The sequence below is a fragment of the Phaethon aethereus genome (genome assembly GCF_964289735.1).
Source record: "Phaethon aethereus genome assembly, chromosome: 1".
Classification (NCBI taxonomy): Eukaryota; Metazoa; Chordata; class Aves; order Phaethontiformes; family Phaethontidae; genus Phaethon; species Phaethon aethereus.
This window is the reverse complement of record NC_138575.1, coordinates 87,819,099-87,888,346: the sequence shown is the minus strand read 5'-3', so window position 1 is coordinate 87,888,346 and position 69,248 is coordinate 87,819,099. Positions and strand designations below refer to the sequence as shown.

Below are 69,248 nucleotides of genomic sequence, written 5' to 3'. Positions count from 1 at the left end.
TGAATGACTTCTCTGATAAGCTGAATATATTGAGCTTCTTAAGGATTGGGGGGGACAGTTATCAGACTTCCTTCTTGTTCTTTTTTTGAAATTTTGAAATTGTCAGCATCCTTTTTGGACTAATGTGGGTAAAAACTGCAAACACCCCTCCCATAATGGTCCCACCAATCCTGTATACAGTCAGGTAAAAGTAATCTCTCTATTTCTGCTCCTGAAGTATATTCCTCTCTTTATGCACTGGTGGATTTCATTCATTCAGGAATAGTCCCCTTAGAAGTCTCATGCTGGGAACTCATGTTCAGTTTACTATCAGCCATTAATTACAAGGCGTTTTCAGAGCTTCTGTGTATCCTTGGATCTTCATCCTTGAAAGCTTTCTATGTTTTTCTGTTACTCATGTAAAAATCTTCCATAATTGAAACGCTTGTCTTTCTGTGTGACCTATTGCAGCATTAATGCCGGCTGGTCTGTGCCACAGTTTCCATGCCATCATTTACCATCTCAACTGCCTCGGCAACCACTTGCAAACTTTACCTGTGTTTCTGCAAACTTTGTTTAGCTGCTGCCTTCACCAGCTACCAACAAATTCTGTGATGGGCCACCATAGCCTCTCAGGGGTGAGCTTCAGGGGACTTGCTTTTTGACAGCGGATCCATGCATGAAGTCTGTTTGCTGGGACAGGTCATGCTTGTGCCATAACTGTGCACCAAGCTTCAGCCCACAGGTTGTCAAGTGCTGCTTTACAGAAATTACCCATGGCATTAAAAATAATTCAGGCAGTGGTTTCACTTGCCATCATGCCTTTTCTCCTGACAGTCCAGTCTGAGCCCAATTTCAGCTCAGTCTCTGGGCTCAGGTGCCCATTGGAGAGGTGTCTGTGGTCGGTAAGGCAAGTTATGTATCTGTAGGTGGTAGCACCTTGGCATGTATTGCTTGCTTTGAAGTCTCTTGGGATCGGTGAGAATTTTAGATACTTGTGACTTTTAATCCTTCATTGTATTGTGATGGGGAAGACCTTGATTTAGCCATAAATATAATGCTTTCTGATTTCATAAAATTGTAAGAACTAGAATCATACTTCACCATGAACTTGAAGTATGTAAGACAAAACCTCTCTTTCCTCCCAAGCAGAGGTTCCCAGGGAGGCTGGGGACAGTCTTTTCTCTGAGGTGTTCATGACAACCCCATCTAGCTTTGCAGTTTACTATGAACAGGGCTTTTTGAGTGGAGACCTCCGGTGATCTCTTCCCGTGTAAATCCTCCTGTGACACACCAATGAGTTTCCCTTCCCTCAGCCCCACAGGTGAGGGCAGGATCATCCCACTTGGCCAGTTTTGTAGACCAAAGAAAAGCTGTGGGATCCCAAGCAAGGGAGTGACTCAAAGCTTATCAGTGTCTCAGGTCTGCTGTACAATTCTTCCTGTGCCCACCTCTGTGGCCTCAGTTCACTCCTTTCCTTCTGGATATGTCTGTCCGTCTTCATCCTGTTCAGATACTTGCCCTTTGCACAAATGGCACTCATGTTGGCTTTGCTGTCAGTCATGAATCCATAGAAAGAGAGAATCAAAAGGGCATCCTTGGGTCACTGGCTGCAATGTCCCTTTGGGCACCATGCCACTCTTTTGGAAACTTAGTGAATTCTGTCTTAATAATAATGATTTTCTTTTGCCCCTGTTATGCTCCAGGGACAGAGCTTCACCAAATGCCCAGGAGTCTTCTCATTTCCATCCTAACATTTTTGATGGCTGCCTTATACCAACCTTCTCTGTTAGCTTAAATACCTCTTCTGACTCCTTTGTGTTTAGTTTCTGGTGTTTTACAGAGAGTAATCACATCACCTCAGCTTTTTTTCTGTGAGGTTAAAAAAGTAAAGCCTTTATAGGTCTTGTACATAACAGAGAGACTCTTTGTGTCCCTCAGCATTCTGGAAACTGCTTTCTGCACCTTTTCCAATCCACTTTCATCTTTCCTGATGTTGGGTAACTGAAGCATTAAATGATCTACCAGAGGATGTCTGACAAGTGCAATGTCCTGTGGCATTAATACTTTTTCTCATTGCTTGATAATACCTTGTCTGATGCCTTCAAAATGGCAATGGTGCCCATAGCTCTCCTGTGATTAATAAACTTCTCTCTTCCTCAACACTTCCTGCTGAGGAGCAGTTCTTAACAGCAGATGTGTTTGTCACTTCTCTTCAGTGTATCTTGCAGCACTTTGTACTATTTAATTTTTTAAAAACATGCCAGTGACCTGACTAGGTTCATCTAGTCCAGAGTCCGCTGCTAGCAGTGGTCACTACCAAATCCCTAGGAAAGAGGGTAAGTTAAGGCAAGCTTACATGTGGTTTTCCCCTGATACTTTTACAGCTTCCAGCTGTTTTCAGCAGAGGGACTGCCATAGCTGGATGTGGTTTCTTGCTATTCAGAAAGCGCCAGTTATTCTCTCTTGCATGAAATTCTCCAGTCATTCTCCAGTCTCCTGTCAAATCCATGCAGACTTCTAGCACCCATAATGTCCTTTGGTTGGAAATACTGCAGCCACTTCATTTCAAGAACAACTGTCTCTTTTTGTTGGTTTTGAACTTGTTTCTTTGTAGTGTTATTTGATGGTCCTCAGTTCTTGTATTGGAAAAGACAGTGAAAAATTATTTACTACCCAACCTCTACTTTTCATACATGGTTTCACAGTCCTCTATCACATCCTCGTTTAATAACCTTTTCTCTGGACAGAGATGTCTAACCCACTCAGTCATGCCTCTTCATTGTCCTTTCTACAACCTGTGGAAGAAGTAGAACTGCACACACGTATCAAGATGTGGGAAAACCATGAGTTTATGCAAGGGCATAATGACTTTTTCTGTTTTGCTTTCAGTTCCTTTCTCAGGAATTTCTAGCATGTGGTTCAGTTTCTTGATGGCTGCCGAATACCAAGGTGACATTTTCATGGATCTGCCTCTTGTACACCAAGGGTATCACTCTTGATCACTGGTCAGCTCAGAGTCCCTCATTTTCTATGTGGAGATGGAGTTGTTTTTCCTCTGTGTGCGTTACTTCATATTTATCTAGATGGAAGTTCACGTGCCATTTAATAGCCCAGTCACGCCTCTTGGAAAGTCTTTCTACAGTTTTCCTCAGTTAGTTCTCATCCTCATTATTACCATTATTAATTTACTCTCATCAGCCACGTTGGTTTCCCTTTGCCCTTTTTCTAAATCCATGCTGGTTTTGCTTTCCTTCCAGTGTTTTATTCTCTTAAGTTCTCTCTTAAATTGTGTTTATCTGCGATACGGACAGCGTCTCCTAGCTTAATGCCATCTGGAGGTAGGACATTGATCCTTGTAAGGATCCACCAGGCTTTCTTCCACCTAGCCTGATACTTTCAGCACTTCATTCATTCAAATCCATTTGCAGAGTTTGATCCTTCTAGCTACTGAGCTGCTCTCTGGTTCTTCTCTGCATTCTGACTAGTTTGCCTAGGACTGAGGGCTTTGAGCAGAGTCGTATCCTTGCCAAGGCCTCCCTCTGCCAGCTTCAGAACGATATGGGTCTTGGCAGAAAGGGGTGACCATGCTTGCTGTTCACTGGTCTGTTACTGAAGGGAGGGATGGATGGTGTGGCCACCCTGGCTTTGGATTCAGCTTCTGGTTTCCTGTATTCTTATATATGTCCTGCAGCTGCAAAGTTACCAGCAATGTTCCCCAGTAAAGACTTGCAGCAGAAGTCTGGAACCATGATGGGTTGACAGGTGGATAACTTCCATGTAGCAGCAATGAGGAGTTATGGTACATGGAGTCACGGTCACAAGCTGCAACAACAAAATTACGACTGGTAGTGGGTGTTTCTGCACTGGAGTGGGTGTCCCAGGTCAGCTGGGGAAGCTTTGCTCTTTGAGGTGTTCAGGACTTGCCTGGACGAGGCCCTGAGCAACCCCATCTAGATTTGGGGTCAGCCCAGCTGTGAGCACAGTTTGGAGCAGAGGCCTGGGGGTGCCCCTTCCAGCCGGCATCTTCCTTTGAATCCCTGGCAACTAGCTTGTGCTGTCTTTGGGTAATTAACTTTGCATTCTTTGGTAAAGGGACATCTATGTATAAAAAAGGGGAGCTACATATTGCAGAGGGAAGAGCCCAGTGTGTTGCATTTTGTGATCCTCCACTGGGCTCTGTCAGCCTGTGTCTCCAGGAGACCCAGGGGCCCCCCTCTGGGAAGGCTGAATGATTCTTCTGAGATTTTTAAGTAAATCTGTTACATACTTACAGTCATTTTAGTGTGCCCTCAGGAATCGTTTTACGATTAACGTAACCTTCTTTAGTACATCTAACCTTCATTTAGTGAACCAAACTTTATTTCAGTTGCTTCTGCAAAAATTAATATCTTCTTCTATGCTGTAAATTAAGCTATTGTTAAATGCATGAATGTTTTTATTATTTATTACTTCGCTTTAGCTATAATTATTTTTATTTCACTCTGCTCTTCAGAAAATATTATTTTTTTTCTCCAATACATTTTTCATTGAATGGAGGTTCCAGAATTGCAGCTTTCATACTCAGAATAACATTCTTACTCCTCATGGTTGTGCAGAATTAAGGAAACAAAACATTAACATAGGCTTAATAAAATGTAAACTGGCTTTATCTCCTAAGACTGCCAGCGCTCTGCAAGTTTATTTTTAGTACTCTTATTTGGCACCCTTTCCTGAAATGTGAGCATTTTAATTGTTATTTATTATTTTACTGGGGAGAAGGAGCACGTAGGTAGCATGACAAATGAATTTGTCAACAAGTACTGTTGACAAATAAATCAACAAGTATATATAAGAAAAGGATTAAAGCTGTTGGCTCAGGCGGACTCCCTGTTTTGCATGGGAGGTGTTATTTCAGGAATAGAATCATAGAATGGTTTGGGCTGGAAGGGACCTTTAAAGATCATCTAGTCCACCCCCCTGCCATGGGGCACACACCATGTCTTTCGCTGAATCAGGTTGCTCAAAGCCTCGTCCAACCTGACCTTGAAGCCTCCAATGATGAGGCATCCACAACTTCTCTGAGAAACCTGTTCCTGTGTCTCTCGACCCTCATTGTAAAAAAAAAAAAAAAAAAAAAAAAAAAAATCTTCCTTAAATCCAATCTAAACCTACTCTGTTTCAGTTTAAAACCATTGTCCCTTCTGTTACTACAGGCCCTGGTGAAAAAATCTCTTTCCACCTTTCTTGTAAGACCCCTTTGATTACTGAAAGGCGGCAAGCTCTCAGCCTTTCTTCATAGGAGAAGTGTTCCAGCCCTCTAATTTGTGTCTCTCTTCTGGACCTGCTCTAACAGGTCCATGCCTCTCTTGTACTGAGGACCCCAGAGCTGGACTCAGTATTCCAGGTGAGGTCTCACCAGAGTGGAGTAGAGGAGCAGAATCACCTCCCCTGAGCCTGGCCACACTTCTTTTGATGCAGCACACGCTTCTTTTGATGCAGCCCAGGATATGGTTGGCTTTCTGGGCTGCAAGTGCACGTTGCTGGCTCATGTCCAATTTGTCACCCACTGGTATCCCCAAGTCCTTGGCAGGACTGCTCTCAATCCATTTATCACCCAGTCTATACTGATCCTGGGGATTGCCCTGACCCAGATGCAGGGCCTTGCACTCTGCCTTGTTGAACTTCATGAGGTTCACACGGGCTCACTCCTGAAGCCTGTCAAGGTCCCTCTGGATGACATCCCTTCCCTCAAGCATATGACCTGCACCACTCAGCTTGGTGTCATCTGCAAACTCGATCCCACTGTCTATGTCATTGTTGGAGATACTAAAAAGTATTGATCTCAGTATGGACCCTGAGGGACACCACTTATTGCTGGTTTCCCCTGGGACATTGAGCCACTGACTGCAACTCTTTGGATGCGGCCATCCATCCAATTCCTTATCCATCAAACCCATATGTCTCCAATTCAGTGGCAAGAATGTTGTGGGGGACCCTTATCAAAGGCCTCACAGAAGTCCAGGTAGAGGACCATCTGTAGCTCTCGTCCACTGATGTGGTCACTCCATTGTAGGAGGCCACGAGATGAGTAAGGCACGATTTGCCCTTGGTGAAGCCATGTTGGCTGTCTCTAATCACCCCCCTGTCTTCTGTATGTTTTGACATGTCTCCCAGGAGGATCTGCTGCATGATCTTACCAGGCACGGAGGTGAGGGTGACTGGCTGGGTCCTCCTTGTTACCCTTTTTAGAAATGGGTACAATATTCCTTTTTCTCCAATCACTGGGGACTTGACCTGACTGCCATGACTTTTCAAAGATCATGGAGAGTGGTTTGGCAACTACATCAGCCAATTCCCACAAGACCCAGGGATGCATCTTATCAGGTCCCATAGACTTCTGTATGTTCAGATTCCTCAGGGGGTCTCAAACTTCATCTTCTCTTACGATGGGATCTTGAACCTGATCTTCCCTTGCATATGTAGGGAACTCTAAGTGAAGAGGATTCATTTAGCTTGTGCATCAAAGTGTGTGTAATTCACCCCTCAGTAAAGAATGAAGTTTCTGAAAGGGTACATTTACATTTATTGATTAAATTAATTTTAAAACATTTCATAGTGACCCATTTTATGTGATATTTTGAAGATCAAAGAATCCAATTAAATTCCAGTACATTGCCAATAAAAATATTTATTTATAGAAACTGACAAAAATTGACAACTGTCACTGCTTTTATACTGAACTATTTTTATACTGAATTTATATTTTGATTTCTGAGCAATAATAGCAGTTTTCACTTGCATTGCAGACATTTTTGTCTAAGTTTGCTGTGTAATGCAGTGCTGCCAAGCCTCCCTAGCAGGGTGGGTCTCAGCCTTTCCCGGCCACGTCCGACGGCTGCTGGTGGTCGGATGCCCCTGTCACACGTGCAGTGTTGGGGGGCCACAGAGGCCAGGGAGGTGTGTGCTCTGATCACGGGATGCGTGTGTGCAGTGGCGGAGGAGTGGCCCACAGGAGCAGAGGGGTGATCAGGTGGAGGACGCTGTAGCTAACACGCACTACCTTCAGCCTGGGCTCATGAGTATTTAAGTCCCGTGGGATCCTCCAGCTTCACGTTAGTATTGGTGGAGGGATGTAGTTAAACTTCGTCCACTGGGTAGGCAAGAGTTTTAGCTGGAGTATGATTTTTTGACCAGGTCTGCAGTCTTATTCCTTGATTACTCCACCTTCCAACATGAGTTCACAGCCTCTGAATCTACCCAGTGTTGCAGTTATTTCATAGGAGACAGAAAAATACCTGTAGGAGACAGAAAAACTACCTTTCATTTGGTGTCGCATAAATATGTTTCTTCTTAACAAAATTTACTGAGTAAAAAAATTTGCAAGTCATGGGAATAGTCGTGCTCAAGGTAGTATTAGCCACAGGTGTTTTCCTGCTGCCATCTTGGTACTCAGCCATTTTGGCATCTTAATCCCTTTGCTCACAAAATCACTTTCCCTTTTACAATAATGTCATGCTCCATGTACCTATCGAAAGACTGACAATAAGACTCTGACATGCACCCTGAACCCTGACCTATGGGTTCATTGCTATCTTCACACTGAATGCAGTGCCCTTCCCCTTCCTTCCCTCCCTTTCTCCACCTTGCCCTATAGTAGACGCCAGAAGCCTGAAGTCAGGTAATTAGCCATTGGGAAATGTTGTACTTCAAGGTTGTCTGATTGCAGTATTTTGGATGAAACTTTGTGTTTTCAATATACTACACAGTTGTTAAACCTAGTTGCATTTCTGGGAATTTTCCCTTCATTTTATAAATGAGGGAAATGGAGACAGGAATTAAAAATGTATTGCCTGGGACAGTCATTCATTGGGAAGTGTGTGTATATATATATGCCAACTTGTGACTTCCCACCCACCTTCCTGGTGCATGTCCCCTGGCTATATATACTGCTCCAGTGGGCAGTCCCTTCTGGGTGATCTTTACCTGTCAAGAGGGATCCATTGGTTATCATCCCATCTTGCTTCCAGGACACTTTCCAGCATCTGCAATGTGTTAGAAAGCAGCTGTGTTTGTTTTGCCACCCTGGTTCCTCCCTCCAGTGCTAACCCGTCCCTTTGCAGAAGGGGGAAGAGAAAGACCAGGGTGGGAGCACAGAGCTAATGAATTGCAGAGAAGCAAGCTCAGTTTCTCACATCTTCTGACTTCTAAATCCCTGCCTTTGCAAGCCAAATGCCTTTGATTTCACTCAGGATTTTGGATGTAGTTCCTACATTTCAAAAAAATTACTTAAGGAATAGTCACTGTGTACTTTTAACTGAAGAAAACAAGAGGTTTGAACTTCAGAACATCTGTACTTAGACTGAAGGAGAAACCTCACTGAATCCTCACTCCAGACACTTTCCATGGGGTAGCGTCTAGTGGAAGATAATGATGGCTATGTCTATAGTAACAAGCTAAACTGGCCCCAGCACTGGTGCACAGCACTGGTGGTCCATTACCATGGCGTTCCTTTGTACGGTCTTTGGTCTGTGCCAAAGACCACTCTTACAGATGATGCCCGAGCATGGTTTAGGAGTTAGTGTAGGAAGTGTGATTGCCAGTGGCCAGGTTAGATGTGTCTGTCCCCTTTTGGAGGGCAGGAGAATTTTGCCATCTAGGTGCAAGCTATGTAATGCCAATCACCCCCAGGACCAGAGAAGAGGAGCTGTCCCATTTTGTTTAGAAGTACAGATGGTGTCAAATTGCCCCTTCTTGCAACATTTGTGTTCCTGATGGGTGACAGAGTTTTTAATTAATTTCTTCTTTGAGACCAAATGATCCAGCCATGGCACCTTGACATCTTCGCACTCAGTGCCTCCAACTGGTATATGGTCTACCTGGCAGTGCCTAGGCAGAGCCTCGGTGGAGGGGGGAGTCTATTCCCCTCCAACCCCAAATCATAACTGGCTAGCTCAGGGTGGGCTCCTGTGTCACATACTATAGTTGTGTTCTTCCTGCTGTACCTCCCCTCCTGCTTGGACTGGGTCTGACTCTGCCCGAGATTACTGGGACGTTACAAGTCAGAGACGATCAGGAGTAGCAGATAATAAAACCAAGCAGACAATGTTTTTTTTTCTCCCCCAAGAGAGGAGTAATGCAAAAGAAGGGGAAGAGAGCAAGGTAAATATTGACAACTGAGTACCAGCAGCTAACCTCATTTGGGGGCTGGATCAGGTCTTAAATGTCTGCTAGCTAAAGAAACGCTGCTGAAGTAATGGTAGTGTTAGCTCTTAAGTGACATGGATACTGGGAGCTTTCAGCTCTTCCTTCTTTTGTCGCTGGCCCCAGGGAGGGCTAGCTGGACCTTAGCTGGCTTTTAAGCTTCTTGAGCAGACTGGACTCGGGCTGCCCAACCTGGGACTTGGTCTGCCATTGGGCACCAGCTGAAGTGACAAAACCCTTCAGCCTTCCATGGATTTGAAGGCACCTCCCAAACTTCCCTGTCTCACTGGAAACTGCCTCCCTGCTGTTGGGACACGTACTGAGTGTACCTGTGTGTGCAGCCCCAGCATGAGCAAGCCTGTGGGGCACATGACTCATTTGTCATTTACAGTCCCAGCCAAGCCCCCAAACACCGTCCCAGACAGCTCGGTCCTGTTTCCGCTTCCTCTGTTTCTGTTGCCATCTAGAAAAGTTTATTTTCTGAGACCCTCAATCTAATGTGTAAATGCTATCCTGAGCCAAGGACAAACGTTCACCCAACTTTCTAAGAGAGACCAAGGGTGTATACTTAAGTATGTAAAACTTGAGTGCATCTCATTTGAGATGGACTCGATTCCAGTTTTGTTACCTGTGAGGAGTCGCTCCACGCTACAGCCTAGGAAGGAGAGAGCCTATCTGTGTCCTTCAATAGAAGAGGAACTGGAGCCCGTGGTCTCCTGGCTGCCTGTGCAGGACAGTCCACCTTTGGCAAAGAGAATTACTTCAGCTGGAGAGGAGGAGGAGCAGGATCCATTTTGGATCCCACGTGGGGATGCCTATTGAGTGTGTGTTGCTCACAGGAGACTGCACCAGGGCTTACAAAGAGAATATGGAGGGGTTTGGGCAGTAAGCCAAACCAAGCTGGACTATATGAAATGCAAACAGAAAATAGCAATTCGCAATGCCTCATAACTCAAATGAAACCTGTAAAGGGCTTCAACAGGGCCAGGAAAAGGTTATCGCTTTGACAGCAGCCCTGCCAAATGTCCCATTTCCTTTCCAAAACCACAGAGCCCAAAGAACACTTCAGAGACATTTACAGGGATCTTCAGTGACGGAAAGGGTTAGGTATAACTTTGTTAATTGTGAAGGCTTACATTGCAAGCTTTTATTTCACAGATATTAAAATTAGAAGGCGGTGTTGTCATCCTCTCATCTGGCCTCTGACATAACAATTGCTGTACTGAGCCTAATAATGCGTGCATCAATTCTGCTATATATTTTAGAAAAGTCTTTGGTCTCTTAAGTGATAGAAACTTCTGCACCAGTGGTTAATTATGTCTACTGAAACATACGTATTTGTTTCTGACTTTGTTTGGTACTGCATATTCAGTGGTTGATGTAAGTACTGAGTTAATATCTCTTTAAAAAAGGGAAGTTGCAGTATGTGGTTGGCTGCATATTATTTCTCTGGCTTACTTCTCTAGAAAGAAGACGGTAATTGTCATCACAGGGTTACTGGAAAGCTGAAGTGAGACCTGTGCGCTGTGTTATGATGCTCGGTTCTTTGGTGTGGGAGGTGTGGGTGGCATCCCTGTTGAACATAAAGAGCAGTGACATATTGGTTGCTGCTGTTGCTGCTTCTGTGTGTTCAGAGCTGAGCTAATACTTGAAGGTTGGCAGCATGGCGTATGTTGAAGTTGAGTTAAATGAGGATTGCCTTACTTAAAATGTTTGTTTCATGTAAGAAATATTAATTCTAGATGCTTATCTAGAATAGCATCAGTGTAACTGGCTGGATTAGCAATTGAAGGCCAAAGTATGACAGAAATTTAAGGCTGTAAAACATGTCAGCTGGTGGGGATTAGGGGAGTGCTCTGCCTCCATTAGGTCAGTTATAAACCATCATGAGCTGGTTTTCTATTAAAGAAGAGGTCTCAGTTAATGAATTGTTGTGTGTGGGAATTAATGCTGGATGAGTCCCCTGTAGCTTTCGTGATGAGGGTCAGATAAAATATTAATGAAATTAAAATAAACAGTCCCCTGCTCTTCCCAAGTACCTTCCAGATGAGTTTCCCTAAGCATTGGTCAGGGAAGATGTGGAGCCCCAGAAGAGACAGGCCAGTGTCATTACTCCCTTTTCACAGGTAGGGAGCTGGAGGTGGTGGAAAGCAGCAACCCTGGGGCCACACAGTCCAAGAGTTCTGCTATATAGTGCCTTTGCTCTGATCCCTGGTTTGAGCTCCCTTCTCAGAGAAATGAAAGTGAATCCAGACTGCTCTGTACTGTCTGTCCGGAAGCTGATTTTTCCAGTTCTGGGGCAGCCTTTAGGAGTCCCAAATCTGAAGTCTTCTTACTCACAAAACTTCTCTGTGCTTCCAGATCAGAGTATAACCCAGGAGATGTGGTGCTCTTCTCCTGATGCCTCATCCACAGGACAGACCTCCCTGTCTTGCAGATTGTCCATTCCAGAGGCCAAGTATAGGAGCTCGAATGACAGGCCGGGGAAGGACAGTCTCTTTTTGGTTACATCTGTGCAGTACAGTGCAAAAGATCTTAAGCTGGTTGGAGCCCAGCAAACTGGCTTCAGGAGCAGCATGCCTGAATCACTTCAGTCCAGTTCCCAGGCTAACACGATCATGGTGCTTTCATACCCTAAACTAGAAACTGTGTGGCACAACAGGGTGTTAAATATCTACAGTGCTTTTGGACATGGCACAAAACTGTAAATTTATTCAGAGGGATCTCTCAAATCTTCCCGCTGCTGCAAAGTGTAAAAATGTAGACTCTCTCTCTGGGCATGACTCTCGCTGGTACAATGAGAAACAGCCCGGTGTTTGGAGAAGAAGGAGACCTAGGCAGGCACTCCAAGCTAAACAGTTGATTCTGTTTGCGTCATGCAAAATCAAAGCTAAATGCATTTTCTCACACCTATTTGTGTACCTTAAGTAAGACTTACCACATTTTCTGCATAACATGCTGGTGCACGTACGCATGTGCATGTGCTCTGGAGAGGGCAGGGCTGTATAATATCACTTCAGCAAAGGCCACTGGGGGCTCATTACACAGAGCTAGCTAACGACAGCACATGGCCACTTAAGGGTAGTGTAACTCACTGCACTGACAAGTGCAAAGAGGAACTTATGAAGTCAGAAAAATTGTCATTAGGAACATTTTAAAGCAGTCTCCCATTATTTTTTCCTATCTCTGAAGATCAAATAAACAAGGAAATGAAAATACTAAAATGATTTCAGAGGACAATCAACAGACTGATAACCATTCCTCCCTGCTTCTTCCAAAAAATTATTGTTGGGCCCTGATTGCCTCGCACTGTGTGAATATCACTCCTAGAAATTGGAAATCAAATGTGACAGTAGCCAAATCTTTTCCCCCACTGATGGGAAAGTTTATTGCATTCTTGGTAAAGATCCTTGCATCTGTAAATAGTAATTAAGAAAACAGTAATAATTTTGTCATATTTCTGTAGCAAACCACAAAAGGGTGTCCTACAGTCCACTCACTTTTTCTCCGCTCTCATCTGCCTCTCTGCCTTTCAGGATTCACTGGGATCTTGCTGCGTTGCTGGTGTAAGCCCTGCTTCTAGAAGTGCTCTTGCCCATCTCCACCTCCCCAGGAATAGCTGAAGGGGGGTGTGGAGTGATAAAAATTTATGTTTTCATCAAACCGGGCCAAGGAGAATGGGGGTCCCACACCCAAAAGAATGAAGACACGACAGAACAAAGACTCAGTACGTGAGATGGGAGACGGGGGTGGGACACCAGAGCCAAGCTGGATTTGTGGGTTGGGACTGAGGCTCACAGCAAAGCTAGTAGACATGAGTTTGGTGTAGTGAAGTGCCAGGGCTTCAAGGGGCTTTGGGAGGCTGTGGACAGGGCAGGAGTGGAGAGAGGTGCAAAACAGGACTGATCCAGTGATCCCTCTCTTAGATGTCAATGCGGAGTGGACGGAAGAAAGAGACTCCAGGGCCCCGAGAGGAGCTCAGGTCACGGGGTCGAGCTTCCCCTGGGGGCGTCAGCACCTCCAGTAGTGATGGCAAGGCTGAGAAATCCCGACAAGCAACAAAGGTACTATAAGCTAGTAGACGAGTGTGGGGTGCCCAAGGACTGCCCAGACTGGGTAGGATCCATTTGGGGATCCAGGGTCGCAGACCAGAAGGGATCCACCAAGGAACCCATGCTGGTTAGCTCTCTGGAATGGGAGGGATCTGTCTTTCCTCTCATCTTCAGCATCTTGTCCTTCCCATCATCTCCCAAGAACTGGTCTTCTGTCTCACCAGCCCCTTTTAGTGCAAATTTGTGCCATATTCTGGCTCAGTCTTGCCCCCCTGTCCACTGCCCGCTGTCTGACAAGATCTTCAAGACATGTGCCGTGGTGGCTGTGTCTCACCTGTCTGTGAAGGTCTGGCAGGGTGGGAAGATGCCCTGTGACCCTTCCACCTCCCTGTTCTCCTTGTCTCCCTTGCAGAAAGGCCGGGTGGAGGAATCCTGCACCCCCAAGGGCAACAAACAGGGCCGAACAGAAGAGATCTCAGAGAGTGAAGGGGAGGACACCAACGCTCCCAAAAAAACCAAAACCGAGGTGAGTTCTCCCAGCAGTAGTTGCTGGCAAGTCCTGGGTCCAGGGTAAAGGGAGTCTCCTGTTCCCCACCTGCTCATGCCTGCCTGGCTCCAGGTTCCTGCCACTGAGGAGCCCGGGCACCTTGGGTTTCACACCGCAGCTCTTCCACAGCCAGAACCTAAATGGCACCTGCCTGGCTACAAAAAAGCCACAGGGAGTGACTGAGCAGACGGAGGGTCTCCATCTCGTCCACCTTGCCTGGGGGACTGCTGTGCTGTTGGGGTATGCATCTGCACTGCCCTTCCTTGGCTCAGTGGCAGGAGCCTGGCTGTGCTGTTGAGCCGCAGTCACCTCCTTGCTCCGCATGCAGCTGCTGGTCAAGTTAGACTCAGCCTCTTTTGCTTGCAGTGCGAAACCGAGGTGCTTGTCCTGGTGGGCTCTGGGTGATGGTTGACCCGGTCCTGCAGCACGTGCAAAACTTGCTCACACACGCACTCTCCATAGTTGTGGCTTTTCCAAAATGCCAACAGCACTGGGCTGGATCTGTGGTTGGACAGTTGGGGGAAGGCTCAACTCTTGTGCTTCTCAGTTCCATGTTAGCCTGTACAGGGAGTTGGCCTTAAAGGCCTGAGGGCGTGGGGATATTTGTGTGCATTATGACGTGACTTTAATTAAACCACTGTGGTTACACTGATGTAATTTGTCCACGTGGACATTCCATTCAAATCAACAGTGGTCTTTTTTCAGTTTACCCTCTCTTGTAAGCCCCGAAGCTTAAGAGTGGCACTTGTTAATTGTCCGTGATAACTGTTGAATCACTGATGCTTCATTGACTGAGATGGGGAGGAGCAGGGACTGTGAAGCGCAGGATGGAGTCTGGGAGGTAAGGAGGGGGCCGGAGGGAAGCTGGTCTCCTCACCCAGGAAGAACTCTGCAAGGGACAAGGAGAGCGATTCTGTGTCTGAGGGGTGTGCTGGGAGCACTGTGGTGTGTGCTGCTTCGTGCCACCTGGTGGTATCATACCCTGGCCAACAGCCCATCACCGGTGGTGGTGCTAGGACGTTTCGTATCTATTCACTCTCAACCTCATCTGTAACAGTTCCCTGCCCTCCCTTGCTGCCTCTTGCAAGGTACCCATCGTTACCTCCCTCCTGAGCAGAGGCTCATGGAGGACCTGAGAGCACTGGAGGGGAGGCAGGAGGACTGGTGTTATTTATACCTTGCCAGATGATGTCTCCTTCCCTCTGTGGGGTTTTCTAGTGCTGGGCTGGCAGAGAAAGGTCAGCAAGCAACTTCTCTGCAAACTTGAAATGTGTCGTGCGTGGTCTGGGAGGCCACATAATGCTTCTGTCCTCCTTCTTCCTACTTCAGGAATTGCCCTGTCCTCCATCCCCATCTGATGTTGACAGCCTTGATGGCCACAGCTTCAACGATGAGATGAGCAGTGACCCACGGGACATTGACCAGGATAACAGGAGCACCTCACCCAGCGTCTACAGCCCTGGCAGTGTGGAGAATGACTCCGACTCCTCCTCTGTGCTGTCCCAGGGGCCGTCTCACTCCTACCACCACCCTCCGCTCTTTCCCCAGAGCCCGCCGGTAGCTCCCCCTCCCGACAGCCTGGCCCGTCCACCCGAGCCCAGCTTTGGGCTCCCGGGTGAGGTGCACGCGCAGGGACCCCCCGCAGGGAGCTACCACTCCCAGCTGGAGGGCCAGGCCTCCCGCATTTTCCAGGCTCAAGGCCAGCAGACACCTGCCTCCTCTTCCTCTGCTGTTGCTGCCCCTCCTGCTCCCCCTTCCTCCTCCTCCTCTTCCTCCTCCTCCTCTGCCCACGCTCCTCTTTACCCTACGGCCAATGTGGTCCAGGTTGGGGCCAAAATTGCTGGTGGAGTGGGAGGGCTCCCAGCACCAGGGGGTCGTGAGCAGACCCTCAGCGCCAAGCACAATCCACCACCCACCACCCCCATCTCGCTGGCGTCGGTAGTAGGGGGGCTTCCCCCTCAAAAGACACCCCCAGCCAATCCTCCAGCCGCCCCCCCGGCCTCGGCCCCTTCCTTCCCCCACGTCTCTGCCAATCTGCCTCCCCCGCCAGCCCTGCGCCCACTCAACAACGCGGTGGCTGCCTCCAGCTCCCCGGGGATGGTGGGGCAGGCCCTGAGTGGCCACCTTCCCTCACCCCACGCGATGGGGCAGGACAAGGCATCGGCCCTGCCCCCATCCCGCTACCCCTACGCCCCGCCGCCGCTGCCACCCTCCAGCTCCTCGGCCCAGTACCCCCAGCCCTCCCCGGCCCAGCCCTTGCCCAGCTACAGTGCCTCCTACGGCCACTCCTTCCCCCCGCCCAGCGGCCTCTCTGTGTCCAGCCAGCCCCCCAAGTACACCCAGCCCTCCCTGCCCTCCCAGCCCGTCTGGAGCCAGGGACCACCCCCCTACAGCCGCCCCCTGGGCAACACTGGCTCCCACCCCGCCACCCCCTTCCCCAACCAGCCAGCCCCCCATCACCAGCAGCCACCCCAGCAACACCACCACGGCCACGGGAGTGGCGGGGGGGTCTCGCCGGCAGCGGCAGCTCCCCCCCAGCCCCCCGGGGGTTACCCCCACAGCCTGGAGTCAAACAGCCATCACCCTTCCCATGCAACCTATGGGCTGCGCCTCTACCCTCCCCACAGCCAGGCCACTTACAGCCAGGCTCCCTCCGCCACCGCTGCCGCCGCCCCGTCTTCCTCCTCCTCCTCTTCCTCTTCCTCCTCCTCCTCCTCCTCTGCCTCCTCCCAGGGAAGCTACCCTGGCATGTGTGCTCACCCCCCGGGACAGAGTCCTGCCACCTACACCTTCCCTCCGCCACCACCCCCTTCCCCTGCCCATGGGGCTGGCCCTCCGGTCACCTCTGCTGCCACCACCCTCTCCACCGTCATCGCCACCATGGCCTCGCCCTCTGTGGCCCCCTACAAGACAGTCTCACCCCCAGTACCCCCCTCGGCCGTGGTCCCCTACGGGAAGCGGGCAGCCTCCCCCGTCCCCACCTTCCAGCCCCCGGCCCCCTACAAGCCAGGCTCACCCCCTGCTTCTTCGGCTGCCCCTTTCCGGGCAGCCACCCCTCCCACCTACCGGGTGGCCTCCTCCCCTGTGGCGGGGGGCTATAAAGCCCCTTCGCCCGCTCCCTCTGCCCCACCACCCCTGCCAGGGAGTATGGCTGCCCCAGCTCCCCTGCAACCTCCGCTCCCCCTCAGCGCCGCGCAAATCAAGCAAGAGCCATCGGAAGAGTACGAGCCCCCTGAGAGCCCCGTGCCACCTGCTCGCAGCCCCTCGCCGCCCCCCAAGGTGGTGGATGTACCAAGCCACGCCAGCCAGTCAGCCAGGTGAGGGGCGGCTTTGGGGTGGGTGGGCAGTGTCCCAGGCTGGAGAGGAATGCATGGGGCAGGGAAAGGGAGGCCATCCCAAGCATGGGGTGCAGCTGCACCCTTTCGCCTTTACTGTAATGCTCTTCCCTTTCCCACAGCGCTGGGCTCTGCTTTGCCTGCCCCTGTCCCCATCCCTGTCCCCATCCCTGTCCCCATCCCTGTCCCCATCCCTGTCCCCATCCCTGTCCCCATCCGTGCTCTCCAGCCCCCTCCTGTGCTGACAGGCTTCGCCTCTTGCTCCCAGATTCAACAAACACCTGGACCGTGGCTTCAACTCCTGCTCCCGCACAGACCTGTACTTTGTGCCCCTTGACGGCTCCAAGCTGGCTAAGAAAAGGGCAGATTTGGTGGAGAAAGTGCGGCGAGAGGCTGAGCAGAAGGCACGGGAAGAGAAGGAGCGGGAACGGGAACGAGAGCGGGAGAAGGAGCGGGAGCGGGAGAAGGAGCGGGAGCTGGAGAGGAGTGTGGTAGGTCTGGGGGTCCCACTGCTGTAGCACAGCCAGGGGGGATGCTCAAGGAGCCCCTCAGCCACTCCCTGCTGGGACCCTGACGCTGGTCTCTCTGGTCTCTTGCAGAAGATGGCCCAGGAGGGCCGGCCGGTTGAGTGCTCGTCCCTCGGGCCAGTTCCCCACCGCCCCTCCTTCGAGCAGGGCAGTGCTGTAGCGACTGTTCCCCCATACCTGGGCCCTGACACCCCGGCTCTGCGCACCCTCAGTGAATATGCACGGCCCCACGTCATGTCCCCCAGCAACCGCAACCACCCTTTCTACGTGCCGCTGGGTGCAGTTGACCCAGGCTTGCTGGGGTACAATGTACCGGCCATCTATAGCAGTGATCCAGCGACGCGGGAGCGAGAGCTGAGGGAGCGGGAAGCCCGCGAACGAGACCTGAGGGACCGGGACCTGCGTGAACGTCTCAAGCCCGGCTTTGAAGTCAAGCCAGCCGAGTTGGAGCAGCTCCACGCTGTGCCAGCTGCTGCCATGGATCCGTTCCCACGCCATGGCGGGCTGAGTCTGCAGACAGCCCCCGGCCTTCATCCCGCTTTTCCCTTCCACCCAGGGCTGGGCCACTTGGAGCGGGAGAGGCTGGCGCTGGCAGCCGGCCCGACCCTTCGTCCTGACATGTCCTACGCCGAGCGCTTGGCGGCTGAGCGCCAGCATGCCGAGCGGGTGGCTGCTCTCAGCAATGACCCTCTGGCCCGGCTGCAGATGCTCAATGTGACACCTCATCATCATCAGCATTCCCACATCCACTCCCACCTCCACCTCCACCAGCAGGATGCCATACATGCAGGTAAGGACCCCATGGTGGTGGTGCCCTGCACAAAGTCCTGCTCTCCTTCCTACTGCACCCTCCTTGTGCTCCTTTCCTCTGGCCCTGTGGAAGCCCAGAAGCTGCACAGACTAGACTTTTAGGCCCCAGATCCACCTCTTCAGCCAGAAGAGGTCAACATCATGGTCATTCAACCTTGCCCTTGCTCCCATCCCACCAAAGACACTGACATGAGTTCCGAGCAGAGTTGTTTGCACCATGTTCTTCAGTTCTGGATCTCCGGGGACGCACTATGAGTGCAGGCATCCCACTGGCTACCAGATTGGCGGTGCTGTGGACTGCATCTCCCATACTGTGGTCTGCAGAGGGAGTGGGAGCCCTGCTAACAAGAGTTTCGACAGTATACTTGAGACTAATGAAATGTTGGCTCTCTAGTTTGCTCCTATGGCTCTCACTGCAGGTGGTGGGATGGGGGAGAAGATGGGCTAATTGTAAGGAACTCAAGGCTGCTGTCCTTCAGAATTGAGTGGTGGTCCCTTCCATTTCCACATCCTACAGGAAAGCAAAGTAAAAAGTTCAGGGATAAAAATCTTGGGGAAGCAAAGCCCAAATTACAATACAATAGGAAAAAGTGCTGTGCCTGCTGAGGTACTGTGAGCGGTCAGTGGGATCTGGTGGCAGAGTCAGAGACAGACACCCAGTCAAAGCAACCACAACTACTCAGAGGTGGCATCAGGTACAAATGAATGCCCATTCCCCCGTATTCCATAGCTGGACACCTGCAGTCAGCACTCTGGCAGTGAGTCCAAAACACGGGAAGGAGCAGTCTTCATATAAATGGTACCTTGCATTTCAGCCTAAGATAGTATTTGCAGACTTGAGTGCCTGATACTGAGCATCGTGGCTGAATGAGACCTGAAAATGGAAGCACCCAATGGGAGTATGCATGTGAATGACAGCCAGGGTGGCAGATAGGCACAATACTGGGCACCAGACGTGATGGCAGAGCAGCTCCTCGCGGAATTGACTTTAAGGAGCTGTATTTCTCCCTGAGGAGTGTAGGGACAGAACTATGCCAGGCTGGTTCACATGAAATTCAGTGCAGGCAAAAAGAGTAATGCTCAGAAGGAAATGGTACTCTGTGATCTAGCCTTGAAATCATTCAATCCCTGACACACACCGACCCTCTCCGTGTCCGTTTTGTTGTGCTTTGTGCCTTTCCCTGTGTTGCCTCTTAAAAAGCATGGGACGATTACCTTGTGATATGTTTTCTTCCCAGCCTCAGCCTCTGTTCACCCTCTTATCGACCCACTCGCGTCGGGATCACACCTCACCCGGATACCATACCCAGCTGGAACCATCCCCAACCCTCTCCTGCCTCATCCTCTACATGAGAATGAAGTACTGCGCCATCAGCTTTTTGGTAAGGATGCTCACAGGGACTGGTGGACTCCTCTGAAGAGAGAGCATCAGCAGAGCTCCAGGGGGCAGGGTGGTCACAAGGGGGTCACAGAACCAAACTGAAGTCTCTTTAAGAGAGCTCTGGCGTGGCATAGGACAGGCCTACACTAGCAGGGGATGAGCAAGTCTTGCACATGGGCAGGGCTGCAAAAGTAAGCACAGTAGAATCTTGACAGAGCTGTAGGGCCATGGGAGAGGATGGAGCTGTAACATTAACTTGTGAATTCTCTGTTTCATCTTTGGCTGCAGCTGCACCCTACAGGGACCTGCCGGGCTCTCTCTCCGCGCCCATGTCAGCAGCACATCAGCTCCAGGCCATGCATGCGCAGTCAGCTGAGCTGCAGCGCCTGGCTCTGGAACAGCAGCAGTGGCTTCACGCCCATCACCCTCTGCACGGAGTACCGCTCCCGACGCAGGAGGATTACTACAGGTGCACGGACCTGCTCTCTCCGTGGTGCGGGGCGAGCAGACCACCCTGTCCTCGCAAGTACAGCTCTGTGCTGAGCCCTGGCCTGGGGGCGGCAGAGGCAGTGGGAACAGGGAAGCATTTACACTGAAGTGGGTAGCTCTGGCCTGAGCCCACACCTGGAAGCAGGGATGCCTTGCCACTGGGGCACAGCTGTGGGTGGGCCACCAGGAAGATCATTCTTGGCAAGTGGCTGTTTGGTGGCTCGTGGGATCTCAGCTCCTCTCCTCTGGGTGTGGGGGTGAACTTGCATGTTTCACACATGCTAATACAGTTATGACTGACTGATACCCTTGCCAAAAGACCAAACATTTGCGAGGGTTGGATGCTTTTGCCAAGACAAGGCTTTCACAAGTGCATGGGGAAGCACATTGGGAAAGAGAGAGGTGCAATGTTGTGCCTTTTTGATAGTGTCTCCTACTTCAAGGATTTGCAAAACCTTCCAAGCCAGCAGTGTCATGTGGGTTTAGACTAACAAAAGGCAGTGGGAAATCTGAATTGCCTTTTTCTCTCCCACAATCACCTTGTTCCTCTTCTTTATCCTAGCCACCTGAAAAAAGAAAGTGACAAACCCCTTTAAACGGACTTCTGCTGTCAACGTGACATCATCATGTCTTTCTCACAAGAGGAGCAACCAATCAACCAAATCCTGGGGGAGGGGAAGCTGCAAAGTGACACATCCTGATCCCACCATGCAGTAGAGTGCAAGAGAAGACGGGACAAAAAAGTACAGGATAGCATCCTGGGAGCAGAAGGTGGAGGAGAGAAAATGGGGAGGGACTGAAACACCACTAACAGACATGAAACAATCGGTACGTGATTTCAGCAGAGCTCTGAAGAAAATAGTATCAGCATTGCACAGAGCTCAGAAAGACAAAGACTGATATGAATTCAGGATGACAGCAAGCTCCATCCTTTGTTTTGGGGGAACAGCTGCATTAAATTAAAAGTGCAGAGCATTGCAGGACTTCATATACATGATGCTGCTGCCTTTTCTGCTTCTGCGAGGAGGAGGTGTGGACAAGAAGTAACTCAAAACCCAAGAGAGCCTTTTTTCAAGATGCCTCCTTATACCCCACCTCCCTTTAGGTGTAAGATACTGCTTAGTGATACAGAAAAGCAACGTGAAACTTTTTCAGATTAGCCAGAGCAGCTTCCCATTCTCCAATATCCCTTCAGATGCAAACAAGGCATTATGGGACCCCCTCGAACGTGGCTGCTTCGGCCTGCAGAGGGACCAGTCCCAGCCATCCGGGTGCAAAGCACCACTAGACTGTTCGCAAGATGGTGGCTGTGCTTTCCCACGGCTGATGGGAACGGGCACGCCCACGAGGTGCAAAGCACCAGGAGACTGTTTTCAAGACTGCAATCACCACCATGACCCCTTTGAGCCCTGTGGGGAGAGCTGATGTGGCCGAGCATACTGCGTCCTGGGCCTGTCTTTAAGATGGCGACTGTTGCTTTCCCCTCACCCATTCTAATTGATGTACTTTAACTCATGCACATCCTATTAGACGTGGCAGTTTTATGTAGCAACTTGTGACTCCCTTGCCCCCACGTGCGTGTCTGATATCACAGTTGTATCTCTCGATTGGTCCCCATATATATATTTACTTAACCATTAAAAAGAAAAGAAAACCAACCAACAACCCAGCTATGGAAAAACACCCAAACAAAGTTCCCCACGCACTCCCAAGCCCCAACACACATTCTAATAATTTATATATATAAATATATATATGAAGCTCTTAAAAAAGGAGAAAAAAAAAAAAACAACAAACAACCCCTTGGAGAAACAGGCTCCGTTGTATTCATTTCTTCTTACGGGGGCCAGGAGTCGAGGGGCTTGCCTTGGGAGCAGGCAGAAACACGCACTCTCCAAGCAGGGGGCTTGAAAAACAGGGCTGCTAAGAAGGGCTGGGAAGCCGTTGGCGCCGCCTCAGGAAACGCCGCGGAGGCGCCGGTGAGCTGACCTGGGCGGCGGGCGGGCGTGAGAAGAGCTCGCCCCGGCCGGGGTCCGCCCCCGGGTCCCGACGCCGCTCGTTCTGCCGGCCGCTCCCGGCAGCCCCAGCGCCGGCGGCCCGCGCCCTGGCGCCGGTAGCCACAGAGAGCCCTGCCCCCGCCGCGGGGCGTGGCGTGAGTGCAGCGGCACCAATGGGAAGCGTCTCATCTGCATGCCGCCCGAACGGTGCGGCAGGGCCACACTTTGCGGCAGTTGCCGCCGCTGCCAGCGGGGGGCGGGGTCGGACGAGGGGCGCAGGGCCGGGGGCCCACGCGGGAGGGAGCCCGAGGCGGGAGCGGCCTTCGCGGCCCTCGCGGCCCTCGCCCTCAGTGCTGGGCGGGTCGGCCCGGGTGGGGTCCAGCGCAGGGAAACGTGACAGCAGTGATTTCAGCTCTTTTAGTATTTGTCCAGCAGGTTTCCCGCTGTGCGGGAAGCCCCACCTATCCGTTCAATGACAGGGAAGGGAAGGGGGCGCGGAGCGCATGCGTGCCGCGGCCGGTGCTGCAGGGCGTGAGAGGACAGAGAGGCCGCTGGGCGCTATGGCGGCGTCCGCGCAGGTTGCGGCGGCACCTCTGACCGCCGAGCAGGCAAAGGGTGAGTGCGGGCGGGCGGCGGGCAGCCCTGGCGCCCGGGCTGGCTGGCAGCCATGTCCCCGTCTCCCGCAGCGGTGCTGGCGGAGGTGATCAAGGCCTTCGGGGTGCCCGAGAACGCGCAGCGCATGGAGGAGGCTCGAGATAACGCCTGCAACGACATGGGCAAGATGCTGCAGTTCCTCCTGCCCGTGGCCACCCAGATCCAGCAGGACGTGATCAAAGCCTACGGCTTCAGCAACGACGGCGAAGGTGGGTTGTCCCCCGCCAGACGGGGAGCTCCGGGCCCGCCGAGGCGGCGGCGGCGGCGGGCGAGTGCCTCCTTCCCACCCGCTGTCTTGCAGGGGTCCTGAAGTTCGCCCGGCTGATCAAGTCCTACGAGTCGCAGGACCCGGAGATCGCCAGCATGTCGGGCAAGCTGAAGGCCATGTTCCTGCCGCCCATGACGCTGCCGCCGCACGGGGCCGGTACCGGCGGGGTGGCAACCTCCTGAGACCGTGGACCTCTCCGGCTCCGCCGGGTCGTGGTGCTCTGGCTGGTGCCTTCCTTCCAAGGTGCGGGTCCCGTCAGCCCTGGGAATGGAGCACTTGAACAAGGGAGACGCTGACCTGAAAGAAACGGGATGTTTTGTGCCTGCTTGTGTGTCTGCTTGTGAATAAAAAAATGTCTTGAAAATGCTCTTGTTTTGTGCATGATGCACATGTGCTCAGCAGTACTCCTCAGGCACAGATGCTTCTTCCTCGCGTAGAGGCAGTTACAGCAGTGCCCACCTCATGCCTGATGAAACCTGTGCTAGTGTTTTGAGGGGCCAGTATGTACCAAGTTCTGCATAAAGGTAATTGTTTATGCAAGGCTTAGTGTGAAGCCCTAGAGAGACCTTTTTTTTTAACATTTCAGTAGGCACTAAGACCTGTTTAAGACCAAGCATTTGCAAATGTGCTACTTGAAGCAGGTAATGTGTCCCTAAACACAATCTAGTGCTGTTCAGCAAGCGCCATAAATGGCCTGAGACCCCTGTCCCCAGCAGGGTCAGTGCAGCTAAGTCCTGCCACCAGTGCCGGTGGCTGCATTGTTTTCTGGTTGAATGGGCCATCAAACGTGTTAGCCCTAATGAAAAAGGCAGCAGAGAGATGCAGCAGGGACCAGCCTGGTGTGGGAGGTTGGGCCTGCCCCATTTGGCTGCAGCCTGGATTAGAACAACATAAACAACATATGAGTCTATCTCATGTCTTCTGGGACCAAAGAGAGAGAGACCTAGCAGAGCCCCCTGGCTCCAGTGGACATTTTGTGTTTCTGACTTGATTCAAATGAAGGGACATCAGAGGTTTCTGCTTGTAGCCTCCTGCCTTGTGTGCCTGTTGTCCTTGGAAGTGCTGAGGCCTTTTGGGGAGGGTAATGTGCGCCAGGGTGGCAGGGCTGGGGGTGATGAAGCCAAGCCTGGGAGAGCAGGGAGCTGTGAGCCAGGTGTGAGAGCGCTGCGTCCGGTTTTGCCTCCTGAGCCTTTCAGTTACAAACCAGGCAGGAATGTAGCCAGTGAGGGCGTGCGCTTCATGGATAGGAGGCAGGAAGAGCAGTCAGTCCCTTCCGTCTCCATCTACCTCTCCCAGCTTGGCCTTGGCCTTCCCCCACCCCTCTAATTACTCATTAACTACAGCCCAGGAAGTGCTTCGCAAATGGTGAAAATTAAGCCCTCTGCTTGAGGCCTGCGGTTTGCCTGACCTGGAGATACCTTCTTAGTCCGCCTAGGGCAGGCAGAGTTCGGGACTGTGCCTGTGTGGACCAGACACAGGTGAGTCACGGGAGGTGTTGCAGCACCCACATGCTGCCAGCTGTTCCTCCAGAGCTGTGGCACTCACTGCGGCCGTGAACATCCAGCCCGCCTCTGTGAAGGTCGTTGGTCTCTTTCCCGAGTCCGTCTCAAGATACTGTCTTGGTAATTCCAGTATTGCTTTATTTTCTTTAATAGGAGCCTCTGGTTAAGGGCTGTGGTACTTCGTCCACCAGCTGCTGTCAGTCCCCAATCAGTGAGGATCTGAGAGTCGAGATCCTGATGCCATCCTGTGGGTGAGTGCTGTGAGTGCTAGTCAGGGGAAGAAAACAAGATTTATTGGTGAGAAAAATAAAAATACTGGCAGTAGGTTTTGGGCACAGAAGGCAAAAAACCCTACCTTCTAATGGGAGCTACAGGACAGCTAGAGTTCGTGGTGTTTTAGGTTGTTTATTTCTGTTACCATTGCTCCTTCTCACTTTGACAAAGAGCAAGCAGGGTTTGCAATGCCCAGTCAGCTACTCTTCCTCTGCCAGCCCCACAGCTGCAGCATCTCTGAGTGTTTTTGTAGAGAGAGAGGTCAGGTGGCTGACCTTTTAGATTCTCGTTACTTCTTGATTCGCTACAGTCTTTCTATCCCTTTATGGAACAGTAGGACATAAAACCTTCACCATCAGTCCAAACGGGTGCTCTGCGCTGGGAACTGCAGTGGCATGGTGTAAGGAAATGGTTCGCACTAGCATTACTCCATGGTAACGATCTGGGCAACCATGATGGTCCAGCACTGTCTTGGGGTCCTGCACCCTGACAGAGAGCATCTGGCTTGGGCAAGACACAGGAAGATGGTCCATCTACCCATTCCCCAAGCCCAAGTGGCCTTCACTCTGCGCTAACAACTGAACTATGATGCAGTTCTGTGCAAAACACTAAAACCTCCTGTCTAAAGTCATCTCAGTGCTGAGAATTAGACGTAACAAATGCAATGCTGATCCTCAAAAGGGGCTTCAGATGAGATCCCCCAAATATGGGGGAAGCACAGAACAATGAAGTTGCTATCTGGGCAAGAGGGTAGACAGTATGACAGAGAGCAATGAGTGTGATATTAAAGAGTGAGTCAGTGTCTACTTTTGTAAAGGCAAATCCTGTCTTGTAAAACTGGAGCTTTTGAGGAACTTAGCAAGCTTGTGGGTAAGGCAAGTCTGGCTGATAAAGGTTCCTTGGATTTCTAAAAAAATTATTTTACAAGGTTGTCTCATCAAAGTCTAAATAAGGCTTAAGTCATGGCATAAGAACGAAGATAATGGGTTTTTCTTGGGTAAAGAATTAGTAGAATATAGGAAATGGAAGGTGGGAATAAACATCCAGTTTTTACAGCAAAGGGAAGTCACCAGTGACAAGATCACAGGGATCTAACCTGAAATACACACTGTTCAGTATATTCTCAAATGACTGGAAATAGAGCTTGTACGGTGAGGTGAGAAAATTGGCTGATGGTAGAAAGTTATTCAGGATAATAAGGTGGGCGATGACTGAATAATTGCAGAAGGACCTTATGATAGTGAATGAGTGGGCAACAGAACAGCAGATGAAATATAAATATAGGCATATGTAAAACAATGTTCATAGAGAAAAATAATTCAAAATTTACATATAAAACAATGAACTGTGAACTAATCGTAACCACTCTGGAGTAAGACTGTGATCATATATAAGTCCATGCAATTGTTAGCTTAATGCTTAGTTGTGGTGCATAAATAGCAGGAATCATCACTGTGTCTATATATCTATGTCCATGTCTCACCAGCGTCTTGAACACTGCAGTTCTGTGACACTCTTCACGCATACCTCCAAAACAATACAAGAGAGTTGGAAACATCTCAGAGACGGACAGCAAAGGTGATCAGAGGCGTAGAAAAGCTCTGTATGAAGAACACCTAAATAGGGTTGGAGTCTTCAGCCTGGCAAAGAGCTGAGGAAGGGTGTGGACATCACGGGTCTGTATCATGAGCAGCTTGGAGGGGGTGAATAGGAGTCAGTTGTTGATTATTCTTTCTTTACAACAACAAGCTGTTAATAAAAATGAGGCAGGGAGCAGGTTATAAGCAAGCCAAAGGAGGGGGTGTTTCTGTAGCTAGGCAGTGAAACGCCTTGCCAAAGGATGCTAAATTTGTTATGGATTTGATGGTTGACTCCACAAGTAGCTGCAAATAGAGGCTTAGGGAGTACAGAAAGAAACTCCACGTGAAACCTCTTCCTCTACCCTTCCTTTGACTACTGTTTTGATCTCTGGATCACCTAGTCCAACCCCCTGCTCACAGCAGAGCTAACCCCAAAGCTAGATCAGGTTGCTCAGGGCCTTGTTTTAGGTGAATCCTGAACATCTCCAAGATGGGAGATTCCCCAGCCTCTCTGGAGACCTGTGGCAATTGCTGAACTGCCCTTGGGGGAGAGTGTGTGTGCAATTTTTCCTTATACCTAATCAGAATTTCCCTTGCTGCAAGGTACACCTGTTGCCTCTTGTCCCTTTGCTGTGTCTCACAAAGAATATGGCTCTAAAGGCCCCAGTCCCCCTCTAGGTAGTCTCAGACAGCTGTTAAATCCCTCCTTAAGCATCTTTTCTCCAAGCTGAACTAAGCCAGCTTCCTCCATTTCTGCAGTGCTCCAGGCTCCTCACTGCTTTAGTGGCTGTATGCTGGATTCTGTCCAGTTTCTCAGTGTGCTTTTTACAGCAGTCCAGATGTGGGTGTCTTTTAATTAGCTATTTCATTTATCTTCTCTAAATTTGTTCCTGTGCTAGCTGTGGCTTGGGTCCACAAAGGATTTACAAGATGAGATTCTACCATCTGTGTTGTACTGAAAGCCAAACAGCAGCATAAGAGTAGTCTCTTTGCTGAAATCTCTTGACCTGTTAATTATGTTAAGAAAGTATTTTAGCAGCTCAATTATAGTCTGCTGTTAGCATGCTGCAGCCATTCAGGAGAGAAACCTCAAAGATACCAACAAATTTGCTTCTCTGCTCTGATATTTCCCTCCCTTACCAGCAGGAACACCTCATTGCTTGTTTTTAATTAGGTGGTCCAGATCAAAGACACCAAGGTGGCTGTGTGCATCCAGTCCAGTCCTTTCCTGAGCTGAAAGCAACCAGAAGTATAAATTCATTCTGTAAATTACATGATTTGGGATTTGTATCCACACAAATACTGATGTGTGGGTTACACTGCATGCCGTGGTTTGTCATACTGGAGGATACTAAATTACATGGGTCTAGTGCTAACTTGCCCCTTCTATTCTGATCTGGACTCTTTGCTACCTTGTTCTTTCCCTGTTCCCCTGTGTCCCACTAATGTTCGTTTCCTCAGACAGATTTTCTGCTTCAGACAGTTCATAAGGGGTAGGGATGCCTAGGTTTTATTTTTGTCTGCCGTAACTTCATATCAACCCTACATAAGCTAATGTTCTTTTGATACTAGCAATTCTCTTTTGGGACTTCTGCCCAGAAGTTCCTGTCATTTCTGTCCTACCACTAAACAATATTTCTTTCGTGTGCTAGTGTTAGATTGGCTTGGATTTAGGTGCAGTCTTTTAGATGCAACTTCTAGAATTTTGTGTAGAATTTCTTCCCTTAAGCCACAGTCCTTTAAAGTCTCCTTTTTTTTAATATCAGTTTTAAGACAGTACATCTGGACCCTGCAGCTCACCACATCCCAGCTCATCATGTGTGTGAAACTAGAGGTATTTCAAAGGAAGCTGTTGTAGGTGTCTGGGCTGACTCTCTAGCAATGAAGTTTAGCTTACTACTCATCTCTCCTATACTTCCCTTTGTTTTTAGTTTCTGTCTTGGCCACAAGTTTTGTCTCAGTCATTGCTAGCAGCCTGTTCAGCTTTGCAGGATTTCCCAGTCTGGTGGTGTGTAGGGAAGTATGCAGCGCTGATACCTGAAATGGGCAAGACTGCTGCTGCTCCTGCTGCCCATACTACCACACAGGGTAGCTGAGATGGCTGCAGGAAAGATTCAGGCTCCTTTGCCAGCTGTATTGCCTTCTTTGGCCACTGCTTAGCTCCTGTTCTTTCATGAGACCTGCAGACTTTGAAACCAGTGGTATGGAAAAGGGCAGCCATGGTGCGTAGCTGGAAGTGGCTAGGTAACTGGAAATAGTTAGCTTTCCTTCTTTGTATTTGGTTGTCCAGGTTGACAATGTTGGCCTCTGTATGCTGTACTGGAATCTTGAAGGAACTAGGCTAATGGTGCTCATGGTCCTGTGGGGGACCACTGCAGGTCATAGCTGTTTGCCCTGCTCTCTGCCTGCTTTTCTGGGCTGCTTCAACACCACCTCCCACACCATCCCTTTTGAGCTACTAATGCTCGTGTCTGTTGCATCCCCCAGCAGGCTGTTCTCAGGAGCGCCATGCTGTGCTTAGAGTGTTAGCCTGGAACTCAAAGTCTGCAGCTCTGCGTTTGCACAGATTCCCCCGTGGCTGCGCAGAGCATGTAGGATACTTACCTGCCCAGAGGGCTCATCAGCGAGCCCAAGTATGGAGGTTTCAGCTGGGTAGCTGAGGGCAGCCCAGCAGAGCCAAGCTGAGTGGCTGGGCAGTCAGACCTGTAGTAGGGTGCTTCATTGCTCAATGCATGTGCTGCCTGCTTCAGCCTTGCACGTGTGTCGGTGACCCCAGGCAACTGTGGTCCCCTTGGCATGCACGGCAAGGACTTGAGGGTGGGGAGCACTCATGCCTCTGGGCCTTTTGGGAAAGAAGGGGAACAAAAGACATGCAGAACTGAATTTTGTGATCATGGCCGGGACCGAAGATGCACTCGTAGAGTCAACCCTGGTGTGAAAAAAGAGAGGGACCCAAGAATAACAGGGGGGATGGGGAAGAAAGTCACAAAAGGAGAAGCAGAAGTGTGTGCAAAGCAGCTTGGGGCTGGGGAGTTGATGGCTCAGAGCGCTTCCTGTTCCTGGAGCCGCGCGTGCCCAGCTGCGCACGGGCTTGTGCCTGCCTGTGCCCAACAGCACTGCGCAGAGGGACAGAGATCAAGGCACGTATCCCAAAACAGGTGGATGGAGAGGGTCTGAATGGACTGATGATAGACGCCAGGAGAGATACATGGCCAGCTCCCAAGAGGCACAGAAACAGCTTGGCATTGGGTGCTCCAGCACAGACCTCCGACTTCCCTTTTCTCGCCAGCGCAAAGTCATTTTTCCTCTGTGTTTTTTGAGTTGCTTTGGTGGTAGCCACTTGGCCCCCTCTTCTTTCGCCCTCCACGATGGTGAGGTAAGAAGGGCTGCGGAGTGTGTGTATGTGGGGAGGGAGACCAGGAAAGTAGGACAGATCAGAGGGGGGATCATCCTGGAAGCTCTATCTCAATGGAAACCTTTCAGAGGCTGGGGGAGTTATCAGATAGGAAGGGATGCTGCTGCTGGCTGTCACCTGTAACTCTAGGCATGCTGACTGGGGACCATTCTTCACTGTACAAGTCTCCACAATATTGCCTGGGCTTTTTTATTCACCTGGTCTTGTTTTCATGTCCTCTGCTAGGTGGTTTCACCGTGACCTGAGTGGGCTGGAAGCTGAGGCCTTACTGAAGGGACGAGGTGTCCATGGCAGCTTTCTGGCGAGACCCAGTCGGAAGAATCAGGGGGATTTTTCTCTTTCAGTTCGGTAAGTACTTGGACCCCAACTTCTGTCTTTCCAGGGTTATACACGCAAGAATGCTTAGATGCTCACATGTCCTATGGCATCTTCTTCATCCTGTCCTTATTCCTTTGAGTTCTTTCCAAGCTGTAAAAGGACCTGAGCTTCCCAGCATCTTCTAGACCGTCCTTCAAGTTGTCCCAGTAGTTTTCTGTTTCCACTCATATCCTTTCACTGGGATGGTTTGCTCTGGTTCCATGGCAGGAGGTAATGCAGAATATTTTCTGCCTCTTTTCTAACCACCTCACTGGGCTGCTGTCATCCCACAGGGTTGGTGACCAGGTAACCCACATCCGCATTCAGAATACTGGGGATTTCTATGACCTGTATGGAGGGGAGAAGTTTGCCACCTTGTCAGAACTGGTGGAGTACTACACGCAGCAACAGGGCTCACTGCAGGACAAAGATGGAACCATCATCGACTTGCGATACCCGCTCAACTGTTCCGACCCCACTACAGAGAGGTACAGAGAAAGCAAAGCAGCTGGTGTGTCTGTGATGAGACCTCTTCTGTGTTTCGTGGTCTTTCTGTCCTGCCTGCATCTGCAGGGCAAATCCTGCAAAAAGTGTCTCCGGCCTCTCTTACCCTCCTATGCTTCCATGGGGGCAGCATCCCCAGGAACAGCTGGACATACTGTGAGCCATCACAACAGACCTAATGGGGCTCTATTTTTACTTCTGGTTTCCTGTTGCCTTTGCTAATTATACACTGTCCTAAAAGCATAGGTTGTGGTGTTAGTTGTGGGTCTGCAGCGGTCCATAGAGTGACATGTTATACCCTCAGCCTTGCCCCATACCTCCTTGGTTATTCTGGGCCTGGGTGACTCATGTAGCTGAGAACTGGACCATGTTCCCCTCCTATTCCTCGCCTGCTTAGTCTCCTTCCTGTCCCTGCTTTGCATATGTCTCTGACACCAGGTTCCTAAATCAAATCAAGTGGTTTTGCCCTTGCATTGTGCTTTCAGACTTTTTGATGCAGCTCAGGGAGTAGTCGCGCCGTGCTCTGGGACAGACAGGTCCTCCTCGTGTACCTGGAGACAGGGAGCAAAGATGCCCTGGGCAACGCACCTGGGTACGTTGGGGTCAGGCTGCAGAGGGGCCAGTGTCTGCATGCTGGCTGTCCTCTCCACTCCAGGCCGTTGGGTTGTGGCCCTGCAGTTTCCTCCCTTCCTCCCTGCGGTTGGAAACTTCTCCCCCCGCCAGGCTCTTACGAAAGCTCCTCTCACTCTCTCCCCAAGTGATTTTCCATCACGTGGCTTTGAAGAGCTGGGCCGTACTGGGGGAAGGGAGGGGGGAACAGGACCCATTAACCCCTTCCTACCCGTGGAGGAGAGGCCTGGAGATCTCTTTGAGCAGGAGGGGTCAGCCATTCCCTGGGGGGCAGCTGAGCACTGGCACACGGTGGCTGAACCCTTCTTTGGGATTAGGATCAGAAAATAATGACTGCCGTGCAATGGAAGTCACCAGCTATTTCTTGCAGTGCATGAGGTCAGGATCAACAAAATTTACTTGCCAAGGCACAACACCTGCCTGCCACGTCTTGCTGTCAAAATGGTTCCTAGGCGAAATATGTTGGTCTGGCCAGATACAGGGGTGGATAAATGCCCCGGCTGTTTCTGTGACTGAGGCATGGCCTCCCAAACTCCACTTCAATTCTTGGGAACAGATAGCCCTAACAATGCAAAGTTCACCACAGGCACCAGTACCACCCCAGGCCTCCACTGTTAGCTGCTCTGTGGGCAGCAAACCTGCTCCCACAGCTCTAACTACACTGGCTCATCTAAGTGTCTGCCTGGCCTTGAAGGCAGTGCGTGCAGTGACGTACGGAGTGTCTCTGGTGCTTGTTGCGGTACCTGCAACGAGTGGGAGCCGGTAGGGCTGATGATGCAGCAGGTCAGTCTGATGCAACAGCTACCTGCTTTTCACGGGGAGATGGACAAAATGGCTGTGTCTCTAGCTGCTGAGGCAGCTCTGTGGAAGTGGGACAGAGCTGCAGTGAACACAGCCTCCAGCTGGCACAGCAGCCATGCTGCAAAGGCCCCTGAACGCAGAGCCCAGCACATGGCTCCAGCTGGAGATGGGGATGTCCCAGGCCCAGAGGGACCTGCTTGAACCAAGCCCATCCTTGCTGGAGCAGAAGGGCCCCCAATCCTGACACCAAGCTGGGAAGGAGGGGAGGGGCTGGGGCCGGGGCAGGAGCACCAAGGCTGTGGTGGCCCCTGGGCTGAGATGTGTCCAGACCCAGTAGAGGCTCCACCAGAAAATGGGTACTGGGAGGAGTGGGATGATTCAGAGCATTTCCTAGTGCCCAGAGCACCTTACAGCTCTGAGCTCTCTTTAATTTGGATCCCTAGCTCCAGCTTCCAAGTGAGTTTTGTGGAACCAGGACAAAGCTGCAGTGAATATGGCCTTCTGCATGTTCTGCATGAACTTGGCAGCTCAGCAGTGCCCCCCAGGACCTTCTGGTGTGGTCCAAAGAGACTGTGGAGCTTGGGACACGCATGAGGAACTACAGGATTTGCACAGAGACAACCTGGCTCACATCTGGGGTTTCTGCAGGGCCAAGATCCCTGTAGTAGGAGGGCTCTTGGCCTAGGTAGGCCAGGGCTGTCCTATCTCTCAGCCTACTTCTGGTGTTCATCACTGGTACCCACAGTGCACAGTGCAGTGATATCCCACCAGGCAGGCACACCTCCTCCCAGAGACTTTTGTAGGTGGGAAAGGGCTTGGCAGCAGCTGTGCCATTTGGGATGCTCCTTACCTGGTGCTGAGAGAAGGAGCTGCTGACTGGGTGTTTGCACTGAGGACAGGAACGTGCACATGGATCAACAACCATGATAAGTACCAGGAGCGGAATATGGTCTCCAGGTGGCTCCTGGTGTGCAATCCCATGGCTAGGCTGATAGCTTCAGTGTGATGTGCCCAGAGAATGGGAATTATCTTTTGATTGTAGAGGTGACTGAGTTTCAGAAAGAGGGGTTGTTGGCATGGTTCTTTACTGGATCTGATCTCAACACAGCCATCTGGATGCTGCTGTGAGAGTTGGGATGGGAGAGTTTCTGACTTACTGAGGGTTACTTTTTGTTTCCCTGTTGTTTGAGTTTCCAAAGCACCCTGCAGCAGTAATGCTAGGATCCCAATAATGCTATAGGAGGTGCTGACACCCACAGGCTACCCTCCCCCAACTGGTCTTCAAGCCAGCAAGCATTGCTTACCTGTACTTGTGTATCACAACTGGATCACACTTGGTGCTTTCCCACTGTGTCCTCTGGTACCAACATTCTGCTCCCCAGGTCCCTTCTACCTCCACCTCATCCCTTGCCCTTTCCTTTTCTTGCCAGCTCTCTAATTTTTTTTGTCTCATATGTTTTTCCCAAGATCCTGCTCTGCCCTTGGTTTCCTTCCCTCTTTCCCTCCCTTCTGTCTCTCCCTTCCTTTCTTCCTCCCTCACCCTTCCCCCGTGGTGCTGCCCTTCACTCATCAGCTCAAGGGAATCCATTTACCTGCATCTCCACTTCTCTTCTGACCCTCTTGTTTTTTTCCTAGGTGGTACCATGGGCATCTGTCAGGCTCTGCAGCTGAGTCACTTCTCCAGGCCAAAGCCACCCCTTGGACCTTCTTGGTGCGGGAGAGCCTCAGCAAACCTGGGGATTTTGTCTTGTCTGTCATCACTGACCAGCTTAAACCGGGGTCTGATGGTCCACCAGCTGGGGCAACCAGTGCCTCTGGGGCTCGGCTCAAAGTCACGCACATCAAGATCATGTGTGAGGTGAGCAGTTGGGAGAGCAAAAAGAAAAGGAATGGAAGAGGTCTCTGCTCATCATGTCCTCAAAAGCATGGGCCCTGTCAGCTTGATTACCACCAGCACTGTTTCTGAATTTGGATCAAAGTGCTGTCACCTTGCAGGTTCCTTATGTCCTCACCCCAGCTTGGGTGACCATGGTGCTCAGACATGGGAGGAAGCAGGGCTCAGTGTGACCGAGAACTCCAGTACTGGGAGTTCATGGTGAAAGAGAGAGAAGGATTCACAATCTAATTACGAGTTCATCAAAAGAATTAAAAGCTCTTGGAGGAGGAGGAGGGGCATCTGCAAGGCCTCCACACTTAGTCTGAAGGATGTTACCAACCTGGCTGTCACAAGTTCTCCTATGTCTTTCATGTGGGATGATACAGAGAGTGGAAGGACATTTCTAGGACAGAAAGCAACTGACCTTAGAGAGCTGAGGGCAATATACCTTCTCTGAGCTTCCATCCATGGAGAACAAGAGTCAGTTCACCATGCTATGAACTTAGTCTTCTCAGGGCAAACTACCATTTGACCTCCCTGCCAGAGGAAATGCTTTTCTAGACGGCACAGTGTGGTGCCTATGGCTTTGCACCCCAGCATTACCTTTTCCCTGAGCATTATCAGCTTTGTCTATAGGAATGTTATGAGTGGGACGTTACACATTCTTCCTCCATTTAGAATGGACGCTACACAGTTGGAGGTGCTGAAATGTTTGACAGCTTGGCAGATCTTGTGGAGCACTTCAAGAAGACTGGAATTGAGGAGGTGTCTGGCTCCTTTGTGTACCTGAAGCAGGTAAATCCCATTTCCTTGATTTCTTAGGAATCCTTTGGAGGCACCCACTTGCTGTTTGTTTCTGCTTTGTGTCCCTCCTCCTTTTCTCCATAGCACACAGAGGAGACTTTGCTCTCCAGCAGCATCTCTCTCTTGTGCCAACCCATTGTGTTTTCTCATCCCCAGCCCTACTATGCTACGAGGGTGAATGCTGCTGACATTGAGAATAGAGTGCAGGAACTGAACAAGAAGAGTGTATCTGAGGAGACGTCCAAGGCTGGATTCTGGGAGGAATTTGATGTAAGAAACTGTTGCAGGACATTATTCTGGCTTTTTGGGAAGTTCCTGTGCACCATCTCATTCTCCATCCCTGATTTCTTCCTGGATACAAGTTTCTCTGGTGTCTTGTAAATTCTTGTCAATTTATCTCTGAAAGAAGTCTGTTTGGAACCTTTTCCTCTGGGGAGTGAGTATCATCTTTAAGTGAACCCAGTGAGGTAGAAATGTGCTTTTTCATGGTTGGGAAAACGAGTCACCAAGACAGTAAGGGTATGAACCTCGTATTTTTCAAGTCTAGGTTTGCTTTTCACTTCTCTGCTCCCTCACAAGCATGCCCATGTGTCCCCAGCATCACCACTGTTCCTCTGAGTGCCCACCTCCCCTGTCATACATTGTGACCTTGCGATGACTGTTATCTCTTCTGCTCTCAGAGTCTGCAAAAACAGGAAGCCAAGCACCTGTTTGACCGTCATGAGGGTCAGAGACCTGAAAACAAGAGCAAGAACCGATACAAGAACATCTTGCCCTGTGAGTCTTCTCCGCTATAACAAAAACGAAAGAGACAGGCAGTGAAGAGCTGTCCCAGTCATCCCTGTCCCTCCCTCAGCCCTTGTAACCCTCCAGAGCTGGCTACAAGGTGTGCAGCATTGAGAATTTAAGAGCTGATGAGAGGTCACAGCCTCTTCATGTCCTTGAAGGAAGGAGGAAGGGTTGCATCAGCCTCTTTAGCTTCTCATGGTCCGTCATAGGAGTGATGGGAGGAGGGGGTGAGATTGGTCTGACCCCAGAGAAAAGGAGAGACGAAAATAACGGGGCATGCTGCATGCACTGGGTAACATGAATGAGGTGGTGTGGGCAGCAAAGGAGCTTCGTGTGGCTGGGCACAGAGTATCTCATTGTTCTGTTTATTCTTTTGCTGCATCCCCAGTTGATCACTCCAGAGTCATCCTCCAAGGAAGGGACCCAAATATCCCTGGGTCTGACTATATCAATGCTAACTATGTCAAGGTGAGACTCTTGAAAGATGTCTGGATGCCCAAAATGGGGGAGGGCCTGCCTGCTCCTGCAACTATCCTGATCTTTCCCTGCCCACATTCAGAACAACCTGATCAGCCCAGATGAGTGCACCAAGACCTACATCGCTAGCCAGGGTTGCCTGGATGCCACAGTCAATGACTTCTGGCAAATGGTGTGGCAGGAGAACACACGCATTATTGTGATGACCACACGGGAGGTAGAAAAAGGGCGGGTAAGTAGCATTTTGTAGGTGTCTTAGAGCTGCCCTCTTTTCAACCACTGCTCTGCTCTTTCTCTCTTTCTTGCCTTCTGCCCGTCCTTACCCTGCCCTCTCTGCCCACACAGAACAAATGTGTGCCTTACTGGCCAGAGGTGGGCAGCATGAAGGAATATGGTCCCTACCTTGTGGAGAACGCTGGGGAGCACGATGCGTTGGAGTACAAACTCCGACACCTCTGTGTGTGTCCAACAGATAACGTGAGTGTGCCTGGTCGAGGGCTGTCATGGAGCCCATGGGTCTAACAGTCACTGCATGTCTAAGGCTGGGAACTGCTGGGTGCTGTGGTGCTGCTGCTGTTGTATCGTTCTTGGGGTTGCTGTTCCCACTTGGTTTGGGCTGGAATCACACTGTTGGAATCACCAAGAAGTGCGCAAGGGACAGAGATTCCCTCTGGCTTCAGACCCACCTCTCCTTGGGCCAGGGGCCAGGGATAGGCCTGGATTGCAGTTTTACCAGTAAGATGTTTTGTTATTATCAGGGTAAGGCTGTGCGTGAGATCTGGCACTACCAGTACCTGAGCTGGCCTGACCACGGTGTACCTAGCGAGCCAGGAGGAGTGCTCAGCTTCCTCGACCAAATAAACCAGAAGCAGGAGAGCATCCCAGATGCAGGGCCTATTCTGGTGCACTGCAGGTTGGTACAGAGACTGGGGTCTGAAGCATTCTCCATCCTTTATATAGGGTGAGGTGTAGAACATCTGTCCTCCTGCACCAGTTGTTCCCCGGGACTTGTGACTGAAGTTTATGCCAGCCTCAGTATTTGCTTTTTCTTCTTTGCCCCCAAACCAAACTCTGCTGCCTGTTGAATCCTTGACTCTTTCGTGGTGTTCCTGAACAGCTGCTACCAAGTGCTGCATCCTTCCTCAGAAGCAGCTGCATTTTGTTTCAGGAACTGTATTGCTCTGACCCCTGCTTGTCCTTTTCTTGCAGTGCTGGGATTGGCCGCACTGGGACTATCATTGTCATTGATATGATAGTGGAAACAATCTCCACCAAGGGTAAGAGGACCCCAAAGTGTCTTGAAGTGAATTGGCCCATCCAGTAGGGCTGTGCCCTTAAGTCCAGATGCAAAGGGATGAAAACTGTCAGGTATAAGCAGGAGAGATCCTGCCACAGCCCTGAGAAGGTTGTGCTGTCCTTGCTATGTGGCAGCTGCTGGATCTCTGCACTTACTATGGCTTCAGCCTTCCCTGAGCTTGGACTTTTCCTGCCAGACTTGGACGATGCTGAGCAAGAAGGAGGGATAGGAGGTCCATACAGGAGTAATGTGTATGGAGGGAGGTGGAAGCTTCTTGAATGACCTCCACTGTGACTGCTTTCAGTGGACAATTGGGAGCGGGGGGCTCAGTGAACACGTCCATAAGCATTTCTCGTGCCCCTTGCTAGGGCTGGACTGTGATATTGACATCCAGAAGACCATCCAGATGGTGAGGGCCCAACGCTCAGGGATGGTGCAGACAGAGGCCCAGTACAAGTTCATCTACATGGCCATCTGCCAGTTCATAGAGACGACCAAGAAAAAGCTGGAAATTATCCAGGTGAGAATGGGGACTCTATACTTTCCTGTCCTGTGAGTCTAGGCCCTGCATGGTGCTGGCTCTGAGCCCAAGTGCTCTGTTTCCCAAGCTTTAAGCTAGCACTGGGACCTACACAGACTACAATGGTGCACCAAGATTTGAGTCCCTGTTCCTTTAAAATTCAGGAGACAACATTAGCGGCTCAAGCACCAACCCCTTCTGAACTGCTGTAAGTTTTAATGCAGTTATTTCAACTAAGTTCTATATCATGCCTCCACCAAGTGCTGTTTTGTTACAAACTGAAAGTAAGACAGGCAGACTTTGCCCTCTCCTCTTTGTCCTTCCCATCCTGGTTCTGCAGTTGCCTCCCAAGCCCTTGTGGAAAGGATTTTCTCCTACTAGCTGATAAATGGCATCTTTTATCTCCCCTTGTTGCCTCTGGCAGCATCCATTAGCTGCTGCTATCTGTTTAGTATTCTTTAGCTGACACGTGGCACTCCCAGGCATTCCAGTGCCTCCAGAAATTTGTTGCCCCACTGTTCACCCCTGTAGGAGGACACATTTGCATTCCTGCTTGCTCACCTCTGTGACAGAAGCAGGCAGAGTGCACTGAGCCTGAGGCCTTCAGCAATTCACCAAGATCCACAGAGATCCTAGCATGAAGCATGGTTAAACAGCCAGAACTCTTCATGATGCCTCATATGCTTCTCCCAGATGACACTCTTCTCAGCTTAGTTTTTCTCTCCGGTAGTCTCAGAAAGGCAAGCTGAACGAGTCTGAGTATGGGAACATTGCCTACCCCCCTGCAGTGAGGAATGTGCATGCCAAGGCTTCACGAAAATCCTCCAAGTAAGAGCTCACTTAAACCAGAGGCCCAGCTATGCCCGCCTCTGGCAATAGTCTCCCTGCTTGGCTTAGCTGGCTTTTTCCTCTTGCTCACTTTCCCCTTGTTTTTTCTTGGTCTTACAGGCAGAAAGAGGAGTCAACAGTTTATGAGAACTTAGGGAAAAAGGAGGAGAAGGTGCGGAAACAGCGCTCCTTAGAGAAGAAGCTGAAAGGCTCACTAAAGAAAAAATAAGCGTTCGTTTTAGGTAGCCCCATGGGGGTTTTGAACCTGGGGTGCAGGACTGGAGCACATGTCCAGGCTGGCCTGTCTCACATTCCTTGCTTTTGGACTGGAAGTAGGCCTTCCTTTCCCTTCCATGCCACGTTTCAGTGCCCTGAACCAGACTGCTTTCCAGCTCAGCTGGCCAACTTCTTTGTCCCTTGCCTGTGCAGACCTGCAAAGTCTCCTGCTGCCCCTTCATCATTCATTAACAGGAAAAAATATCACACCCCTTCTTTCCCTTGCTCTCTAAGCACTGGGGCCCAAACTCACCTCTTCTGTGTCAGCTCCAGCAGACTTCTTGAGGAAGAGCTAAGGAAGCTCTTTAAAGGAGCTACATCTCTGCCCACTGCTGTGAGTTAGAGCTTAGCCTGTTAGTGTTCCCTGAAGCCTCATCTTTTAAAGTGTGGAGTTTTTGGACAGTTTCAGCTCAGGTCTTCTGCAATTCAACAGGAAACTGCCTCTTGCCTTAATACCAACCCTCTGCCCTATGATCCCTCTTCTATTTGATCCTTTGATTGGATGCTGTAAATATACCAGAATTTGATATGATGGCTATGATTTCTCCTTTGTTTGTAAATAAAGTGTATTTGTTTGAATGCTGAGTCACAAAAGTTTTTTCTGTAATTTCTCCTGGAGTGTAGTTGTACAGCTGGCTTCACTTGCACCCTGCAAAGACTTACAAGAATTACTGTAGCTTAGTTTTCATGACTTCCTGCAGCCTTCAGACTCCTGAACAGAAGCTGTGACCGATTATGGTGGCTCCTTGCTGTGAGACTTGAGCATTGGTAGTCGTCAGGTAAAGTAAGCAGAGCACAGAAAGTTAGCTGTGACAAACTCAGATGCAGGCTTTTGCACTTAAATGTTGGTATTTGGAAAAGTCGTCCTCATGCCTCCAAATCATTAGTCATTTTGTCATCTGTCTCATCTGTCTTTGGTAGTATCCAACCTGAGCTGGAGGGTAAGTTGTAAGGGCTGCTTGCCTGACTGCTCCTTCCTAGGTACCACTTGGTAGAAACAAAACTTAATCTTTATGGAGAAGGTAGACCAGAACATGGCTACAGACTTCACAGATACTAGTCAATCACCTACATGGAGGGGCTAAAGAAGCTGGATTGTTTAGTCTGATAAAGAGGAGGCTGAAGGTTAAGCTACTCTTATCTACACAGAGGGGTGGTATGAAGACGATGATGGTGGCAGATGATAAAACCAGAGGCAATAGTCCCAAATTGCAGTCTGGGAGGTTCAGGTTGAACACTAATGCTGTTTTTATCAGACAGCATTCCAACAGATGCTCAGAGGGGGAACTCTGTCCTTGCAGGTTTTCAATGCTTGAATGGACAAAGCCACAGCTGGTCTGACCTAGTCCTGTTAATAGTGCCACTTGCAGCAGCAGCCTAGACTAAAGACCTCCACAGGTCCCTTCCCACCACTATTTATATCATTCTGTGAATGCCAGAGAGCATTCCTTAGCACTGGAGCCTATGCTTGGTGGTGTTAGAATAGGACTCAACATGGTTTTTAAAGTCTTGCCAGTTAAAACTAAGCCTCAGCTTGTGAACTGTACCCAGGAACCATTTGGAAGAACGCTAAGAGAGTCTGGATAAAGCCACAGCTAAAGACTGCAGACCTGAACCTTTCTGTGGCAGTTGGCCTAGATTGCAGAGAATGTGCTGAGGAATCCTTAATTTAGAGGTAGAAGTACTGCTTAGGCTGTGGGCATTTGATAAAAGGAGAAGATGGCTCAGGTGTCCTGGACTAGGACCTGGTTAGAGCTGATGGCAGGAAGAGCTCAGTCCCACATAGGGAAAAGTCTGAGCTAGGTCACAAAGTAACCTAGGACTCGGACCAAGAATGCTTGGAAATATGGGACAGGGAATTTCATCTGGTCTGAGCCACATCTAGGTCCCATGTGGGAAGACAGTGGCATTGAGGGACCTGCACAATCAATCGTTATCAGCTGTCTGACACAGGACTACACTGAGCACTTTAAAAGTCCAGCTGTAATCATTCCCTGCTTTGGCATGGGGACCCTAAGACTGGGTGCTCTCCTCTCAGTTAGTTTAGAACACAAATCCAGATGAGGGAAGGGGCAGAAAAGAGAAGGAGAGCGGTGTACCTTGAACTCCGTGTAGCTACCTCCATGTAGCTTGGAATACAGTGGCCAACAGCCAATGAGCCTGCAAGGTGATGTACCTGCCTGGGAGCTGGCAAGGTGAAGCAGCTACCAGTCTGTACAAACCAGCTGGAAGCAGGCACTGCATCCTTGTAACCATGCCTCCTTCCAGAGGACGTGGCCACACTCATGCATTTTGCAGGAGGGAGCAGGAACCCCATGAGCAAGGCAGTTGCAGGATGATGGGCAGGATGATTTCAGCAACTTCAGCTAAGTTTCCTGCTTTGATCTAGTGCCAAATGCATACAGAGTCAAGGCAACGTTGGACAGCCTACAAAGGAGTGGACAAGCTCTGTGGATGCTGTAGTGATTTCAGCCATGCTAAGACAGAGAATAGTGTTCCCTAAGCCAATGCTGCACAGCACAGGTACAGCAATAATGCACTTCCAAGATGAAAGAACTCATCCTGTGAGAAAAAACTTCACCCTACATCTAGACAACAGGCAGACTTATATGAGGGACAAATCGCAGCACCAAGGATGAGTGCCACCTGCCATTCTGTGTGTACTAGGGGGTATTCTGCCCCTTCTTAGCTGCAAACTCTGCCTCAAGCAAGCAAAGGAAGAAGCAATGCCACAGCAGCAATCCCATCCTTTCTGAGTTCAGCAACTGCTTCAGGAGCATGTGGGTTGAAGGACAACAACTGGGAGTGTGATAAGCTCACAGCTGATTTTGAACTCGCATGGGATTTGCTGTTGCAATGGAACAAGTCTCTGGGGCCTAGTGGGATTCATCCCAGGGTACTGAAGAGCTGGCCAATGTTAGTGCGAGACCTCTCTCTGTTACTGATCAACGGTCTTGGGAATCTGGAGAGGTCCCAGTTGGCTAGAAGCTGGCAAATGTCATCCCAGTTTTCAAAAAGGGAAAGAAAGAAGACCCTGGTAATTACAGGCCTGTCATTTTCACTCTGGTGCCTGGTAAAATTATGGCGATTATTCTGGGAGTTCTTGAAAAAGACTTGAAAGACAATGCAGTCAGTCAAAGCCAGCATGGGTTCATGAAGGGAAAGTCATGCCTGACTAACTTAATAATCTTTCATGACAAGATTACCTGCCTAGTGTACAGCGGGAAGGCAGCAGATGTGGGTTATTTTGGATTTTAGCAAACCTTTTGATACTGTCTCTCACAATATCCTTCTGGACAATGTCCAGCATACAGCTAGACATGCACACAATACAATGGGTGAACAATTGGCTGATGGGTCAAGCTCAAAGACTTGCAGTAAATGGGGTAACATCTAGCTGGTGGCCAGTCACTTGTGGTGTTCCCCAGGCCTCAATTTTAGGGCCAGTTCTCTTCAAAGCTTTTATCAACGACCTAGACAGAGGAGCTGAGTACACACTAAGCTTGTTGACAATACTAAATTAGGAGGAGCCGTTGATTCCCTTGAGGGGACAGAAGATTTACAGAGACATCTTGATAGATTAACATGCTGGGAAATGACCAACCATATGAAGTTTAACAGGAAAAAATGTCAGATTCTGCACCTGGAATGGCGTAATCCTGGATGTACATATAGACCAAGAGGCTGGAGTGCAGCCCTGCAGAAAGGGATCGGGGCATTTTAGTTGATGGTGAGCTCTACGAGTCAACAACCTGCCCTGGCAGGCAAAAGCGCCAATGTTATCCTGGGGTGCGTTAGGCACAGTATAGTTAACTGGTCAAAAGAAGCAATGGTCCCACTATACTCAGCATTGGTCCAGCCTCACCTTGAGTACTGTGTGCAGTTTTGGGCTCCACAATGTAAGAAGGATACAAACATATGTATCCAAAGGAAGGCAACAAAGATGGTACAAGAGGGCATGGCTTATGAGGAGCAGCTGAGTATACTAGGTTTGTTCAGCTTAAGAGACTGAGGGCTGACCTCATTGCTGTCTACAACTTCCTCATGAGGGGAAGCAGAGGGAGGTGCTATCTCTTCTCTTTGGTGTCCCACAACAGGCCACAAGGTAATGGCTTAAAGCTGCATCAGGGGAAGTTCAAATTGGGTATCAGGAAAAAGTTCTTCACTGAGAGGCTGGTCAAGCTCCCCAGGGAAGCAGTCAAGCCTGTCTGTGCTCAAGATGCGTTTAGACAATGCTCTTACTGATGGTTCAACTTTTAGGTTGTCCTGGGGGCAGTGAGGAGTTGGACAAGATGATCCTTGTCAGTCCCTTCCAACTCAGGTTATTTTACAATTCTATGATTCTGTGAAATCTCCAAGTCCTAAATCTAGTATAGGTCAGCCCAGTGAGACAGGAGAAAAGCTAGCCCCTGAAGCAGACAAGATTTTGCCTTGGAAACTGAAGCACAGAAGAGAGCTTAGTCAGTGGAGGAAGATTTCTCCTATACTTTTCGCCAGGAAACCACGGGGAAAAAAACCAAGGTGTAACAGTGGAGGTCAGGACACAGTATATAATACTGCTGTGACATGGAAAAGCAGCTAAATCTATACTCACCTCTAGTTATCTATAGACAGCTAAGAAACTGGCCCTGGTCACCCATGCAGCTGTATGAGCATCCACACCTGCTCATTCTCTCCCAACCTGTGATTTCTCAGTGAACAAAAGGCCATTTCCCTTGCTCCTTTCCCCACAACATCTTGGTTCTGCCTTCAACCAAATAAAACCTCTGTTCTACCTCCCCCCTATGCAAAACCACCTCTTTTTCTGGCACTAAGCACACTCAGACAAAGTATGAATTTTGGGGGTTTTAATTTTTACAAATGTTTGAAAGAATCACTGAGCAGACAGCGACACAAATAGATATTCCAGCAGTGACAGGCACCCAATGAATGACATTTTCCTGAATTCAGTCCCACGTTCTCTTGGGATCAAGAGTGAAAGAGAAACAAAACATAAAAGAAAAAAAGCCTGGTGCCGATGGCAGCAGAACTCCCTCGCTTGGCCAAAAATAAAAATTTTCTCATTTTACCCTACAGAAATCTAAAAATTAATGAAGATTAGAGGTGAATCACTATATCCACATGGGTTAATACCAGTAAGTACCCTTGCACCCTGCTCAAATTTATCTGGTGGGGTGAGAGAGGGATTGCAGCTGCCTAGTGGCAGAGCCCAATCCCATAACTGGATCACCACAGATGAAGCAGGGGCATAGGAACCAAATCTGGCTACCGGATTAACAACTTCAACGTGAGGGCAAACAATTCTAGTGGAGGAAGTTCAAAGTTCCTTGCTCATACCCTGCTGGTCAGCACCGGTGGTGGTTCTAGGAGGCTTTAGTTTCTTTCATTTCTTCCCTTGTTTGAGTAGGAGACTGTCACTGAAAGGGAGACAGAAGTAAATCATTAGTCCAGAAAGCACAAGCAAAGCTGAACCAGACCCTCACTACAGACTTGGGGGGTGGGGTGTCACACCCAAAGTGTCTGGACTTCAAGTCCTTCCCACTAGGTACTTTTTGAAAGACCCTTAAGCCATCTGGGATATTCTTATTCAAGACAGAATCTAGTCAGAGGTAAGGAAGAAGGATCTTACAATCAGAGATCCCACAGAAAACAAACCAGCTTTGGCTTTAGCTTCCTTTCTTGGTTCTAAGAAAGCTAAGCTTTTAGCTGCCTGCTATTAGTTCAGTTGGTGCTGCCTTGTCCAGTAAACACTGGACAGGTTAGGGAAAGCCACCAAACTCCTGCCAGTTCTGAAAGCAGGGAATGGGTTTTTCTAACATGGGCTGGAAAGCTTTTGGAGAGTAACAAGAACATCTATCCTAGAGATCATTACCCCAGATCACCTAACTGCCTTCTGAAAGTCCTCTTTGCCATAAATGCAGGATGCCCTGTACACATAGGATGGATCAGAGGACACTACTCAGTTACTTCTGCCTTCCCCACACAAGGTTCCTTATGGGACACACACACCCCTCCAATTACTGAGTATCTCCTACTTGATGTAGATGTTTGTGTGGCCCCTGTAAGGAAGGCTTCCAGCTTCACATCACAAATGGGAACTGAGGTAGAGATGGAATAAACTTCCTGTGGCCAGAAAGGCCCAAGCCAGAAACATCCCAGGTACCAGGCAAACATCAACACCCTTGTTCCAAGTGCTAATAAAAGGATCAAAATAAACAGTGCCTTACCTTCCTCTGTGTCAGGAGATGCAGTAAAGGGTGGGAGGTGGAAAGAAAACCAAGAGTAAATTGATTAGATTTAACAAAACACTCAATTTCCACAGTAAGCCTGCTCCCTACATGGCTGTGTCCCCTGGCATCAGGCTCCTCTCAGAGAAAAGATCCTGAGAGCTCCAGAAAAGGGACCAGCTTCACAGGTAGGGTGCAGACAAATCCAGCCATCTGGTCCCTTTACCTGGTGAAGGCCTCATCCTGCAGGTTCAGTACCAAGTTATCTGCTGTGAGATACACACGGTTTTGTGAGCCAGCAATCTGAAAAAGACATACATTACAGAGATGGCACAAAGAAGTATAAATGCACATGGAGGAATAGCACTAATAAAGAATCTATCTCCCCCTCCAGATACACCACTTTTGTTTTACTCCCTTAAGATCTCAGTTAAATCAAGGCAATTCCCCAAAACAACTCTGTAACTTCCCGAGTTCCCATCCCAGCGCCATCAGACTTTCTAAAAGAAGTGCTCATTCTGTCTCCCTGTCAGACAGACCTTTGATCCCACACATACCTGTTCCCTTTTCTCAGCCTGCAGGAAACCAGGAGCTTTTGGTGGCTGCAGCTGAGTGTGGGTGATGGAATCTGATGTGGATCTGGCCTTGTCATGTGGAGGGCATCAATTCCTAACCTCACATCTAATTACTGATCATTGCAAGCTAGATCTTTAAGCTCTACTTGTGCAGAAAAGGGCTGGGCAGGAACAAAAATCAGGACAGGGCAGGTCACATTCGCCTTAAATTCATCATGTGGCCACTGGGCTGGGAGGACAGCACAAGGACTGCAAAAGGATGAAGGAAATTCTGTGCCTCATTGCTCACCGTTTTTGAGATGTTTTGAGCAGCTCGGATCTTACGTAGCTTGATGTAGCCTGGATTCCTGCTGAGAGCTTCACCGAGGTACAGAGGAATAAAAGTTAAGGAAAAACCTGCTAACAGAAGCTGCCTTAAGGACTTCTTCCTAGGCCATATCATCAAATATCTTAGTAATCTCTATCCCAATAACCTGGGCCTTTGGGCAGGCATATTTTTACTTCCCCAAATCAAGAACAACATTATGGACTATGGTCACAGACAGCCAATAAAATTTAAACCTTACAACAGGGAGCAAAGGCTCACAGCCTCCTCTGCTCCAACCTGTAACCTCACTCCAGCCAACTGTAGGGGGGAAAAAAAAATACAGTGACTTATTTGAAGCTATCATCTGATAACAGACTCCTAAGAGTGAGCCCAGTGTGACAGATTCTTAGGACTGCAGCCACCAAAATTAGGATTCTTAGCTCACAAGCCACATCCCACAAAATCTTACAAAGCAGGATATCATCTTGGCAGCTGTAGCTTCCCCTTCAGCCTGAACAATCTTCTGCTTCTGTTCCTGCTTGGCTTTCTCCACCAAAAACTGTGCGCGCTGTGCCTCCTGCTGGGCTGCAGAGAGAATGGCCAAAAGCATTCGAAGCAGGTCCCATTTTCTGAGCCCCATCAGAACCCTACAGCTAAGGCCTAGGGGCTCTGCTTCCAAAAGAACTGATAGCATTCTGGGGTCATATCCACAAATAAGAAATGTATCTAAGTGTACTTCACTTTTTCTTAAATAAAATCAACAGCATCAAGACTCTGTAAACATAATCTCCATAGTAAGTTATAGAGTCCCACTGACAGTCTATCCCTTTAGCTATGAACAAAGGTTTTCTGATACTACTTGTGAAATAACCTGTTTAGCTCCATTATTAAGGAGGCTGAGATTTATCACTCTGTAGCTGTATCAATGCAAAAGCAATGACACGCTAGTCCAATTTCTGCTTCGTTGTTTAATAATTCAATGAAAAGGCAAAGGCAATCCACCCTTTCCAGTCATAAATTGAACTTACCCACTTGCTTAGCCTCCACAGCTGCTGTATATTCCCGACTGAAACTAAGCTCTGTGATAGCCACATCATCCAGGATGAGGCTGAAATCCTTGGCCCTCTCCGTCAGCTCTCGCCTAATGAGCAGAGACACCTGAAACACAAATGTAGCAAAAAAAGTACCAAATACAGGACATTTCTCACTTCCTTGGCACTCCAGAAGTGAAGCATTCATTCACATAAGGACCAAGAGAGACATTACCTAAAAGAAACCCTGAACAATGGACATTAATACCATCTCTGAACCTGTTGCCTCTAAATAATGCTGCATATCCATAACTATGTACCACATTTTCAAAACCGTACTACAGCTCATTTATAGTTATTACTTAACTATACTATACAATTAATAGTGCAAAAATAAAAAAAAACCTTGAAAGTTTTTTTTTTGCTTTCACATCCTATCACATCTAGTTCCACAGTTCCTACACGTTTTGGCAATACGTATTTCCTTCTCCATCTTGAATTTGTCGCTGTTTGCCATTTGACTGCCTCTTCATATTTGTATTCAGATTATGAAAATCAAAATGACCACTCCCGACTGTTACACATTGTAGACATCACATCTCTTAATTACTGTAGCTACTTGTCTAGTGTGACTACTCCCCTTTTTTTAGTCTCTTTGGATGAGTGTTGTTGGTAGATCTTTTGATTTATTCTAATTTCTGAGTTATCTTTAACTTGCCAGTTTCTTTTCCAGGCAGGCTGACAAGTCCTGCACCAAATATTGACTTAAATAGAAATTATTGCTACAGTATCACATCCTTGACCAGTCTAGCATTTGCTTTTACTTTTATTGCAGCTGTTTCTGAGCAGAATTCTAAACTGATACCAGAATCCTTTACTGAGTGAACTGCGAGCATGTACATAAAGTCACTTCATTTTCTTATGATTACTTCACAGTAATGAACACTACATGAATATATGACAAGAAGGCAAATTCAAGCCAGTTTGTTCAGAAATTTCACATATACCTAAGTTTTCTTTACTTCTGATAAACCTAAATCCCTGGCAGACATTATTTCTTTGCTGTCACATCCTCCCTTTCCACTCATTTTCTTTATTCAAGATCATTAACAAATCCCTTCAGTGCACAGCATATGGCCTAGCACAATACCCTAAAGTCCCTGCTATGGATTGGTTCTCACAAGACCTGGATGCTTAGGTCTACTCTTTGCTTTTTTGTCATGGATCAGCAACTAGGTAAGAGATACTTTGTATTTCATCTTTCTGACAACTTATCCTCTTTAGCAGTCTCATGCAGGACCTCCTCTAAAGCTTTTTAAAAGAAGATCAGCAACTTCTCTCTCCCTCAGCTGTGACGAGTGACAGATATTCTCAGAATCCCTGGCAATCAAATTATCAGAACACAAACTTTCAGGTATAGGCTCTTATAAGCTAAATATTTCTATTATTTTGCAACCCAACCAGATTACTCTCTCATCTTTTTCTATACAGAAATATTAGCTACCCTTCTGTAGCACCCATTACTGGAAGCTTACTGCCTTGTTAACTGCTCATCCATTTCACTTTTCAGATCCTTTAAAACTGTTTAATTTGCTCTGATAGCTCTTCTAAGACACATGAAGGGCTGGCTAATAATTTTTTTGAAGGCAGTTCTACTGTTACTTGTGGACTATGACATAAATCAGCTCTCCCTCTCCCATCATTACGTTATGATGCAGTTTTGCACTCTATATACCAATGATTCCAGTTTTCTTTTCAGAAACTAGTGGTACAGGCTTAGTGCTTGTATCAGAATCAAACTGTAAGAGGGATACAGTTCCATACCCTTTTTGTTTGGGTGCACCATCTACCAGCCTAATATTTTTATTCTTCATCTGTTAGAACATTCCCCATACGCACAGTTGTTTCTTTGCAATCTAAGTGTAAGTCTCCTCCAGAAAAGTTTACCTGGGCTCTCTGAGTGATGAGCTGTGAAGCATTAAACTTGGCTACCACGCTCTTGAGCACTTCATTAACGATGGAAGGCAGGACTCGCTCCTCATAGTCCAGGCCCAGGCGCTGGTACATGCTGGGCAACTCTGCAGCATTGGGTCGTGTGAGAACACGCAGCGAGATGTTCACCATCTGCAAATCTGAAGAGAAAAAAAGAGATAAAAGCAGGGCCAGCGCTGCAGCCGGACTCCTGCCCCCTCATACCCCACAGGCACCGCCGGGGACTCCTGCTCCAGCCTGCGGGGCCACTCTCACCTTTGGAGCCGGTGGGGGAGGAGATTTTCCGTGGCCGGGCTCGAATGTCGTAAATGATGGGGTACTGGAACCAGGGGATCCTGCAAGGGGCGGGAGGACCGTTACCGGGGCGATCAGGAGAGCGCGGGCACCCGCGGCGGCCAGGGCCAGGCCGGCGGGGCCGAGCTCGGGGCGGGGGAGTTGGGCCTTACCTGAAGTGCAGCCCCTCGGCGAGGATCGTGTCCTGCTGGACGCCGCCGATACGGTTGAAGAAGATAGCCCGCTGCCCGCCTTCCACTGCGGGGAGAAGGGGTACGATCAGCGCGGGAGGAGGAGGAACCGGGCGAGGGGGGCGAGGGTGACTCACCGATGAAAACGGACTCGCGGACACCGTAAGCCAGGGCGCCGGCGCCCAGCAGCAGCTTGAGGGCGGTGCCGACGCCGCGCGGCCCGGCCGGCAGCCGCCCCGCCAGGTCCTTCAGGTTCTGTGCCATGGCCACGCCGCGCCGCGCGCCCCGCCGGGAAGGACACCGGAAGCTACCGCCGCCAAGGCGCTCCGGCGGGAAACCCCGGTGCAAGAGACGCCACCGCCCCTTCCCACCCCACCACCGCCTTCCGCCGCGGCCTCACTACTATCCGGAAGTGCGTCCGGCTGGAGCGAGATAACGGGCGCACCTCAGGCGCCATTTTGGGTGACTGCGGCCACCGGTGGGCGGACTGGAGGCGGGGTGGGGGGGCAGCGCTCCTGGTGCGGTGTGCCCGGTGCCACGCCGTGCGGCGGTAACAAAATGGCGGCGCCCAGGCGGCCTCGTGAGACTGACGAGGCTGAAGATGCTTCCCTGGAGGCGAAGCGGCCGCGCGGCCCGCGGCGGCTCTTGGTGGTGCTGGAGGGAGCGAGTCTGGAGACCGTGAAGGTGCGGGCGGCGGGGGTTCCGGCGGGGCCGAAGATGGCCGCGGGTGCCCTTGCCCACCTCTCCGTGGTTTGACCGTAGGTGGGGAAGACGTTCGAGCTCCTCAACTGTGACAAGCACAAGGCACTGCTGCTGCGGAACGGTCGAGACCCCGGGGAGGTGCGGCCTGACATCACCCACCAGGTAGCGGCTGGATCCGGGCAGCGTCTGCGGTGGCCTGGGCTGCTTGGGGCCGCGGCAGGGCGGCCGGGCAGTCGGCTTGAGGGAGGTTGACGCTCAGTCTGCGGGTCTGCATGTGCCCTGGAATGGGGGTGAGTTTGGCTTTACCGACTATATTCGTGGATTGTAATTTGGATATGGGATTGCTTTCTCTCAGCATTACAGTAGAGCTGGTATGGCCAGATTAACTCCTTTCAGTATTGGTCCATTCTGCATTCTGGGGGGCCTAACCCTCAAGTTTTCCAAGAGTCCTCTCTTGCACATTTTCTACTTCTAATACCGTGTGTTTTCCTATTTCAGAGTCTCCTGATGCTCATGGACAGCCCCCTGAATCGGGCTGGTCTCCTTCAGGTTTATATCCATACCCAGAAGAATGTTCTAATTGAAGTCAATCCCCAAACCAGAATCCCAAGAACTTTTGATCGGTTCTGTGGTCTTATGGGTAAGTGATTCAAACTTTATACCGGCCACAAAATAATGCAGGAAGGTGCTTAGGAGTGGAATGATTTTGGGACAAGTCAAAAAGTTGCATCAACCTTAAAAATGTGAAAGTGGGATAAGAGCAGAGAAATTAAAGTGTATTTTTGTGAGTTCCAGGATACATGGTCCAACTATGTATTCCTTAGCACAGTGGGGAATGCCTGCATGAGATGGTGCTAGCAGCAAAATAACTTGCTGATCAGTGTTTCTTAGGACCGCTTTAGAAGACACTGGGAGCTCTAAATATAGATTTCTAGCTCTGATCACTAGGTAGAAGATAGGATTCCTCTGGGAAAAGAGCAGACAGCTTAACTAATTTTCTTCTTCCATCAGTTCAGTTGCTGCATAAGCTCAGCGTTCGAGCAGCTGATGGGCCTCAGAAATTGTTGAAGGTAAACATTCTTTGACCATTCATAGGTAATGTTACAACATTCCTCCTTTGCAGCTAGCGATGTAGGATTGTTGTGGGGTTTGTTTGTTGGTGTGTGGTTTTGTTTTGGTTTTTTTTACAAACCATGGACTTAGCTATGTGGCAGGGTCACTTACCTCTACACCCCTATTAACTTTCTGCTTTCTGTAGGTGATTAAAAATCCAGTCAGTGATCATCTCCCTGTGGGCTGTATGAAGATAGGTACCTCTTTTGCAGTTCCAAAGGTGTCAGATCTGCGTGAACTGGTTCCTGCAGCGGAGCCAGTTGCCATTGTTGTTGGAGCTTTTGCCCACGGTTCGGTAAGTGCACGTATCCCTTACTTGGGAGTTGTAAGAGTCTTTATCAGCATAGATTTTAGTCGTGTTCTGAGTATAGGGGCTGCTTTTTTTTTTTCTGTGGTTCCCCCTATTCTGTCACACTCCCCCTTTTTTTCCCCCTAGATAGGCTTGTCATAGGAAGGCCCAACACTGTAGCACTTGGGACTTTTCTGCCTCCCAAGAGAGGTCACTAGTGAGGGTAGCAGTTGTCCTGCTGTGTTTTATTGTGGCTGTGTTCAACCTTGGAGAAATACCATGCCCTTCTAGCCAATGGAGATAGATAGCACTAAGTGAAAACTAGCACCCTGATTTTTCTCTCTTCGCCTAGGTCAACGTTGACTATACAGAAAAGATGGTCTCCATCAGCAACTATCCTCTCTCTGCTGCCCTGACATGTGCTAAAATTACTACTGCCTTTGAGGAAGTTTGGGGAGTAGTATGAGCTTCTGCTGCTACTGCTGTCATGGTGGACTCCTATACAGTGACTCCACGTTCTGGAAATGCCCTTTTTACTTAGGTGCGGACCTGGTGCAACTCTGAGCTTCTGGAAGGGAAAAGGCTTCAATTTCATCCTTGTAGCTTTTGGAGCAATGAGCCTTTAAATAGACTGCCCCACTGACCTTGTTTCCTCCTATTAAAGGTCACTTTTCATAAGGGTGCTTGCGTATTTTACTTTCTCATGTTTAGTATGAGGAGGCTTGATCCCTTTAGAGCAGCAACTCGGCCCAAATTTGTCATGGAATGGAAGTTCTTAGCTGTGCCCTGTTCACCCTGCAGCTGAAGTGACTCAGTCCTGTAGAATCACCTTGCTCGGCAGTGTGCAACAGTTCACACTCCCACACCGAGGCACCCAAGAGGAAAGGAGCTGAAGCCGATATGAAAAAGACGAGGAGCAATTTTTATCTTGGATGACAAACGTAGAAAAGTCAGAAAGTGGCTCCGATCCCATGCCGTGCCAGCGCTGCGTGGTCTAATCATCCGGCATCAGCAGAGACACGAGTGTCCGCTGGAGGGCGGCAGAGAGATAAGGCAACATACAGAAGGTGGAGGCTCTGGAAGGAGGCTGAACTCCATTCCCCTCCTTTCGGGTCTCTGGCCCTGTGCATTCTCTTTCCCCCTCCTTGCGCTGAAAAAAAAGTCATACTTCAACACAGCAAACATGGCAGGTGATGCTTTGCTTCCGGAGTGTTAAATCAACTCCAACAAATGCACAGGTGGTATAATCTGAAAAAGAGAAAAGGGGTAGATTTGTTTTGGTTGACTTTGTTTGCCTTACATCCCAAGGTGAAATACTGCTGCCCCACTTCACCTCCAAATGTGGGATTGCCTCTGCATACTACAGCCTTACCTTTTGGCTGTTATTCTGCTTTTTTTAGCTTTTCTTTTCGTGGCACAATTAATCTGCGAATGTAAGGCAACACCAGTAATAAGGTGAGGGACAACACATGGCCAAGGAAATAAATAGATTTGTACACCTGTAAAGAGAAAGGCAGGGTTAAGGATTGGCAAGCAGCTTTGAGCCAAGGACATATGAGATGGGGTTTCCTGGGTTGTCTGTTTGTGGCTACTAAATACCTTCATCCATTTGTCCCAGGTGAAAAGGCAAAATGGCACCAGAGAGTAACCCATAAACATCCAGTGGTTAGCCTGCTGCAGCACGTAGAAGATTGGCTGCAAGGCAGTGATGGAGGCCAAAGTGCTTAGGGTAGGACTGTCCCGAACAAGGCTAATGACCTGATTTAAAGAAAAAGCAGAATTCTTAGTTTAATCTCCTGTGGCTACATATGCAGGCTCTGGGGCCAAAGTATCTATCCAGCTGTGTAAAATGAATTTTAGTAAGCAGTTAGTATAAAAAAGTAGGTAAGTAAAGTACCCCATCCTGCTCAAAGTTTTAATTAAAAAAAAAAAAGTTTAAATACGGAATGTTGTTCTCGGTACTGGGAGAGTTAGTAGAGGCATTCAGCTCGTGCTTGTCCTCCGACCTTTCCAGTTGCCAAGCACTTCAGTTGCCCTTTACTCGTATGCCAAGTTCTCCACTTTTCTTCCTGTCAGCTTCTGCAATAAATTCATGCCTTGCCCATGCAGAAGCCAGCAACCTACTGAGCTCTTGAGAAGAGGACCGTATCATGTTTGAAAACCAATTCCAAAGTGAACAGCTATTTTTCATATTTAATCCAAGTAAAGTCTTCAGCGTGGCAGTTTCCAGACTCATGGGGAAAGTCTAACACAGGCTACCCCATTCTGTTAAGTCAGACAAAGCGCACCTGTCTTTCAACGATGACTATAAGCAACTCCATTTGAAAGCACACCAGGTAGCCAGAGTGCAGCCCATGCCAAACGGCCAGGAAGAACAGGGACAGTGCCTGTGACAGCAGTTTGTTACCCAGGAACTTCAGACGCTTGAAGATGTAGCTAGAGCAGAAAAGAAACAAACTCAAAGTGCTTCTAGTTTATTTCTGTGCTCCCCTCTCCATATCAGAGATGCAGGGCCCAGGGGGCACCTTTGCACACCCTGTGGTGACAGAAACGGAAAGACCACTCCCCTTACCAGGGCAAAATGTACCTCAGCCCTTGTAAAGAAATCCCAGCTAATGGGAAGAAGCGGTTCATCCAACAATGCACACAGAAACGATATTTTACAATTCAGTTGTGTGCCCCAGCAAGTGCCATATCAAAACCCAGTTGAGTCATTGCATAGGGAGCATCAAGAGGCATGATGCAGGAACCAGCCATTAGTGCAGTTGACCACGCAGGCTGAAGGGCTCACTGTAGTCCCGTTAGCCTCTGCCCTCCTGCTGCTATCAACTGCTTGCCTATATTAATGAACTGCCCTTTTAGATTCAATGAAAAGATCTGTTTAACCCAGTAACCCGTTTCAAGTGGGACCACAGCAAAACATGAAGAAGGTGTAAGAACTGAAAACTGGCAGATTCTTCCTCTAGTGCTCCCTCTTAGCCTAGGATCTTGGTTCTGTTGATGGATGTTACTGACACATTACAAAATGGGAATTTTATACTGCTCACCGGGCCACCCAGGCATTGGTGTTGATATTGAAAGAAGCAATGGTCCCTGTGAACAAAGGTGTTGTCTCATACAGCCAGACCTTCATGTTGGCACAGGCATCCCACAAAGGCTTTCCACTCTGGTCCTTCCCATTGTACCCCAGACCAACAAGGATGCAGACACCTTCCTATGGAAAAAGATTCACAAGAAAGGTGAGAGGAAAACGTTGCCCCTTTTTTTTTTCTGGCAAGGCAGAGCTGGGGAAGCTCTGACTGTCACTGTGTTGAGTGGAGAAACACCACTGCAGATGCAACAAATGGATTTAAAAACTGCTTCCTTTTTAGTTAGCTAGCCTGATTTAAAGCAAGCTAAACTGACCTGCACTGATCTCCAGATATTTGGATTTATTCAATTTAGTGCTAAGTCCAAGAGCATACTAAGTAGCTGCTTAGTATGTTCATATTCTTGGTATGTTCATTTGTCTTTGTTTCTGGAACATCTAGACTCACCGTAACAAGCCAGCAGGTTACGTATTTGTAGAGTACAATTTTGCCCCAGATCAATATGTAACCACAACGGAACCAGAAAGGCTTTTCCTGCAGAGATAAGAGTGAAATAGAATAAAAATTAAAAATTGAGTTGAGTGGCAATAATGAGACAAGGTAGACGAGATCTCATCACTGTCTTTAGTTTTAATTTGATGTATGTGTTGAGACTGCTACATGGACTGCCAGGCTATTTGCTTATGCAAATTTACACATCATTCTCCTCCTTTTGGTAGTATTTGGCTGTACTGAAATAGGTACTTTGGGAAGACTCTGGGATTAGCATAGTCGTCGCAGAATTTACACTCTCACTTACTCATACTGACACAGAAACACTGATAATCTGCAGGTAGGAATTACTTGTTAAAGAGTTTTATAAGAACCTCAAAGATTCTGGTAAGCCTTGCAAGTTACTCTAGTGAAGTTCTTTGTAAGTAATGGTTAAATGGAAGCTCATTAAAAGGTCACAAAATATATATGTTAGGCTTCCAGAAACAACAGTAGCATCACAGTAATTCTCTATCTGTAAAAGTTTTCATTTGGGTCAGTTCCACTTTACACATTCCTATTCTGCATCAAATGAAATCCACGGGAAAGGCAGTAAAGCCAAATCAGTTGTGGAAAGGCTTATCACTAGTTGCTGACTTTCGTATTTTTAAATGGAGGCAAAAGTTTAAAAAAAAAAAAAAATTAAAATCCACTCTTGTAGATCCGGTGCCCACCAGAGAAGTGGAATTCTTCCACAGCCCAGAACTGCCAAATGAATACATACCATATAATCATCTGAGATGAGGTATTCATCAGAGATGTACAGGCTTGACAAGGTGTAAGTTACTAGAAAGAAGAGACCCAAACTCAGGCGCTTGAGAGCAGGCACAAAACTGAGAAAGAAAAATATGAAGGTCAAAGAAAAGCCTTGGAAAGAGACCTTCAAACTCATAATTTTAAAAACAGAAGAGGAGAAGAGGAGATAGGGGAAATAGCGATAAGGAGTCACCACGTTCCACTGCAGCAGATGCCTCTGTTTGGAAGGTAACATTACCAGGTTGAGACTGAGTCTGTACTAAAAGTGTCAAATGGTCGTTGACATTCACGCCCTGCAACAATGCTAGGACATTACACAGAGAATTATGAGCAATTTTTGAACCACAGTCTTTGTCTTATAAATCATTTCTGGTCACAGTACTTCAGTGTCCAGGTAAGAAGGCACTCTGCTGCAGGGAACATGTAGAGGATTCAGCATTCTGGGATCTTAAGAAGGCAAGGAGCTAAGTGGCTTTTTATTACCTATTGGGTCTCTGGCCTGGAACGTCAGTCATCTCACCCCTTGCCAGTTTCTGATAGTCTGTCATGGAGAACTGAGGCCCCACCATGAAGGCACCATAGAAATAGGAGAATCCTGAGACCTCCAGCAAGGTAGGAACTCCCCGGACAGCAAATCGCCGCTGCTCAGGGGTCAGGAACTCCTGCACCAAAGGGAGGGGCATTAACATCATCCTAGGGGATCTCATACTAGCTCTGGATATTACATTCTCAGATTACCTCCTTAATGGTCTCAGTTCTTGCTCTCCAAGTATATGGAACTTTTTCCACTTCGTACTTAATGTCCATTCCTCTCCCCAGCCTTCTATCCCTACCCCTTCTAAATAGCAACAAGATCCAATGGTTGAGACCAGTTGCACAGATCTCTATTCACAAATAAGCTCAAAACATGGAAGGGATATATTGACATGCATCCCTGCCATCATAGTAAGGCAGGAATAGTAAAAGCACTATATCTGACCTATTCCAGTCCCTGACTGCAATCACATGTACTCTCCCAACATCTCATTGTCCTACAATTCCTACTTCTTGATGCAAAAATATATTGTCTTTAAATACTTGAAACTTCAGTTTAGGAAATTTCAGCTCAGCCTTGTTTTCTTGCAGTCAGCAGTGATTCCATGGGTGCTAAAGACTGAGTCAGGCCCCAAACAGGAAATTGGGAATGTAGTTACTTAAAGTAGGATTAAGAGACAGTAGCAAGTGTTCTGCCTTCTCCCACAAATAGTGCTGTGTAACTTCTCTCACTGTTTCATCTGCTCTAAAAAGAGGGCCCTAACAAAGGGTAAAGGGCAACCACTCACAAGGATATGTTAAGACTAAACAAAGGAAAGGAAGATGGGAACTGAGATCCAGAACTGATGGTCTGCAAGGTACACTACCCACAAGACACAGCATTGGGGATTGGGAATTTAAAGCAACAGATTTGGGGGGAGGAGATGGTGGGGAATTTGGAAGGGGACAGAATAACATTCTGACATGATTGAAACAACTTTTGTCCATCTCTAATCACTACTGTCTCTGTTCAAACTATTTCTTTCCACTCCAGAATTCAGTGCCCTCAGACACTCACAGATGCTCCCCTCTCAGCTATGGCTTTTACCAAACAATGAATGCAGTCTGCTAACTCGCATCCTTGGACTTGATTTTCTGACCTCTAGCTCACTGGAATGGCATGGAAGAGGGGAGGAGGAATGAAGGAGAAATGGTGTCTTACTCACCGGATCTTTTCCTCCATCATAGTAATCAATGGCCAGACCTAGAGTTGAGAAACAATTATTTGAAGCCCTGCGATGGGCTGGTTGGGCTGAACAAACAGTCCTCTCTTCCCTGAGCCACAACTTGCAGAGTGTGAGAGATAGGAAGGAGGTGTCACTCACCAATCAACTTGAGTGTCAAGACACAATGTGGCATTGTCCACTTGATGTCATAATGCTCTGTGGCTGTGAAGTAATATCCAGCCATAAGGTATGTCTGAAAGAAACCATTGTTTGGGTTATTCAAACTAATTCCTCCAGCTGGTTGTGATCTGTCTCCACTTTTCCACTCATAGTTGCTACTGCTAAGTGCAAAACTAAACAGAGTGCTCCTTTTTACAAACCGATGCAGTAAGAAAGAGAATTTTACCATCTGAAAGAAGAATGTGGTGAAGACGGCGGTGATTGTGCGACCCATAAGTCTCAGTATGAGGAACTGGATTAGGACACATAGCAGGGAATGAAAGAACTGCATCCCTGTGGAGGAGGGAAAGAGAAAGAGATGAAGTAGAAATTACATTTTCCCATTATAGGTCCTCCCAGACCACAGCACACCCTGGGCCAGGCAGGTCTCTCTTCCCAAACTCATCTTACCAAAATTGAAGTAAGCAATTGAGAGTCCTGTGAACACATTGTAAAGGTGAATGAGGTAGGTCTCCTTCTGGAAGAGGAAATAGCGCTGGAACAAGGCAAAAGGATATCCTGAGTAGAGGAGGAAAAAAAAAAGATGAAAGAGTTGTAAATTAGTGTAGATGAGTGTTTGTAATAGTCCAGATTATAGCTTTCTTGAACATGTTATTAGGAACGTGTACTTTACATAGATACATCATCAACACAGGTCACGCTGTACATTCCTGATACTGTATTTCCATCTCGGGAGATACATGCCAGATGACTTACTCTTTGTATTATACAGAAGAAAATACTTTAACAGGAACGGTGTTATATCAAAGTTGACATTGAAGTGCAAGAAATTCCAGGATTACAGTTTCTGGCCTCATTCAATACATGAGATGGATAATGCTGAAATATATGAATCAGACTTTAGTCTCTGATTCATTTCCAAACATTCTGTGACAAATACAGTGAATGTGCAAGAAGCTATATTTAAAAAAAAAAAAAAAGGAAGGGGGGGAATTTTATGGTTAATATCATTACATTGTCCTAAAAAAAATTCAGTCCTTGCTCCCACCTCAGTGAGTTCTTACATGATGCTGACCAACTTTAGTCCCAGAGTTACCCAAGTGACTTCCGATAGTATACTCTTTCTTTTCTAACCCTCTAACGTCAGATTTGCATCTGATTTGTGAAGTACTGAGCACACAAAGCTGTAACTAAAATCCACAGGGACTACGCATGTAGTAGTTCTGAAAAAACCTAAGCCAGAAGCTTTTCATATGGAGCAGCTAAGATAAGTGGAAGGAGTTTTTTTTCTTGCATTTTCTGTGTGTTAGCTCCCAGTGTAATTTAGGAATGCCTCCAGATTAATAATGGAGTTATTATTAATAATAACTTCATTATTATTGGATATAATATATCCAATATAATATATTGGATATATTATATCCAATAATAATGGATAGTGAGAGGCAAACATTTGTGAAGCACTCTGGTAGTATGGTGAGAAGTGCCATACAGAAACTCATGAGTAAATTTTGTCGTCTAGGTGAGGTTCATGTAGCATGCAATAAACATTTCCACATATTAGACAACAAATATGTTTTAATACATATTGACACAGGATGCGCTGTCCTTCTCATAAATATGTGAAGTCTGTTCACGCAATTAGTGTTTCTAAGGCATGTGCACAATGAGCTGAATTGGGATAGCAGAAGCAACTTTAATTCTAGCATTTTTAAACTTACTGCTTTACTTTGCAAACCTGTGTTCTTTTATCCTGATTAAAAACAAAACACAAAAATCTATTCTACTAAAAAAAAAAAAAGGAAACTCATCACACACCAAATACTGGCATCCGCACTGCTTATTAGCCTAGCTGAAATCTGTAGCAGTGGATAGATCTTTCCTACTTGCACTATTGGAGTAATAGTAGCAGTAGGTAGCCATGTTTTATATGGAGCAGTAATAAGAAGTGATGAAATGCACATTTTGCCGAGCAGTGTTTGATGGATGGAAGGTCTCCAATAAGCAAGGCCAAATCTAGTCACTACTGTGAGAGGAAAGAAGAAACTTGTGTCACGTTATATAAAATACATGTATTGCAGTCTGTCAGTTCTAATGGGCTGAGACATGACTGGAGCCATTTCAAGGTCCTTTCTGCCCCCGCAAATCCCTTGGGAGGGAGTCACAGAGTTTGTGACTTTTGCGTTCTGTTCTAGATACTGGATGGCAGCATGCTCTACTGAGCCCAGGTGTGCACCTGCTGCTTCTTGAAACTGAGGTGCTCCCACATTTCCTAAGCCTCTTGTCACTCATCTTTCAGTCTTCTCTGCCTCGTTGTTCCTGTTCCTTCCTCCTTTTGTGTCCAGTGCTGGTTTCCACGCTATAGGCTGCTTTCTCGGTCTGAGCGGCCAGCCAGCCCCACATACCAGAGCCCTGTGCCTGCAGAGCCTGGCAACCTTGCTCCTGCATGCTCATCCAGCTTGCTCTTCCCTTCCACAGCAGCAGCTCCAAATTCCTCTACAAAATGCCTTACCCAAACTGTCCCTTTCCCTTCCTGCTCCGACACCAGAATCAGAGGTATGTGCCTCTGCCTTCCCCAAACACCAGCTGAGGGGTAAAAGAGGGAATTGACAAAGAGAGTTCATCACACAGGCTCTCTGGGATACAGGTGTGACTCAGAGAATTAGAGCAATTCACATGATTTAAAAAAAAGTAGTATTGTCTATCAGCCTTATACACAGAAACATATAGACAGGGATTCTTTTTTCATGTGTCAATTTTCCAGCTGCAGTTTAATAAACTTATTAACAACTGACAACAGATTTTGGAAATGGAAAGTGATTAAAAAACTAGAAAGTGTTATCATCAGTTTAGATCAGAAGTTAAAACACTGAGGTTTACCATGGAAAAATGTTTCCCCCTTTTGAGCAAGGGAGAGAAAGCTCAGACCAGAAATATAGGCAAAGCACTACTTATTGCTGTTTGTCGACACTTATGGCTTTAAAACCACATTTTCAAGGATTTCCTAGTCTCTCAAAAATCAGTACAATCTTGCAAAAGACTCGATTTTCATCAGGAAAAAAAACAACAACTGTTTTTTGGCTCCAGCCATTGCTGTAGACAGAATCAAATTATGACTGAATACTATAATGTACCTCAAGTTAGTTTCCAAAAGCCAGAGATTTTATGTATTTTCTCCCATCCCCAACTAGTGTTCCTACTCTTTAAAAGACCTGTCTCACTTGTCACATGTACTCCTTTTTAGCTCTACACAGGAGATCATATCATGGTTTGAGTAATGTTGCCCTGAAGGAGAAAGTATTATGAGCCCTTGCAAACAGAGAGCTACTAGTATGCACAGCATTTATGTTTTTAGAAACCCACAAATTTAAATCCCGGTCTTGTGCTACATGGGTGCTGTTCCAGTTCAAAAGTCACAACAACAGCCTAAATTCTTCTGATATCCAGACCAACTTGCTAGTACTCTGGACTGCAATTTAGTTACGGTTCTGCTGCATGCAAGGTAATTTTCTCAGTTTTACAACTGGGCCAGTTCCACACTGCAGATATAAACTTTAACCCCCAAATGGAAGTGGATACTGAATATCAATGGCCAACCTGCTGAGGATGTGCATTTTTGAATGCTCATAAACTGTCTATTTAATAACAATGGCAGTAGTCATGCTCCACTATGGTGTTCTTGAAGCAGCCTGAATTAGCACAGCAAAAGCAAGAGAGCAGTTTCTGAAGTTACTGTTGCCACCTGGCAAGCTTGCTGTCACATTTGGATATGTCAGCAGCAGGATGCTATGCTGCCATTCAGAAGCAACAGGACTGGAGTCGCCACTCTTTCCTGCCAAGGGACCCTGCACAGCAGATCCCAGTCTGCCAAACTCCTCTTTCACAGCTCACTCAGGGAGAGCTGACAGAGGCAGGAAACCAGCTGTAATACTCCAGGAGAAAACTGAAGGTGACCCCCTGATCCGAAGTAATTCTCCTTCTCTATGCACCATGCAGTTGAAAACCAGTCTGCATGCAGAGTTGATTTTTGCCTCTAGATAGACTTTCTATAGAAGGGAATTAGCAATTGATATAAAAGGGACAAATTGGCCGATCACATGCTGCTGATAAATTTCTCCTTTTTTTTTTCCTTCACAGGAACAAGAGAATGATCTCCAGTTAAGAGAAAACCAGCACTGGAAGGAAAGGACAAGGTCAACTGTTGGCCACAGCCATTTGGGCAAGCAATGGGCCACTGCACAATGCCCAGATGGTCCACAGTTACAAGAATCTAATTGAGCAAAAAAAGTAAATGATCAAGAGGCTGGATTAGGCAGGAGGAAAGTTCTACTAATTCCAAGCAAAACTATGCTGTCAAGTTTGCCATCTTCTGGAATGGGTGATTAAGTCATCTGTCTTCTTCTGGAGACAAAACTGCAAATAAGAACACCAGAAACATTCTTTTCATCTCTGCTCCCTTTATATTCCTTTTTATATGCATTAGCTTTGTTTCATCTTGAAGAGAGCAGATCAGACTATTTTTCCTCTTCTCCCTTTTGCTCATCAGTTAGCTGCACCTTTGTTAACATCTAGCAGATAATTGTCTCTGTTTTCTTGTAAGAATGCTAAAACTAAAAGGAAGGGGACAATAGGAAAAAGACATGTTAAAATATAAGCCTTACCTAACATTTTTACTTCAAAGGTATTCTCTTTTTCTGTGTATAATACTGCAAAAGTCCACACCTTGTTTAACACTGGGTGCACATACATGAGTATTTTAATGCAGCTCAGGAGTGTACTTTTGAAGTTCACTTACGGTAGTTTAGTTTGCATAGCAGAACCTCAAAGTATGTGAATAGGACTCTTTTCAAATGAAACTGAACTGAAAATGCACTCCAATGGGTGGTCAGTCCATATGACTGGACTGAAACAAATCCAAAGTAAATGCCCAAAACCCGTGTAGTGAGGACATGAGGTACTGCACATAAACTAGTCTGCTCTACAGATCTGCTCCTACTGTGCCATTCTACTTGCTAATGTAGACACAGTCAGTGCGTAGCATTATGCAGTTTCTTTTTTTTTTTTTAAGGAATAAGATCTATCAAGTTAAGAGTTTAAAAAAGGCAGCACACAAGTGCTCAGTGACAGGATGGTGCTGCCTCTTACAACTGCTTCTCCCATTTCTTACCTATTGAAACTAGTTGTTTGCCTTCCCTTCAGTAAGGTTCTTGCTTGGCTGACCAGCTGGGGACTTGATTTGGGATAAGTCATCAGCTATGGGTGACCACAGGGAGAATTTCACTGAGCCTAAAAATCTTCAAGATTCAGAGGGCAGGAATAAGAAGAGGTTGTAAAAAATTGGTGAGAGGTAGAAGAGGAGATAAGACTGCTTACAAGCAAAGTAGCTGGTTTCTGGCACCTATCCGGTAGGAACGTGTTGATTTCTGCAGGTCACTGCTCTGTCTGTAGATGAGGGAACACTTCCCCAGCGCTTTTCCTGGCAGGTCTGGGCAGATCAGCAGGGTCAGTTCTGGCTCAGAGCTGTTAACAGTATGTTGGCCCCCCTCCATATTGTGCAGCAGAACATGCCAGGTAGCTTGCAAGCCACTGTATAATAGTATGGAGAGATTGGACCTCTAATTCTTTGGGATCAGACAGCCACATAAGAAATAAGATCAACCTAAAGTTCTAAATATATAGTGCCACGAGGACTCCTGTACCTGGCTTGCACTTTGAGAGGTGACAGCAGTAGCGAAATCTGTCTCCTCTCACAGGAAGACAAGAGCAGCAGCACAGAAACCCTCCTCTCCTTCCCACTGCTGGAGGGGCTCCCTCCCTTTCTGCGCTGAGAGGGACAGCATTGGTCCAGACTGCTTACTCCAGCAACTGGAAAGTAACTGTAGGTAGAGAGCTAAGACCACTGGTGTCTTCCATGATGACCTAAAGACAGAGTTTCTCCTGGGGGAACATTGGGCCCTGGACCTACTGACGAAGGCAAGGTAGAGTACGTCTCTCAAAAGATATTTTCATATGATTAACAGACATTAGTGTACTAGACATACCACAAATTTTTAAATAATGGCTCCAGATGCTTCAAGTATTACTGCTGTTGATAATCTTGCCAAATTGCAGCCTAGTTTCTTCAAAGATTGTTTATGCAAATTTTCATATACAGGAAGTCTGAAGTAAGTTTTTAATCATGTACAATCTGAGTAATGGACTCTATTCTAGTTGTATTCTTTGCTTCAAAACTGCAGGATGTGTAAAAGGTGCCTCTGATTTAAATACAAAGCTGTATAAAATCCCCATAATTTGCTCAGCAATGTTCACTTGTTCACTGAGAAAAACCTTTTGGGACTACTCCAATTTTTATTCTTGGTTGTTCTTCTTCCTTTCTCCTTCTCTCATTCTCCCCTGTATTTAAATTTTTTTCAGTAGGGGCAGAATGTTAACAGTTTTAAATTATCTTTTTTGATTATTTCAGACCATGACCACTCTTATTCTGAATCAATAGAGTCCATTCAGACTATTTTTTCAACAATATGTCAGCTTTCTCCAGAAATTGATGTAAGAAGTTGCAAAGTCCTTTGCGATTCTTCCTCTTTTGCAGGCAGCTATTTTTACCAGTTTCTAGTGATCTCCTGAACAGTGAAACCCTAGAAACAGTTGTCAAAAGTAGAACTGTACAGTGTAGATGGTAAACTGCATCACAGACGGAAAAGTAAGCAACAACTTTTTAATCCATCTTTGGAACAGAGTGCCATGCTTCATCCTCATGGTCTTGTTCTGAAATAATTCAGCAGTATTAGCTGCAGCCAACAAATACAACTTTCTTCCTGAATCTACGCAAACACCTGAAACAGAGGAAGTGAAGGAAAAGTAACACCTTGCCTGTCCTAATGCCATTTCCAGCTTTTAGAAATGCCTTTTATTTATACCTCATGCCTTCCTATGAAGTGGTGATCAGCACTAGTTACATTACCAACAGGCTTAAGGCTTTCGGTCACATTAAAAGGATTGTAAACTAAGCTGCAATCATGTAAACATTTCTTTTAATGCTAGTGCCAGGTTAAGGAACTCTTCTCACTTTCTTCTCGTATTGCTCTGGAGTGGTGCTTGGCCCTTCCTTTTAATGTAATGGTATAATGCTTTACTACCCATCCATTAAGCAGGAAAGCTGGAGTCAATTCCCTCTGCCTGAGTGGTTCAATCTACATGACCTGCAAGAGGACCAGACTACCAGCAAGGCTGTTTTGCATGCCTTTAAGCCTTCTGTCTGAAGTTACGCCTTCAACTGCATATAATTAAGAGATACTGAGCTAGGGAGAAAGGACAGAGAAATGTGCAACTCTAATCTCCTGGTTTGGTATACACTTCAGGTATGCAGGGGAAAGAGATGTGAGTGGGTTCCCAGTCCCTGATCCCCAGACTTTTATTACAAATTATAAAGATCCATTAAGAGTTTATGCAAAATAGACAGCAGCCTACATCAGGAAGGTACACTGTGCAGTCTCAGTGGCTTAGTGTCAACACTGTACATGGAATGTTTGTAGCGACACACACAAATCTTGGACTTCATGTATCTATTGACTGCAGTGGGCATCTCTTCTTATCATTATAATGATAATCATCTGCTGTTCATTTCAAAGTGTTTTTTCTCACCCATAGGACACCAAGCAAGAAACAGCCTTCCAGCGTTCTAGCTTATTGCTAGTAAGAAGGAACTCCTGAGTGTGTTCAAGGTGCATTCTGCAAAGGCATCACTGAAGGTGTCTGCCTCCACACATGCTTCCTAATAACTTTCCTCCATCAGCACTTGTTAGACTAGTCCCTTGGTTGGTTCAGTTGACTAACATGGTAGTAAACTATCTGCTTTTTCTGGTTTAGGTTTCTGCCAGGCAAGTAAATCCAATCAGATCACAATTAAAGTACCAGAGACAAATGTGGGAAAAAGGAAAGCAGGGCTTTTACCGTTTAGCTGTGCGGAGCTGCTAGATTAATTCACGCTGACTTACGTGCACGTCCTGTATATGTTTCCTATTACTTTTTTCTTTATAGAACAAGTTTGGTTTAACTAACTTCTAAGTTAAGTTCAAAATGACAGTCAGTTTAATCCCCTATATCTACCCTTCATGTGAAGAATGTTTTGGTTCAATTTGATCTTACACATCATAGATTCAATCAGGCAGAAATAAGTCTGGTCCAGACCACAGTTATGAAGTGACGCATCTTTTCTTTCATCTCTTTTAAAAAAAAAATGCTTTTAGTTAGTGAAAGGAACTTTACTTTGACAGATCACACAGTAGCATCTGTATACCTTCAAGTATACTTTTAGGTTCAGAGAAAAGCTTGTATTTCCTTTCTGCTAGACGACTACACCATCAAAAGTTTTTAAAATCCAAAGTTTCATTGGGCATCTGCAGAGATTTATGTAGCCAGCATGTGTACATACACTTGAATTAATGTTTTGGGAGCTATAACCTCCCACGCAATTGTTAGCCCACATCATAACTCTAGCCCTGCCTTAACCATTTTACATGTGACTTAACTATCTCATGCTTAGATAAGCATAAGCAGCATGTGTTTTGCAACACGCTTCGCATTGCAGGCGGAGCACAGCATAACATCCCAGTTCTTCTGGCCACTTAGTTAGCAGGCTTTTCTCACCCTACCTGGTAGTCCCCGTGATGACAAGCCACTCCCGCATAGTTCCATGATTGCTGCAGACACTAATAAGGTCTCTTGGCACAGATGTCCCTGCGCTCGGACAGGGCGACGTCTCAGAGGGGTTGTGGAGATTCCTAAGCGTACGCCCCCCCCGACACATGCTCATGGGGAATTTGATGCACATGCAGCACCTGGCACGCGTGCAAAGACAGCGGAACAACTGCAAACAAAGTTCTTGAGTCCGCAACAGCGCTGACGACACAGACCCAAACCGGACTCTTTTCGCAGCACGCCGAGCGCCGGGACCGCACTGGAGCAGCCCGGCGACTGGCTCCGTAGGTCTCAAAGACAGGCTCTCCCCACCGCGCCCGGACACGGAGTCCCTGCTCCGCTTTCACAGGCAGCCTGCGGGGACACCCACCGGCTCGCCCGCCCCGCTGCACAGCGGGTCTCCCCTCGCCAGCGGGAGAGCCAGAGGGTCGCCCCGGGCTCCCATCCCGGCACCTGCTGCGAGGCGCGTCCCGAACTCGCCACGGCACAAGCCGGGCGCGCCCCGCTCTCCGCCGGCCGGGCCGGGGCAGGGCCGGTGGCGGCGGGGGGGTCGTCCGCCGGCTCCGTGCGCACACGTGGCCTGGCACGGAGGAGCTGACACAGGTGCGGCTCCGCGCCGGCAAGGCGCCGCGCGGCGCTGCCCGACCCCGGCTCCCACTCGGCACGGCACAGCGGCGGGGTCGCCCGGCCCCGCGGCGGGCGGGGCGCCCTGCCCGGGGCGCCAGACCCGTCACCCCCGACCGCCGCGCCCTCTGCCCTCCCTTACCCGTCAGGATGGACACGATGAGGCGCAGCGCCTGCTCCGACGAGCCCAGGGCCTTGGCCACCTGGGCCAGGCCCCAGCCAGACCCCACCACCGCCATCTTCTCCCCCGGCCGCCCCGCCGGCCGGTTGCTCCTCGAACCCGGCAGCGGCACCAGCCACGGCGGCCCCCGCACCGTTCGCGGCCCCCTCCGCGCCCATTGGCTGCGCCGGGTCGGCCACGCCCCCACGGCACCTCCGATTGGACAGCCAGTGGCAGCGGGGCAGGGCCCTGCGCTCACTATGGCAAAGGTTACCCCGCGAGTGGGCGGTGCCGCGGGCTGTCCCCGCTAGCCAATGATTGGAGAAAGCGCTTCCGAGGGCGGAACTCGGCCCGGGCGGTGGGGGGCGGGGCCAGGCAGGCGAGGCGGAGCCCGCCTCCCCATTGGCTGTGGCGGGACAGGAGAGAGCCGGGCGGGGGGGGTAGGGGACGGGACAGGGCAGGGGTTATTCGCGGACACGAGGCGCGTGGGGAGGGCGGCGCGGGACCAACGGTCATGCGAGCGGGTCGGGGGCAGGCTCTGCGCCTGCGCCTGGGTCTGTGATTAGGTCTACGTCTGGGTCTTCGCTTCGGCGTCGGCTTGGGGCGCTGCTCTGCTGGGTGTGGACAAGTCATACTGGTGAGCCTCCGCAGTGCTGCCGGGTTCCGTCACCCCAGTGGCTCCTGGAGGACAGGCTGTCGGTGCTTGGCTCTTGTGGCCTGGAGGGACATGCTTCCCATACCAGACGTTACCTGTCCCTCGCCCTGTCCCTGTGGCACCCAGAACTTTGTAGTCGCTGTGCAATTCTGCCTACACAGCCCCCTCATAACTCATCCGTTGGAGGACCTTCTGCTAGGTATGTCCCTTCATGCAGATGTGAATGAGCACACCCCAAGTTCTCAGCAAAAGCTGAGGTGCAATGGTGCAATGGATGTGATCCTCATCCCCTTGTTCCTGTTACTATTTTCCTGCTGTGTCATTCAGGTGGGTGGTGTTGCCCAAACTTAGCTGGAGGAGCAAATACAGACTTACACAAAGGTTTATGTGAAAAAAGCCCTGTAGAGGTCTCTGATCCAAACCCCTGCTTGCAAGTAGGACTCCAAAGCTGGATTGGGTTGCTCAGTGCATTGCCCGGGCAATTGCTGTACCTTTTCATGGATGGAGAGCTCCTAGCCTTCCTGGGCACCTGAGCCAGTGCTGAGTCATGCTTTGGGGGAGGTACTTCTGAATACTCTGATTTTCCTCTGTTGCAAATTATGCCCATTGGCTCTTGTCCTGGGAAGGGTCTGACCCCAACCACCTTTAGGCAGTAGCACCTATTAGATCCCATTCTTTTTCAAATCTGACTGGGAGAGGGATTGACCAGTAACATGCCCACACAGAGCTCATTTACCTAGGAGACCAGGCTAAAAGCCTTGCCTCCCTCCCCTTGCCCTTCTCTTTTCCAGGCTAAATAAATCCGGATTCCTCAATATCAGTGCTCTAGTCACCTACCTAGTGGTCCTCCATTAGGCTTTTCCCAGTTTGTTCATACCTCTCTTGCACTGGGGAGCCCGTAATGGACACAGCATACCAAATACAACCTTATCTGTGCCATACAGGGGGAAATAATCACTCACAGAA

The 69,248-nt window shown here is 48.4% G+C and overlaps 6 protein-coding genes across 7 annotated transcripts; 4 read left to right on the top strand and 2 right to left on the bottom strand.

Annotated features, from left to right (window-relative positions):
- Positions 1–12,847: 12,847 nt before the first annotated feature.
- ATN1 (atrophin 1) lies at positions 12,848–20,899 on the top strand (the record flags this gene model as incomplete). Its single annotated transcript, XM_081996511.1, has 9 exons — positions 12,848–12,889; positions 13,089–13,226; positions 13,627–13,740; positions 15,091–17,078; positions 17,365–17,587; positions 17,696–18,413; positions 19,672–19,815; positions 20,103–20,283; positions 20,866–20,899. The coding sequence occupies exons 1-9, from the start codon at positions 12,863–12,865 to the stop codon at positions 20,897–20,899; spliced, it is 3,567 nt and encodes a 1,188-aa protein (XP_081852637.1). The 5' UTR covers positions 12,848–12,862.
- A 739-nt stretch (positions 20,900–21,638) lies between these two features.
- LOC309416717 (protein C10) lies at positions 21,639–23,594 on the top strand. Its single transcript, XM_082014074.1, has 3 exons — positions 21,639–22,915; positions 22,987–23,163; positions 23,256–23,594. The coding sequence occupies exons 1-3, from the start codon at positions 22,804–22,806 to the stop codon at positions 23,402–23,404; spliced, it is 438 nt and encodes a 145-aa protein (XP_081870200.1). The 5' UTR covers positions 21,639–22,803; the 3' UTR covers positions 23,405–23,594.
- A 6,609-nt stretch (positions 23,595–30,203) lies between these two features.
- PTPN6 (protein tyrosine phosphatase non-receptor type 6) lies at positions 30,204–39,306 on the top strand (the record flags this gene model as incomplete). The annotated part of the gene is made up of 14 exons (XM_082010375.1): positions 30,204–30,340; positions 30,643–30,837; positions 33,920–34,142; positions 34,839–34,955; positions 35,121–35,234; positions 35,645–35,741; positions 36,142–36,221; positions 36,313–36,462; positions 36,576–36,707; positions 36,989–37,143; positions 37,440–37,507; positions 37,896–38,047; positions 38,778–38,875; positions 38,996–39,306. 14 exons carry the CDS (start codon positions 30,204–30,206, stop codon positions 39,102–39,104), a joined length of 1,827 nt encoding a protein of 608 aa, XP_081866501.1. The 3' UTR covers positions 39,105–39,306.
- Positions 39,307–45,600: 6,294 nt separating this feature from the next.
- Positions 45,601–50,079, bottom strand: PHB2 (prohibitin 2; the record flags this gene model as incomplete). Of its 2 annotated transcripts, XM_082014167.1 has the most annotated exons (8): positions 45,601–45,681; positions 46,243–46,320; positions 46,742–46,845; positions 47,289–47,418; positions 49,239–49,423; positions 49,539–49,618; positions 49,730–49,814; positions 49,885–50,079. In XM_082014167.1, the coding sequence occupies 8 exons, from the start codon at positions 50,009–50,011 to the stop codon at positions 45,601–45,603; spliced, it is 870 nt and encodes a 289-aa protein (XP_081870293.1). The 2 variants fall into 2 exon arrangements, with proteins under 2 accessions (XP_081870293.1, XP_081870292.1); XM_082014166.1 differs by lacking the exon at positions 46,742–46,845 and having other exon boundaries at positions 46,243–46,310; positions 49,885–50,011.
- On the top strand, positions 50,023–52,483 carry EMG1 (EMG1 N1-specific pseudouridine methyltransferase). The gene is made up of 6 exons (XM_082014169.1): positions 50,023–50,431; positions 50,510–50,611; positions 50,948–51,089; positions 51,461–51,519; positions 51,708–51,857; positions 52,204–52,483. The coding sequence occupies exons 1-6, from the start codon at positions 50,306–50,308 to the stop codon at positions 52,315–52,317; spliced, it is 693 nt and encodes a 230-aa protein (XP_081870295.1). The 5' UTR covers positions 50,023–50,305; the 3' UTR covers positions 52,318–52,483.
- Positions 52,484–53,076: 593 nt separating this feature from the next.
- Positions 53,077–67,806, bottom strand: LPCAT3 (lysophosphatidylcholine acyltransferase 3; the record flags this gene model as incomplete). The annotated part of the gene is given in 14 exon segments (XM_082007838.1): positions 53,077–53,099; positions 53,224–53,350; positions 53,451–53,609; positions 54,140–54,287; positions 54,899–55,065; positions 55,388–55,474; positions 56,196–56,304; positions 56,711–56,889; positions 57,967–58,004; positions 58,126–58,219; positions 58,373–58,479; positions 58,597–58,704; positions 67,610–67,763; positions 67,765–67,806. Coding segments are annotated over 13 exon segments (1,509 nt in total). The 3' UTR covers positions 53,077–53,099; positions 53,224–53,233.
- Between the last annotated feature and the right edge of the window lie 1,442 nt (positions 67,807–69,248).

Coding starts and splice junctions, on each gene's coding strand:
- LOC309416717 (XM_082014074.1), top strand. CDS start 22,804: ATGCGTGCCGCGGCCGGTGCTGCAGGGCGTGAGAGGACAGAGAGGCCG. Junction 22,916..22,986: donor GACCGCCGAGCAGGCAAAGG/GTGAGTGCGGGC, acceptor CGTCTCCCGCAG/CGGTGCTGGCGGAGGTGATC. Junction 23,164..23,255: donor CTTCAGCAACGACGGCGAAG/GTGGGTTGTCCC, acceptor GCTGTCTTGCAG/GGGTCCTGAAGTTCGCCCGG.
- EMG1 (XM_082014169.1), top strand. CDS start 50,306: ATGGCGGCGCCCAGGCGGCCTCGTGAGACTGACGAGGCTGAAGATGCT. Junction 50,432..50,509: donor CGAGTCTGGAGACCGTGAAG/GTGCGGGCGGCG, acceptor GTTTGACCGTAG/GTGGGGAAGACGTTCGAGCT. Junction 51,858..52,203: donor GAGCTTTTGCCCACGGTTCG/GTAAGTGCACGT, acceptor CTCTTCGCCTAG/GTCAACGTTGACTATACAGA.